The sequence below is a fragment of the Pelophylax lessonae genome (genome assembly GCF_965119305.1).
Source record: "Pelophylax lessonae genome assembly, contig: HAP1_SCAFFOLD_191, whole genome shotgun sequence".
Taxonomy (NCBI): domain Eukaryota; kingdom Metazoa; phylum Chordata; class Amphibia; order Anura; family Ranidae; genus Pelophylax; species Pelophylax lessonae.
In genome coordinates, this window is record NW_028120118.1 from 220,324 (window position 1) to 292,412 (window position 72,089).

Genomic DNA, 72,089 nt, shown 5'->3' on the forward strand with positions numbered 1-72,089 from the left:
GTCAGGGTGACCGCTATAGAGAAAAGATAATTTTTCTTAGAATTTTTAGTAGAGCAGGGATGGGGCTCCGCTCCTTTCACACCTGGGCGTTTTTGTTTCAGGGGTTTATTGGGCTTTTTTGTAGACGTCTTTGGAGGCAGGCATGACATCTGAACTTCTGTATAGGGGGTATATATACACACACACATATATGTATTTATACACATACACACATATAGGTGTAAAAGTAGCGGAACCCCATCCATGCGCTAATGAAATTATTTGCAGGGATGGGGTTCCGCTCCTATCACACCTATATGTGTGTATGTGTATATATACATATATATGTGTATGTGTATAAATACATATATGTGTGTGTTTGTGTATATATACCCCTATACAGAAGTACAGATGTTATGCCTGCCTCCAAAGACGCCCAAAAAATGCCCAATAAACGCCTGCAATAAAAACGCCCAGGTATGTTGTTGCAGGTGTTCTTTTGGGCATTTTTTGGGCGTCTTTGGAGGCAGGCATAACATCTGAACTTCTGTATAGGGGTATATATACACACACACATATATGTATATATACACATACACACATATAGGTGTGATAGGAGCGGAGCCACATCCCTGCGCTAATAAAAATTCTAAGAAAAATTATCCTTTTTTTCTGGTTCTGGACATGCTACAGAGCTGAAACTTCACAGGTACACTTTTTAGACCCCCCAGACACTAAATCCAAAGAAATCTTTTTTTTTTTTATCAATAATTTTTTCAATAATTGGCTCTCTATCAAAAACGACAATTTGTCTGTCTGTTCTCCTCCTTAGAGTTCACTCCCCCTCCTAATTATGGGGTGACAATGCTCTGTTCCTGGCTCCTAGTTCTGCTCCTGTGTTGGGCTTCCAATGGAGACTTCAAGTGGCCATTTCCACACACATTACACAGACATAGCCCAGTGTTGTAACCACCAGGAAACCCACCCTGAGAAATGCTATGCAGCCATTGCTGAAGTGCATTGTGACATGAAGTGACTGCCAAGAGACTGCAGGAGATCAGCAGCACTGAGATGGGACAACGCCGTGAATACTCTGAAAGAGAAATCTCCTGGAGGTTGCTGCAGAAAGGTACGGCCACCAGACTTACAGAAGCACCTGAGTCTGCAGCTGGAACGTAATTTATTACTTACTATGACAAGGAGGGTTGTGTAACAATTACATGAAGTGTGAGATTCTATACACACAGGTCAGAGTTATAACGGGAGAAGAGATCCACCCTGCCTGGTGTCCCCGAAGAGCTTTCAGTTGGGGGTCACCTGAAGTCCTTACTCGTGATCTGACCACAATTGTCAGGACTGGGCTGGCCGGTCAATGATAACCTCCAGTTCTCAGGATAACGTCATCACCTTGGCTGAAAGAGTTGACATTTCCTTCTTTACCATTACAGGAAACACGGTGACATCACGGTGGATGGTATTCACTGAAACCACATGTTCCAGAAGTCCTTTCATTTCTCTTGGAGGTCTCAGACTGTATATGTATGTATGTATGTATGTATGTATGTATATATGTATGTATGTATATATGTATGTATGTATGTATGTATGTATGTATGTATATATGTATGTATGTATGTATATATGTATGTATGTATGTATGTATGTATGTATATATGTATGTATGTATGTATGTATGTATGTATATATGTATGTATGTATGTATGTATGTATGTATGTATGTATATATGTATGTATATATGTATGTATGTATGTATGTATGTATGTATGTATGTATATATGTATGTATGTATGTATGTATATATGTATGTATGTATGTATATATGTATGTATGTATATATGTATGTATGTATATATGTATGTATGTATGTATGTATGTATGTATGTATGTATGTATATATGTATGTATGTATATATGTATGTATGTATATATGTATGTATGTATGTATATATGTATGTATGTATGTATGTATGTGTGTATGTATATATGTATGTATGTATATATGTATGTATGTATGTATATATGTATGTATGTATGTATATATGTATGTATGTATGTATGTATATATGTATGTATGTATGTATGTATGTATATATGTATGTATGTATGTATGTATGTATGTATATATGTATGTATATATGTATGTATATATGTATGTATGTATGTGTGTATGTATGTATATGACTGTCCCAGCAACTCAAATCTTCATCGGAAAACACAACAAAATTCAATGACTCAGCCAGTCATGTGATCACCCAGCCCAGGGCTCTCCACACGTTCTAAACAAAGGGCCATACTTTAGGGGGGCCGGACTGTGGCCATCGGAGTGATGAGGGGCAGTGAATAGGGAGTGATGGGGGCAGTGAATAGGGAGTGATGGGTGATAGTGAGAAGGGAGTGATGAGGGGCAATGAATAGGGGGTGATGGGGGCAGTGAATAGGGAGTGATGGGGGGCAGTGAATAGGGAGGGATGGGTGATAGTGAGAAGGGAGTGATGAGGGGCAATGAATAGGGGGTGATGGGGGCAGTGAATAGGGAGTGATGAGGGGCAGTGAATAGGGAGTGATGAGGGGCAGTGAATAGGGAGTGATGAGGGGCAGTGAATAGGGAGGGATGGGTGATAGTCAGGGCCAGATTAACGTAGGGGCTATTGGAGCTGCAGCTCCAGGCCCCTACCCGGGTTGGCCATATTCACTGTTACCGCTCTTCTGTCACTTGTAAACACAGAAGTCTGGCTTCTATGCTCGCTTCCCCAGGCAGCTCCCTCAGAACCTCCCCACACAGCATGAAGGCCGGACAAGGAAGGACAGTTGCCGATGCATGGATGTGTTTATGGGCTTCAGAGACAGCATCCCATGTTGAATTAGGCATACATGGCTGCACCCTTCCTCCTCTGGGTGCATGCCAAGGCACGGCCCTTAAGGCCCTTCAAAATCCTCAGCACCAAGACCATGATGCTCTTAATCCGGCCCTGGTGATAGTGAGAAGGGAGTGATGAGGGGCAGTGAATACGGAGTGATGAGGGGCAGTGTATAGGGAGTGATGGGGGGCAGTGTATAGGGAGTGATGGGGGCAGTGAATAGGGAGTGATGGGTAACAGTGAGAAGGGAGTGATGGGGGCAGTGAATAGAGAGTGATCAGGGGCAGTGAATAGGGAGTGATGGGTAATAGTGAATAGGGAGTGATGGGGGCAGTGAATAGAGAGTGATGAGGGGCAGTGAATAGGGAGTGATCAGGGGCAGTGAATAGGGAGTGATGGGTAACAGTGAGAAGGGAGTGATGGGGTGCAGTGAATAGGGAGTGATGGGTAATAGTGAAAAGGGAGTGATGGGGGCAGTGAATAGAGAGTGATCAGGGGCAGTGAATAGGGAGTGATGGGTAATAGTGAATAGGGAGTGATGGGGGCAGTGAATAGGGAGTGAAGGGGGGCAGTGAATAGGGAGTGATGGGTAATAGTGAATAGGGAGTGATGGGGGCAGTGAATAGGGAGTGAAGGGGGGCAGTGAATAGGGAGTGATGGGTAATAGTGAATAGGGAGTGATGGGGGCAGTGAATAGGGAGTGAAGGGGGGCAGTGAATAGGGAGTGATCAGGGGCAGTGAATAGGGAGTGATGGGTAACAGTGAGAAGGGAGTGATGGGGTGCAGTGAATAGGGAGTGATGGGTAATAGTGAAAAGGGAGTGATGGGGGCAGTGAATAGAGAGTGATCAGGGGCAGTGAATAGGGAGTGATGGGTAATAGTGAATAGGGAGTGATGGGGGCAGTGAATAGAGAGTGATGAGGGGCAGTGAATAGGGAGTGATCAGGGGCAGTGAATAGAGAGTGATGGGTAACAGTGAGAAGGGAGTGATGGGGTGCAGTGAATAGGGAGTGATGGGGTGCAGTGAAGAGGGAGTGAAGGGGGGCAGTGAATAGGGAGGGATGAATGTTAGTGAATAAGGAGCAGGAACACGAAATACCTAGCTGGGCTCGCTATCACCATATGTCCAGTTTCTGATATGCTCCCTACGTCACAGATAAGAAGGTCCCCATGAATAAAGGAATAGGTGCAAGTTGGGGGATGGTCAGTTCTCAAGTCTCACCGGTTATAAGGTGAGTGTACCTGGAATAATCACACCTGCACCGTCTGGATATCTCCAATCTTCTCTGCACAGCTCAGCCTCAGAACAGGTCAGTAATTGGTGATATCCTGTTGTGTCTGATCCCTATTCCTGTCCCCTCTATGGGGGTTGGTGGAGCCATGAATAATCTGGAGATTTTTCTCTACTGATGGAGATTTGTCACTATTGTGTAATCCCAGATCCCGGAGGAATCCATTCCGCCAATTCCCTCCCCACATGCTGAGAGTCACTTCCCGGGATCAACTACTCCCTACACCGATCAGCCATAACATTCCGACCACTCACTGTATACAATGTATATATACTAGTGATCGACCGATATTTCGTTTTTTTTGTTGCCTATACGGATATTTTGGCCATCGCATATCGGTATCGGCCGATATTTTTGCACATTTAAAATTTTGCTAAATAAACTCAAATTTCGACACAAATCTGTTAATAAACATGATAATCTTTATTTATTAACAATTAAATCTTAAGGGCTCGTTCTTCACACCTTAACTGCATGAGAACTGATAGGAAAACTTCAACTGCAGGGACATTTCACATCATCTGATTGTGCATTAATGTATAATAAAGTGCTGCAGTAGAGCAATCACTCACTGCAATCATTTTAATTTACTAATGCAGTGCAGTCAGTGCAAAACTGCTAGAAAAAAGGTGGACATCAGCTAGACAGTGGATTGGAGTGGAGTGGAGTGGAGTGGAGTGGACATTACTCTTTTCAATACTCCCAGGTAAGTAGAACAATATTATAATGCAGAAAGCAGAACATTTAAGCATGTCCATCGTCAGCTGTTAAAGGTTTGCAACTTCGTAAACATGCTAAGGAGGAGTGGAGGACAGAGGAGCAGAGAGAGAGAGAGAGAGGTATCTTCTAGCATGAGAAGAAAGTCTTTTGTAGCGTGCCTCATTTTCTTTCCACCACTGAAGAGGATCACCACTTCTTCTGTCCATTACTGGTTCCTTCAAATAGAGATGAAGTTCATCATCCAGGCTCATTATTGCAGATTCAGAAAAAATTGAATCCTCTGCATGAGGCCCCAATAAAACACTGAAAATGTCCCGATCAATTTGACCCCGATGAAGCAGATTCTCTTCTGTTCGTTGTCGTATTTGTGGATATTTTTCTGTTTTTCAGCATGCTGCTCTTCATAAAAGTAGTGTTCTGGACTTGTCTTTTCAGCAGGAACCTCCTGCACCTCCATATCTTCTGTCAGCCATTGTTTCGCCTTAGCCAATACATCATCAGAAGAGAAAGCATGGTTCTTGTATCGAGGAATCCAAAGACTTGCAAGCACAACATGTTTAATCTCTTCATGCTTCTCAAAACATATATCAATCAAAGCTCTTTGGCTTGACAGACCATCATTTGAAAGTTGGAGGGTGTTGTGTGCCATGATGACACAGAGGTCTGATGTATCAGCAAGCCTCATTCCTTTCCGCATGTTTGCTCCACCGTCTCGAAGTAGCACAAGCATCACTCGGTCTTTGGTGATTCCCCAGTCTTCTAGCATGCCTAGAAACATTTCTCTACTGTGCTCAGTGTGGGATCCTTGCATCACTTTTGTATTCAACACCAATTGCCTTCTTGTCCATCCGCTGTCAATGAAGTGGTATGTAAGACTCATTAGTGACTCTGTTTGTGACCAACAGTCAGTCGTGAATGAGAGTGAGTTGCCAGCATTCTCTGGTTGCAGCATAGCCTTTACTTTGTCAATGACCTTTTGGTGTAGCTTTACCAGCATTTCAGTTTGATAATACTTCTCACTCCTCAGTGTGTAACTTGGCTCAAGTATGGACATTAACCGCTTAAATCCTGAGTCAGACACCATTGTAAATGGCTGCTTATCAGTGACAATCATCTCTGTGATTACTCTGTCCAGCAGTTGGGATCTTCCATCAGATTTTAGCCACCTGTTTTTTTTTTTCACAGACATATCTGTTATTGTTGCCTGGGATAGTGGAGGAGGTATTGAATCAAAATCACATTGATATTCATTTAGTTTTTTCTGTGCTGCCTGATACAATTCAATATGATGAACTCTTAGATGGGCCCCAAGATTTGAGGTATTTTTGTTTTTTGCAGTTACTGATCCCATGCTTATATTGTTTGTACATGTGTTACACATGGCTGCTTTTCCTGGAGAAGGTTGAGAAGAGAAATAGTCCCAGACCAAACTTTTATTTTGTCTGTCCTCATCCATCTCCATTGCAATTTGAAAGACACAAAAAAGATTAAAGAAAAAAAGGCTGGCTGAAGTTGCTGGCACCCTGTTGTGGGTCGGTGGCTGACGCCTGGCAGTGTGGGTGGCTTGCTTGCTGTCACCCTGTTGTGGGTCGATGGCTGACGCCTGGCAGTGCGGGTGGCTTGCTTGCTGGCACCCTCTTGTGGGTTGGTGGCTGATGCCTGGCAGTGCGGGTGACTTGCTTGCTGTCACCCTGTTGTGGGTCGGTGGCTGACGCCTAGCAGTGTGGGTGGCTTGCTTGCTGGCACCCTCTTGTGGGTTGGTGGCTGACGCCTGGCAGTGTGGGTGGCTTGCTTGCTGGCACCCTGTTGTGGGTCGGTGGCTGACGCCTGGCAGTGTGGGTGGCTTGCTGGCACCCTGTTGTGGGTTGGTGGCTGACGCCTGGCAGTGTGGGTGGCTTGCTGGCACCCTGTTGTGGGTCGGTGGCTGATGCCTGGCAGTGTGGGTGGCTTGCTTGCTTGCTGGCACCCTGTTGTGGGTCGGTGGCTGACGCCTGGCAGTGTGGGTGGCTTGCTGGCACCCTGTTGTGGGTTGGTGGCTGACGCCTGGCAGTGTGGGTGGCTTGCTTGCTGGCACCCTGTTTTGGGTTGGTGGCTGATGCCTGGCAGTGTGGGTGGCTTGCTGGCACCCTCTTGGGGGTTGGTGGCTGACGCCTGGCAGTGTGGGTGACTTGCTTGCTGGCACCCTGTTGCAGGTTGGTGGCTGACGCCTGGCAGTGTGGGTGACTTGCTTGCTGGCACCCTGTTGTGGGTTGGTGGCTGATGCCTGGCAGTGTGGGTGGCTTGCTGGCACCCTGTTGTGGGTTGGTGGCTGATGCCTGGCAGTGTGGGTGGCTTGCTTGCTGGCACCCTGTTGTGGGTTGGTGGCTGATGCCTGGCAGTGTGGGTGGCTTGCTTGCTGGCACCCTGTTGTGGGTTGGTGGCTGATGCCTGGCAGTGTGGGTGGCTTGCTGGCACCCTGTTGTGGGTTGGTGGCTGATGCCTGGCAGTGTGGGTGTCTTGCTGGCACCCTGTTGTGGGTTGGTGGCTGATGCCTGGCAGTGTGGGTGGCTTGCTGGCACCCTGTTGTGGGTTGGTGGCTGACGCCTGGCAGTGTGGGTGGCTTGCTGGCACCCTGTTGTGGGTTGGTGGCTGACGCCTGGCAGTGTGGGTGGCTTGCTTACTGGCACCCTGTTGTGGGTTGGTGGCTGACGCCTGGCAGTGTGGGTGACTTGCTTGCTGGCACCCTGTTGTGGGTTGGTGGCTGATGCCTGGCAGTGTGGGTGGCTTGCTGGCACCCTGTTGTGGGTTGGTGGCTGACGCCTGGCAGTGTGGGTGGCTTGCTGGCACCCTCTTGTGAGTTGGTGGCTGACGTCTGGCAGTGTGGGTGGCTTACTGGCACCCTCTTGTGGGTTGGTGGCTGACGCCTGGCAGTGTGGGTGGCTTGCTTGCTGGCACCCTCTTGTGGGTTGGTGGCTGACGCCTGGCAGTGTGGGTGGCTTGCTTGCTGGCACCCTGTTGTGGGTTGTTGGCTGACGCCTGGCAGTGTGGGTGGCTTGCTTGCTTGCTGTCATCCTGTTGTGGGTCGGTGGCTGACGCCTGGCAGTGTGGGTGACTTGCTTACTGGCACCCTGTTGTGGGGTGGCTGGCTGCTGTCACCCGGTTGTGGGTCGGTTGCTGACGCCTGGCAGTGTGGGTGGCTTGCTGAGTTGCTGGCACCCTTGTGGTTCGGTGGCTGACGCCTTGCAGTTTGGGTGGCTTGCTGGCTGGCACACTGTTGTGGGTTGGTGGCTGATGCCTGGCAGTGTGGGTGGCTTGCTGGCACCCTTTTGTGGGTTGGTGGCTGACGCCTGGCAGTGTGTGTGGCTTGCTGGCACACTGTTGTGGGGTGGCTTGCTTGCTGGCACCCTGTTGTGGGGTGGCTGGCTGCTGTCACCCTGTTGTGGGTCGGTTGCTGACGCCTGGCAGTGTGGGTGGCTTGCTGAGTTGCTGGCACCCTTGTGGTTCGGTGGATGATGCCTTGCAGTTTGGGTGGCTTGCTGGCTGGCACACTGTTGTGGGGTGGCTTGCTTGCTGGCACCCTGTTGTGGGTTGGTGGCTGATGCCTGGCAGTGTGGGTGGCTTGCTTGCTTGCTGTCACCCTGTTGTAGGTCGGTGACTGACGCCTGGCAGTGTGGGGGGCTTTCTGAGTTGCTGGCACCCTTGTGGTTCGGTGGCTGACGCCTTGCAGTTTGGTTGCCTTACTGGCCCCCTGTTGTGGGTTGGTGGCTCATGCCTGGCAGTGTGGGTGGCTTGCTGGCACCCTCTTGTGAGTTGGTGGCTGACGCCTGGCAGTGTGGGTGGCTTGCTTGCACCCTCTTGTGAGTTGGTGGCTGACGCCTGGCAGTGTGGGTGGCTTGCTTGCACCCTCTTGTAGGTTGGTGGCTGACGCCTGGCAGTGTGGGTGGCTTGCTTGCTGGCACCCTGTTGTGGGTTGGCTGCTTGCTGTCACCCTGTTGTTGGTCGTTGGCTGACGCCTGGCAGTGTGGGTGGCTTGCTGAGTTGCTGGCACCTTTGTGGGTCGGTGGCTGACGCCTGGCAGTGTGGGTGGCTTGCTTGCACCCTCTTGTGAGTTGGTGGCTGACGCCTGGCAGTGTGGGTGGCTTGCTTGCACCCTCTTGTGGGTTGGTGGCTGACGCCTGGCAGTGTGTGTGGCTTGCTTGCTGGCACCCTGTTGTGGGGTGGCTGACGCCTGGCAGTGTGGGTGGCTTGCTTGCTGGCACCCTGTTGTGGGTTGGCTGCTTGCTGTCACCCTGTTGTTGGTCGTTGGCTGACGCCTGGCAGTGTGGGTGGCTTGCTGAGTTGCTGGCACCTTTGTGGGTCGGTGGCTGACGCCTGGCAGTGTGGGTGGCTTGCTTGCACCCTCTTGTGGGTTGGTGGCTGACGCCTGGCAGTGTGGGTGGCTTGCTTGCTGGCACACTGTTGTGGGGTGGCTGATGCCTGGCACCCTGTTGTGGGGTGGCTGACGCCTGGCAGTGTGGGTGGCTTGCTTGCTGGCACACTGTTGTGGGGTGGCTGACGCCTGGCACCCTGTTGTGGGGTGGCTGACGCCTGGCAGTGTGGGTGGCTTGCTTGCTGGCACCCTGTTGTGGGTTGGCTGCTTGCTGTCACCCTGTTGTGGGGTGGCTGCTTGCTGTCACCCTGTTGTGGGTCGGTTGCTGACGCCTGGCAGTGTGGGTGGCTTGCTTGCTGGCACACTGTTGTGGGGTGGCTGACGCCTGGCACCCTGTTGTGGGTCGGTGGCTGATGCCTGGCAGTGTGGGTGGCTTGCTTGCTGTCACCCTGTTGTTGGTCGGTGGCTGACGCCTGGCAGTGTGGGTGGCTTGCTTGCTGGCACACTGTTGTGGGGTGGCTGACGCCTGGCACCCTGTTGTGGGTCGGTGGCTGATGCCTGGCAGTGTGGGTGGCTTGCTGAGTTGCTGGCCCCCTGTTGTGGGTTGGGTGGCTGATGCCTGGCAGTGTGGCTGCTTTGGTGTCGCCCTGTGCTGGGTGGCTGGCTTGGGGTCACCGTGTTGTGTGGTGGATGGCTTGGTGTCATCCTGTTGGGGGTGACTTGCTTGCTGGAACACTGTGGTGGGTGGCTCCCCCTCTGTATACAATGTATCTATTTCCCAATATATATATATACCCTTCCCCCTTGACAATCCCCCACAGATTCTCTATGGGGTTTAGGTCAGGCTGGGTTGCTGGCCAATCAAGCACAGTGATCCCATGATCATGTGACCAGGTATTGGTAGGTTTGGCAGTGTGGGCGGTGCCAAGTCCTGCTGGAAAATGAAATCCGCTTCTCCATAAAGCTGGTCAGCAGAGGGAAGCATGAAGAGCTCTAGAATTTCCTGCTAGAGGGCGGAGCTGACTTTGGTGGACCGACACCAGCAGATGACACCCCAAATCATCACTGACTGTGGGAAATTCAGCATTTCATTTGGAAATGAAGGTCCCAGAGTCTGGAGGAGGAGTGGAGAGGCACAGAATCCAAGTTGCATTAGGTCCAGTGTGAAGTTTCCACAGTCAGTGATGATTTGGGGAGCCATGTCATCTGCTGGTGTTGCTAAGGGTTCCTTACTGTGAGAGCTGTGGGAAGGGATCCTTACTGTGAGAGCTCTGGGGAAGGGTTCCTTACTGTGAGAGCTGTGGGAAGGGATCCTTACTATGAGAGCTCTGGGGAAGGGTTCCTTACTGTGAGAGCTGTGGGAAGGGATCCTTACTATGAGAGCTCTGGGGAAGGGTTCCTTACCTTGAGAGCTGTGGGAAGGGTTCCTTACTATGAGAGCTCTGGGGAAGGGTTCCTTACTGTGAGAGCTGTGGGGAAGGGTTCCTTACTGTGAGAGCTGTGGGGAAGGGTTCCTTACTATGAGAGCTGTGGGGAAGGATTCCTTACTGTGAGAGCTGTGGGAAGGGTTCCTTACTGTGAGAGCCATTGGAAGGGTTCCTTACTGTGAGAGCCATGGGAAGGGTTCCTTACTGTGAGAACCAAGGGAAGGGTTCCTTACTGTGAGAGTCTTTACTTTGAAAGTTGTAGGAATGGATCCTTACTGCAAGAGCTGTTGGAAGGGTTGTTTACTGTTAGAGCTGTTCCAAAAGTTCTTTACTGTGAGAGCTGTGGGGAAGGGTTCCTTACTGTGAGAGCTGTGGGAAGGGTTCCTTACTGTGAAAGCTGTGGGAAAGGTTCCTTACTGTGAGAGCTGTGGGGAAGGGTTCCTTACTGTGAGAGCCGTGGGAAGGGTTCCTTACTGTGAGAGCCATGGGAAGGGTTCCTTACTGTGAGAGCCATGGGAAGGGTTCCTTACTGTGAGAGCCATGGGAAGGGTTCCTTACTGTCAGAGTCTTTACTTTGAAAGTTGTAGGAATGGATCCTTACTGCAAGAGCTGTTGGAAGGCTCGTTTACTGTTAGAGCTGTTCCAAAAGTTCTTTACTGTGAGAGCCATGGGAAGGGTTCCTTACTGTGAGAGCTGTAGGAAGGGCTCCTTACTGCGAGAGCCATTGGAAGGGTTCCTTACTGTGAGAACTGTGGGAAGGGTTCCTTACTGTGAGAGCCATGGGAAGGGTTCCTTACTGTCAGAGTCTTTACTTTGAAAGTTATAGGAATGGATCCTTACTGCAAGAGCTGTTGGAAGGGTTGTTTACTGTTAGAGCTGTTCCAAAAGTTCTTTACTGTGAGAGATGTGGTAAAGGTTCCTTACTGTGAATAGTGTGTGAAGGGTTCCTAACTGAAAGAGCTGTAGGAAGGGTTTCTTGCCTTAAAAGCTGTGGAAAGGATTCTTTATTGTGGGAGCTGTGAGAAGGGTTCCTTACTGTGGGAGCTGTGGGAAGGGTTCCTTACTGTGAGAGCCCTGGGAAAGGTTCCTTACTGTGAGAGACAAGGGAAGGGTTCCTTATTTTGAGAGCCGTAGGAAGGGTTCCTTACTGTGAGATCCGTGGGAAGGGTTCCTTACTGTGAGATCCGTGGGAAGGGTTCCTTACTGGAGGAGACAAGGGAAGGGTTCCTTATTTTAAGAGCCATGGGAAAGGTTCCTTACTGTGAGAGACAAGGGAAGGGTTCGTTATTTTAAGAGCCGTGGGAAGGGTTCCTTACTGGGGGAGTCGTGGGAAGGGTTCCTAACTTTGAGAGCCGTGGGAAGGGTTCCTTACTGTAAGAGCTGTAGGAAGGGTTCCTTACTGTGAGAGTTTGGAAGGGTTCATTACTGTGAGAGTTTTTAGAAGAGTTTTTTTGCTTTGAGAGCTATGGTAAGGATTCTTTACTGTGAGAATGGTTCCTTACTGTGAGAGCTGTTGGGAGGGTTCTTTTTCTTTGAAAACTGTTGGAAAGGTTACTTACTGTGTGAGCTTTGGGAAATGTTTCTTACTTTGAGAGCAGTGGGAAGGATTCTTTACATTGAAAGTTGTAGGAAGGGTTTCTTACTGTAAGAGCTGTTAGAAGAGTTGCTTACTGTTAGAGCTGTTTCAATGTTTTTTTACTGTGAGAAATGAGGGAAAGGTTCCTTACTGTGAATAATGTGTGGGAAGGGTTCCTTACATTAGAGAGCTGTGGGAAGGGTTCCTTACTGTGAGAGCCGTGGGAAGTTTTCCATTTCTATGAGAGCCATGAGAAGGGTTCCTTACTGTAAGAGCTGTGGGAAGGGTTCCTTTTACTGTGAGAACCATGGGAAAGGTTCCTTACTGTAAGAGCCCTGGGAAGGGTTCCTTACTGTGAGAGCTGTGGGAAGGGTTCCTTACTGTGAGAACCATGGGAAAGGTTCCTTACTGTAAGAGCCATGGGAAGGGTTCCTTTCTGTGAGAGCTGTGGGAAGGGTTTCTCACCTTAAGAGCTGTGGAAAGGATTCTTTACTGTGGGAGGTGTGAGAAGGGTTCCTTACTGTGAGAGGTGTGGGAAGGGTTCCTTACTGTGAAAGCTGTGGGAAAGGTTCCTTACTTTGAGAGCCGTGGGAAGGGTTCCTTAGTGTGAGAGCTGTGAGAAGGGTTCCTTACTGTGAGAGCTGTGGGAACGGTTCCTTACTGTAAGAGCCCTGGGAAAGGTTCCTTACTGTTAGAGCTGTACCAAATTACCGTGAGAACAGGGCCAACATCCCAAAACTGAACAAGAATCAAAACAGAAGAAGGAAAACGTGATTTTAGGGGTCACTGAAGGAGGGGGAGGGTCACAAATGCAACATTCTTATAAGTAAAAACATCATTTTATTAAATGATAGAGATAAATAAGAATTGTGTATGCATAGAAATATACATATAAAAATATTGTGTCCCCAAAGGGATACAAAATACCAAATTAACAATGAATGTGTCTCATAACGATTATGAACTGTAGGTCCTCAAAAACTGACGCGTTTCGCCAGAGGCTTCTTCAGGGCCAGGGAGACCGTCAACACATTTTTTTCCCATAAAATCATGCACTGAAGATCTCATCTCCCGGGGCGGGGGGCGGGGCAATGTATGGATAGAGCGGTCAAATTCGAGCCCTGGGAAGGGTTCCTTACTGCGAGAGCTGTGAGAAAATTCCTTACTGTGAGAGCCGTGGGAAGAGTTCCTTACTTTGAGAGCCATGGGAAGGGTTCCTTACTGTGGGAGCTGTAAGAAGGGTTCGTTACTGTGAGAGCTGTGAAAAGGATTCCTTACTGTGAGAGCTGTGAAAAGGATTCCTTACTGTGAGAGCCGTGGGAAGGGTTCCTTACTGTGAGAGCCGTGGGAAGGGTTCCTTACTGTGAGAGCCGTGGTAAGGGTTCCTTACTGTGGGAGCTGTAAGAAGGGTTTGTTACTGTGAGAGCTGTGAAAAGGATTCCTTACTGTGAGAGCCGTGGGAAGGGTTCCTTACTGTGAGAGCTGTTGGGAGGGTTCTTTTTTTTTGACAACTGTTGGAAGAGTTAGTTGCTGTATGAGCTTTGGGAAGTGTTTTTTACTTTAACAGCTGTAGGAAAGATTCTTTACTTTAAAAGTTGTAGGAAGGCATCCTTACTGTAAGAGCTGTTGGAAGGGTTGTTTACTGTTAAAGCTGTTCTAAAAGTTCTTTACTGTGAGAGATGTGGGAAAGGTTCCTTACTGTGAATAGTGTGCGAAGGGTTCCTTACTGAGAAAGCTGTAGGAAGGGTTTATTGCCTTAAGAGATGTGGAAAGGATTCTTTATTGTGGGAGCTGTGAGAAGGGTTCCTTACTGTGAGAGCCGTGGGAAGGGTTCCTTACTGTGAGAGCTGTGGGAAAGGTTCCTTACTGTGAAAGCTGTGGGAAAGGTTCCTTACTAAAAGGGCCGTGGGAAGGGTTCTTTACTGTGGGAGCCATGGGAAGGGTTCCTTATTTTGAGAGCCATGGGAAGGGTTCCTTACCGTGAGAGCTGTGGCAATGGTTCCTTACTGTGAGAGCTGTGGGAAGGGTTTCTTACTGTGAGAGCTTTGGGAAGGGTTTCTCATTGTGAGAACTGGGAGAAGGGTTCCTTATGTTTAAAGCTCTGGGAAGAGTTCTTTACTGTGAGAGCTTTGGGAAGGATTCCTTACTGTAAAACCTTTGAGAAGGGTTCCTTACTGTGAGAGCTTATGGAAGGGTTCCTTACTGTGAGAGCTTTGGGAAGGGTTCCTCTTTGTGAGAACTGAGAAAAGGGTTTCTTACTGTGAGAGCTTTGGGAAGAATTCCTTACTGTGAAAGATTTAGGAAGGGTTCCTTACTGTGAGAGCTTTGGGAAGGGTTCCTCTTTGTGAGAACTGGGAGAAGGGTTCCTTATGATTAAACCTTTAGGAAGAGTTCCTTACTGTGAGAGCTGTAAGAACGGTTTCATGCTTTCATAGCTGTGAGACGCGTTCCCTACTGTGGAGCTGTTGGAAGGATTCCTTGTTGTGAGAGCTTTGGGAAGGCTTCTTTGAGGGTAGTGGGAAATTCCATAGGAGTTGATTTAATTTGATTGTTAGAATGTTCCTAAAATATTCCTTCCAGGCTGAACACCTACAGAAAGCTGAGGTTCTGAGGGACCCCCGTGTATGTAGGTGACACTGTCCACGTTGGTGAGGAGCGAGGGGTCAGCAGCTGAAAGGTTAATCATTAAACAGGGGCTGATGTGTGTCCAGCAATCTCCACCCCCAGGAGAGTCAGAAATGGTGGAGGAAATCGCCTCTTATCTCCGTGACGCAGTGTACCTGGAGGATAAATGTCCTGGAAAATCCAGAACACGTCAGGAGGTTTCACACCGACCTCCCCAACTTCATTAATAAATAACAAAGCCGAATAATACGCCTCCGATCCGGAGTCACGGAAACCAGGATTTATATTCAATGTTCAACAACAATATCCTAAGAAATCCCGCCTCTTAGATTTACCAATGGCGGAACACGGGTAAGGTGTGGCTACGCAAGGTTTTTTTTTTTGTTTTCTATTCCAGAATTGGGCTTTGAAGTGGAAGTAAACCTCGGACAGGAAATCTGAACAAAGAACATCCCTCTGTCCTTCACATCCTTCGCATCCATCCTTAGTGTCTACTTGTCTCAGTCCAGAGCACTGAGTGTAATTTCTGTCTGCTGCTTCCTTCCTCTGTCTGCATGAGTCTCCTCCCCCTCCTCTGCTATCTGCATGAGTCTCCACCCCCTCCTCTGCTATCTGCATGAGTCTCCTCCTCCTTCCTCTGCTATCTGCATGAGTCTCCTCCCCCTCCTTCCTCTGCTATCTGCATGAGTCTCCTCCCCCTCCTTCCGCTGCTACCTGCATGAGTCTCCTCCCCCTCCTTCCTCTGCTATCTGCATGAGTCTCCTCCCCCTCCTTCCTCTGCTATTTGCATGAGTCTCCTCCCCATCCTCTGCTATCTGCATGAGTCTCCTCCCCCTTCCTCTGCTATCTGCATGAGTCTCCTCCCCCTCCTTCCTCTGCTATCTGCATGAGTCTCCTCCCCCTCCTCTGCTATCTGCATGAGTCTCCTCCCCCTCCTTCCTCTGCTATCTGCATGAGTCTCCTCCCCCTCCTCTGCTATCTGCATGAGTCTCCTCCCCCTCCTCTGCTATCTGCATGAGTCTCCTCCCCCCTCCTCTGCTATCTGCATGAGTCTCCTCCCCCTCCTCTGCTATCTGCATGAGTCTCCTCTCCCCTCCTCTGCTATCTGCATGAGTCTCCTCCCCCTCCTTCCTCTGCTATCTGCATGAATCACTTCTGACATGTTTTCCTGACACAGAGGGATAAAAGGTGACAGGGGAGGAGCTCCAGCATACAGCCTGTGATTGACAGCCACAGCTCTGTTCCTGTGTGGAGGAGGAGGGGGGGGAGGGGGTGTCCCACCCCTTTCTTACATTCCCTTCAATCAGCTCTCACTGAGCTCTGCAGAGTGTATTTCAGTTCGGTTACCGTTGCTAGGGTGGTATTTTGTGGCAGGGGTCCATTGTTGCTGGAGGGGTGTCTGTTGTTGCTGGGGGAGGGTCTACTATTGCTGGGGTGGGGTCTATCAAATTCCATAAAAAATACTTAGTAGCACAAAATGATAGTTGGTTCTGTATTCCCTAAAAGGGGAGGTACTGGCGGATGGGTATGGGGTGGGGCCAAGAGACAATGTTCAGAGGTGGATAGAGGGCGGAGACAAGGGGTGACTTAGAAGGGGGGATTTACTGCACCTATTCTCTGAAGAAAAAAAGCCCTGGAGTTTCTACTGTAAAAGTTTTATTTTTGTAGAAAGCAGACAATAATTCTCACAGCTTTCACACCAGGAGAAGGGTTGGGTATTTTCTACAAAGTGACAGTTATTTTCAGTCAGATGAGATTTGAAAACTACAATCACACGGCTGAAGATGAAGGTCCTTATCCTTGTGAATTGAGTCTAAAGACATCGAATTCTAGGAAGTGACTTGTAACCGTATCTGTCCTTCTCCTTCCAGACGCCACCATGAGCTGCTTCACCTGTATCAAGGTTCTGATGATCTTATTCAATCTCGCCATCTTTGTAAGTATAAAATCTGCATGTCTGTGTCTAGTCGGGTCTGCTGGACCCTTTATACCGGGGTTGGCTGTAAACTAGACGACCCTCTCCCAGGGAAATATTCTGGCCTCCTGCCTCTTCTAGTAGCCATTAGAGGGAGAAGTTTTGGGGCTTTAAATGAGGCGAATGGTGCTAAACCAAGCACCTCCATCCCGAATTCGGAAAGACAATGGGGGAGAAATTGAGACTTTAAGGATAAAAGGCTGAAGACTTTAAAGTCTCAATTTCTCCCGCATTGTCTTTCCTAATTTCAGGGATGGAGGTGCTTGGTTTAGTACCATTCGCCTCATTTAAAGCCCCACAACTTCTCCCTCTATTTGCCATTATAATTAGAGATGGAGACGTGGGATTGTGACTGCTAGGTACTTTATGATTAATTGTGATTGTCTTACCTCATGGCCATCACAGTTCGTTGACCTCCTTTAAGCAGGCGGTCTTTATATATTTAAATACTACTGTATACCAGGCAACATGCTTGTTTCTATATACAGTGGGTATGGAAAGTATTCAGACCCCCTTAAATTTTTCACTCTTTGTTATAATGCAGCCATTTGCTAAAATCATTTAAGTTGATTCTTCTTCCTCATGAATGTACACATAGCACCCCATACTGACAGAAAAACACAGAATTGTTGACATTGTTGCAGAAAAACTGAAATATCACATGGTCCTAAGTATTCAGACCCTTTGCTCAGTATTTAGTAGAAGCCCCCTTTTGATCTAATACAGCCAGGAGTCTTTTTGGGAAAGATGCAACAAGTCTTTCACACCTGGATTTGGGGATCCTCTGCCATTCCTCCTTGCAGATCCTCTCCAGTTCTGTCAGGTTGGATGGTAAACGTTGGTGGACGGCCATTTTTAGGTCTCTCCAGAGATGCTCAATTGGGTTTAAGTCAGGGCTCTGGCTGGGCCATTCAAGAACAGTCACGGAGTTGTTGTGAAGCCACTCCTTCGTTATTTTAGCTGTGTGCTTAGGGTCATTGTCTTGTTGGAAGGTAAACCTTCGGCCCAGTCTGAGGTCCAGAGCACTCTGGAGAAGGTTTTTGTCCAGGATATCCCTGTACTTGGCCGCATTCATCTTTCCCTCGATTGCAACCAGTCGTCCTGTCCCTGCAGCTGAAAAACACCCCCACAGCATGATGCTGCCACCACCATGCTTCACTGTTGGGACTGTATTGGACAGGTGATGAGCAGTGCCTGGTTTTCTCCACACATACCGCTTAGAATTAAGGCCAAAAAGTTCTATTTTGGTCTCATCAGACCAGAGAATCTTATTTCACACCATCTTGGAGTCCTTCAGGTGTTTTTTAGCAAACTCCATGCAGGCTTTCATGTGTCTTACACTGAGGAGAGGCTTCCGTCGGGCCACTCTGCCATAAAGCCCCGACTGGTGGAGGGCTGCAGTGATGGTTGACTTTCTACAACTTTCTCCCATCTCCTGACTGCATCTCTGGAGCTCAGCCACAGTGATCTTTGGGTTCTTCTTTACCTCTCTCACCAAGACTCTTCTCCCCCGATAGCTCAGTTTGGCCGGACGGCCAGCTCTAGGAAGGGTTCTGGTTGTCCCAAACGTCTTCCATTTGAGGATTATGGAGGCCACTGTGCTCTTAGGAACCTTAAGTGTAGCAGAAATCTTTTTGTAACCTTGGCCAGATCTGTGCCTTGCCACAATTCTGTCTCTGAGCTCTTCAGGCAGTTCCTTTGACCTCATGATTCTCATTTGCTCTGACATGCATTGTGATCTGGAAGGTCTTATATAGACAGGTGTGTGGCTTTCCTAATCAAGTCCAATCAGTATAATCAAACACAGCTGGACTCAAATGAAGGTGTAGAACCATCTCAAGGAGGATCAGAAGAAATGGAAAGCACCTGAGTTAAATATATGAGTGTCACAGCAAAGGGTCTGAATACTTAGGACCATGTGATATTTCCGTTTTTCTTTTTTAATAAATCTGCAACAATGTCAACAATTCTGTGTTTTTCTGTCAGTATGGGGTGCTATGTGTACATTCATGAGGAAGAAGAATGAACCTAAATGATTTTAGCAAATGGCTGCAATATAACAAAGAGTGAAAAATTTAAGGGGGTCTGAATACTTTCCGTACCCACTGTACATTATGTTTGGCTCAACAATGTTTGTGTGTCAGCATTGTAACCACGGGGGGTGGATGATGCTGGGCCGGCTGACTGCTTCCTGCCCCCGGAAGCTGCGATGCACACCGGTAATCTTCCCTCTTCTCCCCCGCCCACTGGGGGTGGTTGATTGTGCGGATGTTTCCCGCTGTGCATCGGTGCCACGTTTCGCGCCGTGCGTGTGACGTCATCTTCTTTGACGCCGCGGCATTGGCTGCGTCTTTCCACTCACAGTGTGTTATAGAGAATATTGTACCTCCATGTAGAGGGGACCGAGGGCCACACATGGGGGAGAATATTGTACCTCCATGTAGAGGGGACCGAGGGCCACACATGGGAGAGAATATTGTACCTCCATGTAGAGGGGACTGAGGACCACACATGGGAGAGAATATTGTACCTCCATGTAGAGGGGATTGAGGGCCACACATGGGAGAGAATATTGTACCTCCATGTAGAGGAGACTGAGGGCCACACATGGGGGAGAATATTGTACCTCCATGTAGAGGGGACTGAGGACCACACATGGGAGAGAATATTGTACCTCCATGTAGAGGGGACTGAGGGGCCACACATGGGAGAATATTGTACCTCCATGTAGAGGGGACTGAGGGGCCACACATGGGAGAATATTGTACCTCCATGTAGAGGAGACTGAGGGCCACACATGGGGGAGAATATTGTACCTCCATGTAGAGGGGACTGAGGGGCCACACATGGGAGAATATTGTACCTCCATGTAGAGGAGACTGAGGACCACACATGGGAGAGAATATTGTACCTCCATGTAGAGGAGACTGAGGGCCACACATGGGGGAGAATATTGTACCTCCATGTAGAGGAGACTGAGGGCCACACATGGGGGAGAATATTGTACCTCCATGTAGAGGGGACTGAGGACCACACATGGGAGAGAATATTGTACCTCCATGTAGAGGGGACTGAGGGGCCACACATGGGAGAATATTGTACCTCCATGTAGAGGAGACCGAGGACCACACATGGGAGAATATTGTACCTCCATGTGGAGGGGGGGGGCTGAGGGCCACACATGGGAGAATATTGTACCTCCATGTAGAGGGGATTGAGGGCCACACATGGGAGAGAATATTGTACCTCCATGTAGAGGGGATTGAGGACCACACATGGGAGAGAATATTGTACCTCCATGTAGAGGGGGGGACTGAGGGGCCACACATGGGAGAGAATATTGTACCTCCATGTAGAGGGGACTGAGGGGCCACACATGGGAGAGAATATTGTACCTCCATGTAGAGGAGACTAAGGGCCACACATGGGAGAGAATATTGTACCTCCATGTAGAGGGGACTGAGGACCACACATGGGAGAGAATATTGTACCTCCATGTAGAGGGGACTGAGGGCCACACATGGGAGAATATTGTACCTCCATGTAGAGGGGACTGAGGACCACACATGGGAGAGAATATTGTACCTCCATGTAGAGGGGACTGAGGGGCCACACATGGGAGAATATTGTACCTCCATGTAGAGGGGGGACTGAGGGCCACACATGGGAGAATATTGTACCTCCATGTAGAGGGGATTGAGGGCCACACATGGGAGAGAATATTGTACCTCCATGTAGAGGGGGCTGAGGACCACACATGGGAGAGAATATTGTACCTCCATGTAGAGGGGACTGAGGGGCCACACATGGGAGAATATTGTACCTCCATGTAGAGGGGGGACTGAGGGCCACACATGGGAGAATATTGTACCTCCATGTAGAGGGGACTGAGGACCACACATGGGAGAGAATAGTTTGCCATGTCTTTCCTAATTTCAGGGATGGAGGTGCTTGGTTTAGTACCATTCGCCTCATTTAAAGTCCCACTACTTCTCCCTCTATTTGCCATCATAATTAGAGATGGAGACGTGGGATTGTGACTGCTAGGTACTTTTTGATTAATAGTGATCGTCTTACCTCATGGCCATCACAGTTCGTTGACCTCCTTTAAGCAGGCGGTCTTTATATATTTCAATACTATACCAGACAACATGCTTGTTTCTATATACATTATGTTTAGCTCAACAATGTTTGTGTGTCAGCATTGTAACCATGGGGGCGGATCCTGCTAGGCCGGCTGACTGCTTCCTGCCCCAGAGAGCTGCAATGCACCCCGGTGTAACGTTAAAAAACCCTACCTCGTGAAAATTCCCTACCCTCGTCACTTCCCGTCACATACGTCATTGAACAGCTGAGCAGCTTAGCAGTGCGCATGCTCGAAGCTCCGGAGGGTAGGGAATTTTCACGGTAGTGTGTTGTAATGTTACACCGCATCAGCTGTTTCCGCGGTTACATTAAAACATCTCGGCTGCAACATGAAATCATCTCCGCTCCTACCCCTGGTGACTTCCCTGATCTCGGCTACTAAACGTAAAAGTGAGGATGTAAAAGGAGATCTCGACTCCGTGATTTATATTTTCATAGACCCGCCGCCTCTTTTACATTTAGTAGCCGAGATCAGGGAAGTCACCAGGGGTAGGAGCGGAGATGATTTCATGTTGCAGCCGAGATGTTTTAATGTAACCGCGGAAACAGCTGATGCGGTGTAATGTTAACAAACCCTACCCCGTGAGAATTCTGGAGCTTTGAGCATGCTCACTGCTAAGCTGCTCAGCTGTTAAATGACGTAGGTGCCCCGGAAGTGACGAGGGTAGGGAATTTTCACGGAACACCGGGAATCTTCCCTCTTCTCCCCTGCCCACTGGGCGTGGTTGATCGGGCGGATGTTTCCCGCCACGCTTCGTGCCGTGCGTGTGACCTCATCTTCTTTGGTGCCGCAGCATTGGCTGCGTCTTTCCACTCATAGTGTGTTATAGGCACCCCTCCGGGGGTTGACTGCCAATGGCGTCTACCTCCCTTGGAGGGATGCCTTCTTTCGTACACGCTAGCGTGGCGTTGGGGGAAGCAGTGGGGGGTTGGCTTTTGACATCCATGTGGCACTCCTTCTTTGGAGTAGCTGGGCTCTATCCCTTTTTTTTTTGGCTCTGATGATTCCGCGGACTCTTTGTCACATTGTGCTTATTTTTCCATTGTTTCCATTGTGGGATTTTCTTTTTCGGCACTCCGTTTTCTTTTGTACACACTTACTTTTTTTTATCCAAAGAAAGAACTTTATTGAATCAGAAATAACAACATTAACAAATAACAGCAATCCAGCACCAGTGTTGAACAGCATCACAAACACGTCTACACATAGGCAACAGCAGCACGTCAACCCATCTCAGCAACATACATGTAGAACAACACAATCCCCCGGAGTTCCACCCATCCAAACCCACCCATTGCCACAATCCAGTTTGTCAAAGTCAGGGGGTTCTGCTTTCTCGGCCAGGTCCAGCATTCTACGCCAACGTGTTTTACAAGATCTGAGTTGCATTGTTAGTTGACTTGGGTTGGTTTTTCCCTCTTTTTCAAATATTAGACCTTTTGTATATATTTTTTATATATATATATATATATATATATATACTTTTATTTGTTGCAGATACGCATCATACATCTGCTCCTGATGAAGTGGAACAAAGTCCACAGAAACGCGTCGAGCCTACATTGATGCAATTTACTATTATTATCATGTGTTACCGTCTTATTGTACTATACCTTGTGTAACATTGGTTGTCACAATGTGCAACCCTGGGGAAAGTACACCAGCTCATATTTACACTCTTTTTTACCAAGTATATTTTTAATCCTTGCTACATGTATGTGTATTTACCTAATAAATTTGTTCTTATGGTTTTACCCCAGTGGCCGTGTCACACACCTCATTTAAAGTCTCAATTTCTCCCCCATATCTTTCCTTCTTGTAGCCATTGCTCTTTTCAGTTTCTGAGATCCTCCTGGGGGCTCTGGAGGTTGGGTGACAAGCGGAGCCACTCAGCATTTCTCTGTTAGACCATCAGCTCAGTGATCAGAAATTGTAGTGCATACTGCCAGGTTCTGATTGGTCAATGCCAGATGTAGGTTAGAAGTGGTCTGTATACAGTACACATTGGAATTGGAAAAACCTATTTAGCACCCTCCTAGGTAAGTGCTAGTGAGGACATGGCTCATTTGGCGGGGGGTGAGTGTAACACCCTCCTAGGTAGGTGCTAGTGAGGACATGGCTCAGTTTGGTGGGGGGTAAGTGTACCACCCTCCTAGGTAGGTGCTAGTGAGAGAGTATAGTTTTGAGCTCTGTCTGCTTACCAGAGAGGCTGCAGGTATATCGATATTGCACTCTGCCTCAGTCCTCAGTCCCCTCTACATGGAGGTGCAATATTTTCAAACGTGTGGTCCACAGTCCCCTCTACTTGGAGGTACAACATTCTCTCCCATGTGTGGCCCCTCAGTCTCCTCTACATGGAGGTACAATATTCTCTCCCATGTGTGGTCCTCAGTCCCCTCTACATGGAGGTACAATATTCTCTCCCATGTGTGGCCTTCAGTCCCCTCTACATGGAGGTACAATATTCTCTCCCATGTGTGGTCCTCAGTCCCCTCTACATGGAGGTACAATATTCTCTCCCATGTGTGACCCTCAGTCCCCTCTACATGGAGGTACAATATTCTCTCCCATGTGTGACCCTCAGTCCCCTCTACATGGAGGTACAATATTCTCTCCCATGTGTGGCCCTCAGTCCTCTCTACATGGAGGTACAATATTCTCTCCCATGTGTGGTCCTCAGTCCTCTCTACATGGAGGTACAATATTCTCTCCCATGTGTGGCCCTCAGTCCCCTCTACATGGAGGTACAATATTCTCTCCCATGTGTGGCCCTCAGTCCTCTCTACATGGAGGTACAATATTCTCTCCCATGTGTGGCCCTCAGTCCCCTCTACATGGAGGTACAATATTCTCCCATGTGTGGTCCTCAGTCCCCTCTACATGGAGGTACAATATTCTCTCCCATGTGTGGCCCTCAGTCCCCTCTACATGGAGGTACAATATTCTCTCCCATGTGTGGCCCTCAGTCCCCTCTACATGGAGGTACAATATTCTCCCATGTGTGGTCCTCAGTCCCCTCTACATGGAGGTACAATATTCTCTCCCATGTGTGGCCCTCAGTCCCCTCTATATGGAGGTACAATATTCTCTCCCATGTGTGGTCCTCAGTCCCCTCTACATGGAGGTACAATATCCTCTCCCATGTGTGGCCCTCAGTCCCCTCTATATGGAGGTACAATATTCTGACATATGTGGCCCTCAGTCCCCTCTACATGGAGGTACAATATTCTCTCCCATGTGTGACCCTCAGTCCCCTCTACATGGAGGTACAATATTCTCCCATGTGTGGCCCTCAGTCCCCTCTACATGGAGGTACAATATTCTCCCATGTGTGGCCCTCAGTCCCCTCTATATGGAGGTACAATATTCTCTCCCATGTGTGACCCTCAGTCCCCTCTACATGGAGGTACAATATTCTCCCATGTGTGGTCCTCAGTCCCCTCTACATGGAGGTACAATATTCTCTCCCATGTGTGGCCCTCAGTCCCCTCTACATGGAGGTACAATATTCTCTCCCATGTGTGGTCCTCATTCCCCTCTACATGGAGGTACAATATTCTCTCCCATGTGTGGCCCTCAGTCCCCTCTATATGGAGGTACAATATTCTCTCCCATGTGTGGCCCTCAGTCCCCTCTACATGGAGGTACAATATTCTCTCCCATATGTGGTCCTCAGTCCCCTCTACATGGAGGTACAATATTCTCTCCCATGTGTGACCCTCAGTCCCCTCTACATGGAGGTACAATATTCTCTCCAAAATGTGGGGTCCTCAGTCTCCTCTACATGGAGGTACAATATTCTCTCCCATGTGTGGTCCTCAGTCTCCTCTACATGGAGGTACAATATTCTCTCCCATGTGTGGCCCTCAGTCCCCTCTACATGGAGGTACAATAATCTCTCCCATGTGTGGTCCTCATTCCCCTCTACATGGAGGTACAATATTCTCTCCCATGTGTGGTCCTCAGTCCCCTCTACATGGAGGTACAATATTCTCTCCCATGTGTGGTCCTCAGTCCCCTCTACTTGGAGGTACAATATTCTCTCCCATGTGTGGCCCTCAGTCCCCTCTACTTGGAGGTACAACATTCTCTCCCATGTGTGGCCCCTCAGTCTCCTCTACATGGAGGTACAATATTCTCCCATGTGTGGCCCTCAGTCCTCTCTACATGGAGGTACAATATTCTCTCCCATGTGTGGCCTTCAGTCCCCTCTACATGGAGGTACAATATTCTCTCCCATGTGTGGCCCTCAGTCCCCTCTACATGGAGGTACAATATTCTCTCCCATGTGTGGCCCTCAATTCCCTCTACATGGAGGTACAATATTCTCTCCCATGTGTGGCCCTCAGTCCCCTCTACATGGAGGTACAATATTCTCCCATGTGTGACCCTCAGTCCCCTCTACATGGAGGTACAATATTCTCTCCCATGTGTGGCCCTCAGTCCCCTCTACATGGAGGTACAATATTCTCCCATGTGTGGTCCTCAGTCCCCTCTACATGGAGGTACAATATTCTCCCATGTGTGGTCCTCAGTCCTCTCTACATGGAGGTACAATATCCTCTCCCATGTGTGGCCCTCAGTCCCCTCTACATGGAAGTACAATATTCTCTCCCATGTGTGGTCCTCATTCCCCTCTACATGGAGGTACAATATTCTCTCCCATGAGTGGTCCTCAGTCCCCTCTACATGGAGGTACAATATTCTCTCCCATGTGTGGCCCCTCAGTCCCCTCTACATGGAGGTACAATATTCTCTCCCATGTGTGGCCCCTCAGTCCTCTCTACATGGAGGTACAATATTCTCTCCCATGTGTGGCCCCTCAGTCCCCTCTACATGGAGGTACAATATTCTCTCCCATATGTGGTCCTCAGTCCCCTCTACATGGAGGTACAATATTCTCTCCCATGTGTGGCCCTCAGTCCCCTCTACATGGAGGTACAATATTCTCTCCCATGTGTGGCCCTCAGTCCCCTCTACATGGAGGTACAATATTCTCCCATGTGTGGTCCTCAGTCCCCTCTACATGGAGGTACAATATTCTCTCCAATGTGTGGCCCTCAGTCCCCTCTATATGGAGGTACAATATTCTCTCCCATGTGTGGTCCTCAGTCCCCTCTACATGGAGGTACAATATCCTCTCCCATGTGTGGCCCTCAGTCCCCTCTATATGGAGGTACAATATTCTGACATATGTGGCCCTCAGTCCCCTCTACATGGAGGTACAATATTCTCTCCCATGTGTGACCCTCAGTCCCCTCTACATGGAGGTACAATATTCTCCCATGTGTGGCCCTCAGTCCCCTCTACATGGAGGTACAATATTCTCCCATGTGTGGCCCTCAGTCCCCTCTATATGGAGGTACAATATTCTCCCATGTGTGGCCCTCAGTCCCCTCTATATGGAGGTACAATATTCTCTCCCATGTGTGACCCTCAGTCCCCTCTACATGGAGGTACAATATTCTCCCATGTGTGGTCCTCAGTCCCCTCTACATGGAGGTACAATATTCTCTCCCATGTGTGACCCTCAGTCCCCTCTACATGGAGGTACAATATTCTCTCCCATGTGTGGTCCTCAGTCCTCTCTACATGGAGGTACAATATTCTGACATATGTGGCCCTCAGTCCCCTCTACATGGAGGTACAATATTCTCTCCCATGAGTGGTCCTCAGTCCCCTCTACATGGAGGTACAATATTCTCTCCCATGTGTGGCCCCTCAGTCCCCTCTACATGGAGGTACAATATTCTCTCCAAAATGTGGGGTCCTCAGTCTCCTCTACATGGAGGTACAATATTCTCTCCCATGTGTGGTCCTCAGTCTCCTCTACATGGAGGTACAATATTCTCTCCCATGTGTGGCCCTCAGTCCCCTCTACATGGAGGTACAATATTCTCTCCCATGTGTGGTCCTCATTCCCCTCTACATGGAGGTACAATATTCTCTCCCATGTGTGGTCCTCAGTCCCCTCTACATGGAGGTACAATATTCTCTCCCATGTGTGGTCCTCATTCCCCTCTACATGGAGGTACAATATCCTCTCCCATGTGTGGCCCTCAGTCCCCTCTATATGGAGGTACAATATTCTCTCCCATGTGTGGTCCTCAGTCCCCTCTACATGGAGGTACAATATTCTCTCCCATGTGTGGTCCTCATTCCCCTCTACATGGAGGTACAATATCCTCTCCCATGTGTGGCCCTCAGTCCCCTCTACATGGAGGTACAATATTCTCTCCCATGTGTGACCCTCAGTCCCCTCTACATGGACGTACAATATTCTCTCCCATGTGTGGCCCTCAATTCCCTCTACATGGAGGTACAATATTCTCTCCCATGTGTGGCCCTCAGTCCCCTCTACATGGAGGTACAATATTCTCCCATGTGTGACCCTCAGTCCCCTCTACATGGAGGTACAATATTCTCTCCCATGTGTGGCCCTCAGTCCCCTCTACATGGAGGTACAATATTCTCTCCCATGTGTGGCCCTCAGTCCCCTCTACATGGAGGTACAATATTCTCCCATGTGTGGTCCTCAGTCCCCTCTACATGGAGGTACAATATTCTCCCATGTGTGGTCCTCCGTCCTCTCTACATGGAGGTACAATATCCTCTCCCATGTGTGGCCCTCAGTCCCCTCTACATGGAAGTACAATATTCTCTCCCATGTGTGGTCCTCAGTCCCCTCTACATGGAGGTACAATATTCTCTCCCATGTGTGGCCCCTCAGTCCCCTCTACATGGAGGTACAATATTCTCTCCCATGTGTGGCCCCTCAGTCCTCTCTACATGGAGGTACAATATTCTCTCCCATGTGTGGCCCCTCAGTCCCCTCTACATGGAGGTACAATATTCTCTCCCATATGTGGTCCTCAGTCCCCTCTACATGGAGGTACAATATTCTCTCCCATGTGTGGCCCTCAGTCCCCTCTACATGGAGGTACAATATTCTCTCCCATGTGTGGCCCTCAGTCCCCTCTACATGGAGGTACAATATTCTCCCATGTGTGGTCCTCAGTCCCCTCTACATGGAGGTACAATATTCTCTCCCATGTGTGGCCCTCAGTCCCCTCTATATGGAGGTACAATATTCTCTCCCATGTGTGGTCCTCAGTCCCCTCTACATGGAGGTACAATATCCTCTCCCATGTGTGGCCCTCAGTCCCCTCTATATGGAGGTACAATATTCTGACATATGTGGCCCTCAGTCCCCTCTACATGGAGGTACAATATTCTCTCCCATGTGTGACCCTCAGTCCCCTCTACATGGAGGTACAATATTCTTTCCCATGTGTGGCCCTCAGTCCCCTCTACATGGAGGTACAATATTCTCTCCCATGTGTGACCCTCAGTCCCCTCTACATGGAGGTACAATATTCTCCCATGTGTGGTCCTCAGTCCTCTCTACATGGAGGTACAATATTCTCTCCCATGAGTGGTCCTCAGTCCCCTCTACATGAAGGTACAATATTCTCTCCCATGTGTGGCCCCTCAGTCCCCTCTACATGGAGGTACAATTTTCTCTCCAAAATGTGGGGTCCTCAGTCTCCTCTACATGGAGGTACAATATTCTCTCCCATGTGTGGTCCTCAGTCTCCTCTACATGGAGGTACAATATTCTCTCCCATGTGTGGCCCTCAGTCCCCTCTACATGGAGGTACAATATTCTCTCCCATGTGTGGTCCTCATTCCCCTCTACATGGAGGTACAATATTCTCTCCCATGTGTGGTCCTCGGTCCCCTCTACATGGAGGTACAATATCCTCTCCCATGTGTGGCCCTCAGTCCCCTCTACATGGAGGTACAATATTCTCTCCCATGTGTGGCCCCTCAGTCCCCTCTATATGGAGGTACAATATTCTGACATATGTGGCCCTTAGTCCCCTCTACATGGAGGTACAATATTCTCTCCCATGTGTGGTCCTCGGTTCCCTACATGGAGGTACAATATTCTCTCCCATGGGTGGCCCCTCAGTCCCCTCTACATGGAGGTACAATATTCTCTTCCATGGGTGGCCCCTCATTCCCCTGTATGTGGAGGTCCCATACAGGATACAAGAGAAATGGCTGCACACCAAGCGATGGCTCACGATGAAAGACTTTATTGAACAAGGATGCTCTCTTGTATCCGGTTTGCCGTGGCGTTTCGAGGTCCTGCACCCATGGCTTGCTGTGAAGTTCCAAACTGCCTGAGCGGTTTACATCTCTTTCTCTGTGTCTGTGGAGGTCCCATACACTTTATTTGGGTTCCTCTATAGCCGAATGGAGCTCAGTAAAATATGTGGACAGATATTCATCGGATGAAGTGGCAGCCAATGGGCTGTGATCTCCGTCTTGTACCTCCTGTGTTGCTCAGGATTATTAAAGCGGAACTAAAGTCTCAGTGAGAGCCGTAGAGGAGGAGGAAAGGGATTAGCCTGGGAGCGGTAATGTATGAAGCATGTTTACTGGCAGACATAGGACAGTGTACACTGCTGGATACATTTCCATCTGAAGACAAATCGCTTCCTTATTCAGTTCTTTTCGGTGTTCAGGACTCACCTACCGACAATCATCACCCCTCCAGCTATTGTGCAGCGAGAGTTGTTGGACTGGTTTGGTTCTATTTCAGATGATTTGCGTGTCCCATTGTTTCCTTGTTTCTGTAATTGGTAGATTTCCATAGAGCAGATTAGTGAACAATGTCCCGGCCTTCCATTGTGTGTGGAGGAAGTGGAGCTCATCTACCCCAGGTTATGCCGTCCTTGGTGCCCTCCTGAGATGACTCCTCTATTTGTATCTATAGACGGTGTTCTGGGTGCGGCCGATTTCTGATATGGGAGAACAGTTGAGGGTTTGCTGAATTATGTTACAAAAGAGAGCAGTGCAAAACACGGTGTGACCTTTTCATTGTGGAGTCCTCCAGGCATCCTCCTGGCTGTGCTAATGGCACCTATGAGATATCATCATGATTTTCTCCAGGAATCTTCCAGGACAGCACTCAAGATAGAGGAGCCTCTCTCCCATCTGCTGTCCTGAAAGTTTCCTGGAAGTTGAGTTATAAGTAGGGATGATCGAACGGTTCGGGGTCGACCATCGGTTGGACCCGAACATTGACTGTTCGAAATTCGGCCGAATTCAGAACTTTTTGCTGAAAAAGTTCGGAATTCGGCAACCAGAACCGACCAAAATGCAATGGGACAGGAAATGGGCTTTAAAAGCCCGTGATTGGACCAGAACCATCAGTAAAAGCCAATTGAGGGGGCAGGAGAATGCTAGGAATGTGATTGGAGTGACTAGGGGGTCCAGAGGCCAATCAGTAGTGAATACGCCCCCCAGTATATAACATAGCCCCGCCAAATCTCTAGCACTGTAATAGAGAGGCTGTGGAAGAGAGTGGAAGCAGTTCTGTTACTCCTGTTTCAAAAATGTCATTTAGCAATTATTAGTGTGAGGAAAGGGATATCTAGTGTAGTAAGGGTACTATTTTCCACTATAGTTAGATTTAATAATCTAGTTTCTGTAGGGAAAGTGTTAAGTGCCAGGGTGAATGTAGTGTAGTGTAGGGTGAACTGACTCTGACTGCTATGGCAGGGTGACCAAACTCTTCCATGTCAGGGTGACCGCCATAGAAAAAAGATTGTTTTCTTAGAATTATTAGTAGAGCAGGATAGTGGCTTCGCTACTTTCACACCTGGCCGTTTTTGTTGCAGGCGTTTATTGGGCTTTTTTGTGGACGTCTTTGGAGGCAGGCATGACATCTGAACTTCTGTGTAGGGGTATATATACACACACATATATGTATTTATACACACACACACATATATAGGTGTTAAAGTAGCAGAACCCTATGCCTGCGCTAATGAAATTATTTGCAGGCATAGGACTTCGCTCCTATCACACCTATATGTGTGTATGTGTATAAATACATATAAGTGTGTGTATATATATACCCCTGTACAGAAGTTCAGATGTTAGGCCTGCCTCCAAAGACGTCCACAAAAAAGCCCAATAAACGCCTGCAACAAAAACGGCCGGGTGTGAAAATAGCGGAGCCCTATCCCTGCTCTACTGCAATTCTAATACAAACAATCTTTTTTTTTTCTGGTTCTGGACATGCTACCGAGCTGAAACTTCACAGGTACACTTTTTAGACCCCCCAGATACTAAATCCAAAGAAATCTCATTTTTTTTGTTTTTCAATCATTTTTTCAATAATTGTCTCTCTATCAAAAATGACAATTTTTAAGAACTTTTTTTTATGTGATTAATAGTCCCTGGGGCATGACCCAGAACCCTAGGCACTTTTTAGGGGCATTTATTGGGTTTTAGGGCTTCAAAACTGTGTTTTTTGATTACCAATGGGGTTCTGAAATCCGGGCCGAACTTTCGGCAAGTTCGGGTGTTCTGGTCGAACCAAACTTTTCAAAAGTTCGATCATCCCTAGTTATACATAGTTACATAGTTACATAGTAGGTGAGGTTGAATAAAGACAACAGTCCATCCAGTTCAACCTGTGTAGGTGTGTGTGACTGTAATCATCTAACATAGCCCTTAATCTCCTGATCCTTGAGATGTAAGTCTAAGAGTCTTTTGAAAGTCACCATACTACCCGCAGAAACCATCTCTTGTGGTAGACAATTCCACAATCTTGTAGCCCTAACAGTAAAGAACCCCCCACGTTGCCTGAGGTTAAAACGCTTCTCCTCTAATCGCATTGTATGTCCTCGAGTCCTCATGCAATTCCTTCGAATGAACAGCTTTTTTTCTAAGCTGAGATCCCCATTAAGATATTTATAAATTGCTATCATGTCCCCTCTCAGACGTCTCTTCTCCAGGGAAAATAAATCGAGCGATTGCAGCCGCTCTTCATAGGTAAGGTCCTCCAACCCCCTAATCAGTTTAGTTGCCCTTCTCTGGACTCTCTCCAGCTCCAACACATCCCTCCTGAGGACTGGCGACCAGAACTGGACAGAATACTCCAGATGCGGTCGGACCAGAGTTTTATAAAGTGGAAGGATTATAGTCTTATCTCTGGAATACATCCCTTTCTTTATGCATGCTAATATTCTGCTGGCTTTGGAAGCTGCCGCTTGGCATTGCATGCTGTTGCCTAATCTATCATCAACCAAGACTCCCAGATCTTTCTCCATTTTTGATTCCCCCAAGGGTTCCCCTCCTAACGTGTATTGTGCTTTTATGTTTTTGGTCCCCAAGTGCAAAACCTTACACTTCTCCACATTAAACCTCATTTGCCATGTCGTTGCCCACTCCGTTATTTTGTCCAGGTCATTCTGTAGGATATCTGCTTCATGCTGTGTAGTTATTGCTCTGGCCAATTTTGTGTCATCTGCAAAAACTGATAACGAACTACTGATCCCGTCCTCAATGCTGTTTATGAATAAATTGAACAAGGTTGGTCCCAGGACTGAGCCCTGGGGCACCCCGCTTACTACCTCAGACCAGTCTGAGTATGCGCTGTTTATTACCACCCTTTGGACACGGCCTTTTAGCCAGTTCCGTATCCAAGAGCAAACCCTGCTGTCGATACCTGCAGACCTTATTTTATAAATTAAGCGCTTGTGGGGAACTGTATCAAACGCCTTAGCGAAATCCAAGTACACCACATCCACTGGTCTCCCCCTATCTAGCTCACAGCTCACCTCCTTGTAGAATGCTAAGAGATTGGTTTGACAAGAACGCCCATTTGTAAACCCGTGCTGGTTACTACTGATGATGTTGTTGTCTTTAGCAAACTCTACGATATAGTCCCTTATCATCCCCTCCAAAAGTTTACATATTATTGATGTCAGACTGACAGGCCTATAATTTCCCGGGATATGTCTCTGGCCCTTTTTGAATATCGGAATCACGTTAGCCTTCCTCCAATCCCCTGGTACATCTCCTGTCCTAATACTGTCAGCAAAGATCAGGAACAGTGGTCTAGATATAACCATACTGAGTTCCTTGAGCACTCTCGGATGTACGCCACCCGGGCCTGGTGATTTGTTTGTGTTAAGTTTATCCAGCCTTTCCCTGATTTCCCCCTCTGTTAGCCATAGTGGCAAGTCCTGTGTATTACTACTAACCATACAGTCATGGTCAGTGTATCCCATACAGTCATGGTCAGTATACCCCTCCTTTTCCTGTGTAAAGACTGACGAGAAAAAAGCATTCAGCACGGTTGCTTTTTCAGTGTCCTCTGTAACCATCCTCCCATCATCGTTAATTATGTGTGCAATATGCTCTGCCCTAGTTTTTTTGCTGTTGATATATTTAAAGAATTTCTTTGGGTTTTTTTTACTATCCTCCGCTATTTGTCTCTCAAAGTTGATTTTAGCCATCTTGATTTCGTGTTTACACTTCTTATTTTCCTCCTTGTATTGCTGGAAGGCCGATACTGTGCCCTCTGATTTATATTTCTTGAAGGCCAATTTTTTTCCCCTAATAAGTTTTTTAACGCTACGGTTTAGCCAGCCAGGTTTGGCTTTGTCTCTTCTAAATTTATTTCCCATAGGAATGCACTGCAAGATGCCTTTGCTTAATATTGTTCTAAAGCATTCCCATTTTTCCTCTGTGGTCAGGGATCCCAGGGTTTGGTCCCAGTTTACCCTTTCCATCAATGAGTCCAATTTTGGAAAGTTTGCCCTTCTGAAGTTAAGGGTTCTTATGTTCCCCACTTGCCTTGTTATATTGTTATTTATACTAAATGTGATCATCCTGTGATCACTAGAGCCCAGGTTGTCCTGAACTACTACCTCCGAGATTATGTCTGGGTCATTAGTGATCAATAGATCCAGGATTGCATTTTCTCTAGTAGGGGAATCCACCAACTGTGACATGTAGTTGTCCTGTAAGGTTTCCGTGAATAGCCGGGCCTTATGCGAGTGTGCAGTCCCCTCTTCCCAGTCAATGTCGGGATAATTGAAGTCCCCCAATACGATGACTGATCCCAGTTTTGCCGCTTTACTCATTAGTGCTAAAAATTCCAGCTCTACCTCCTCCCCTTGTTTAAGTGGCCTATAGCAAACCCCCACAACTACTTTTCCCTTATCTTCTTCCCTATCGAGTTCAACCCACACAGATTCTAAATCCATGCTCATCCCATCCGTAATGTCACTCCTTTCTAGCACCTTTATATTGTTCTTGACATAGTTATAAGAACAAAAGTGTTTTTTTCAAGGGATTTCTAATGTAAATGTGAGTTTCTGTATAATTTCTGCTGTTTTCAGTCTGACCTTTCACTCTCCACCAAAGGCTCCATAGGCTGACTTCTCTTCTCTTTCATTCAGCTGGCTGGAGGAACTCTGGTCGGAGTGGGGATCTGGGTCAGTGTGGACAGCGGATCTTTCCTGAAGATATTTGGAACGCTGGGATCTGGAGCGGATAGTATTGCCTCCCAGTTTGTCAATGTTGGATATTTCCTGATCGCCATTGGATCGGTGCTGACCGTCCTGGGATTCCTTGGCTGCTGCGGAGCCCAGAAAGAGAGCAAGTGCCTGCTGATTATGGTGAGATAGGGCAGGGTGGTTGTGGTGTGGGAGGTGGTTGATAAGTAGTGGGTGTGAGGGGCAAGGTAATGGTTTGTGGCATAGTTGGCGGATGTAGTGGGCAGGATGGTTGCGGTGGGTGAAATGGTTAATGACCAAGGTGGTTGTAGTAGGTGGAGTGGTTGGTGGGTGGGGTGGTTGTGATGGATGGGATAATTTGTGGGCGGGGTGATTGATAGATATGGTGGTTGTTGTGTGCGAGGTACTTGATAAGTGGGGTGGTTGTGGTGGACAGAGTGGTTGTGAGAGCAGGGAATGGTGTGTGGAGTGGTTGATGTGTGTAAAGGGCAAGGTGATTTATGTGCAGAGTGGTTGCAATGGGGGAAATGGCTAATGACCAAGATGATAGTAGTAGGTGGGGTGGTTGTGATGGATGGGATGGTTTGTGAGTGGGTGGTTTTTGGTTGATAGGGTGGTTGTGATAGAGAAAGTGGTTAATGGGAAAGGTGGTTGTAGTGGGTGGGGTAGTTGTGATGGCTGGTGAGTAGAGTGGTGTTTGGTTAGCAGGGTGATTGTGATGGAAGAAGTAGTTACTGGGAAAGGTGGTTGTAGTGGGTGGGGCGGTTGTGATGGATGGGGTGGTTGGTGAGTGGGGTGGGTTTTGGTATGGTGGATGGGATGGTTGGTGGGTGGGATGATTGTGGTGGTCAGGGCAGCCATCAGAAATTTTGGGGCCCCTTACACAACTTTAGGCCTGGGCCCTTCCGGGCCTGACAACCAATATTCCCAAGGGCCCGCCCTCTGGCCGTCCTACCGAATCCGCCCACTGGCCATCCCACCAAGTCCTTCAGTGCACACCGAGTCCTTCAGTGCCTCAGTGCACACAGTTTTATTTTAACACTCTTACAACTTAATATATGAAAATGAATCAAATCCAGCAAAGATACAGCCCCAAATATTCAGCAAAGAGACATCCCAAGCCAACAAAGAGATGGCCTCAAATAGTCAGCAAAGAGCCCAATCCAGCAAAGAGACAGCCCTTCAGCTGCATCGGCTTACTCTGCGGCCACCCTGCTTTACCTATTGCTAGTTACTACAACAGCAACAACTCAATCTGGTTTGTTGGGGCTTGGGCCCCTCAGAACCCCCGGGCCCCCTACATGTGTATGGGCTGTACCCCCCTGATGGCAGCCCTGGTGGTGGGTGAGGTGGTTGTGATAGGCAGGGTGGTTTTTTGTTGGTAGGGTGGTTGTGATGGAGAAAGTGGTTAATGGGAAAGGTGGTTGTAGTGGGTGGGGTAGTTGTGATGGCTGGTGAGTAGGGTGGTGTTTGGTGGGCAGGATGGTTGTGATTGAAGAAGTAGTAACTGGGAAAGGTGGTTGTAGTGGGTGGGGCGGTTGTGATGAATGGGGTGGTGAGTGGGGATGGGTTTTGGTATGGTGGACAGGATGGTTGGTGGGTAGGATGATTGTGGTGGGTGAGTTGGTTGTGATAGGCAGGGTGGTTTTGGTGGGCAGGGCAGTGTCTTCATTTTCCAAAGAGTGAATGACATTGCTTTATCTTGGATTCTTGGCCTGCAGAGTCCTCCAGCCTAGAAATAAACTTTGTGTGAAAGTTCATAAATCTATCTGTAATAAATCTATGAAATGGCTCCTCCTAGTTATTTTTTTTAGCATAAAGAATTTCTTTGTGGGAGGTTACATTAGGAGTTTGCAAGGTTCTTGCAATTCAGGTACACATTGGAGGGGATGATCTGGTGCATAACAGGCAGTAACAAGTACATATGTGGTACTTCCATGGCCAGATTCCTGGAAGTGAGATATCTGCCCAGTCTGTATCACTCAGACCATCAGCGGTTATTTATGTGCCCGCCCAACAGGCTGTAGCGATGTGTGAGAGAACATTTTACAGAATGGTGGAAATCCTCAATGTGTGATAAAAATTTCTGATGTCCTTTTCCGACCTCCATGTCGCTTGGAGTCACACTGCGCCATCAGATTGGGGTGATCAGACAAATTATGGACTGACAAAAGATGATGGAGGTTGTCATGCTTATCCTCTAGTGAAGTGCTTGGATTTTATGTAGCACTGAATGGGTATGAGTGCTCTGTCTCACATAGTATGTGTGCTGGAAGCCAACTTGGGCACATATCGGGCAACCAAGGGCCTGTTAATAGGCACTTCCAGCCTGTCTAGGGGTAACAGTTCCACAAATGCCCCACGGCATGTACCAAACATCCAGCAGCAACCGAGAATAGAACCTCCACTCCATTGGTCTTTCTTCAATATGACGTTTATAAGGATAACTCTGAGGTGGCGAGGGTTATGGTATACAGGATACTGAGAGTAGGTACAAAAATAATTCTTTCCGTGACTAGGTCAATTGCAGAAATGATTCCAGCCCCTCTGCAGGCTGATGGATGACTTCAGCCTCTCTCAGACTGAAGACCTCTCTCAGGTTTGGTGTGCCTTTAAGCAGAACTTGGCAGAATTTAATTGCGAGCCCATTAGCCAAGACCTGAAGTACTTGACACGTGGTGAGGATTTCAGGCTTCCTGCAGGGTCTACAGATAGCAGCTTTTGCCCAGTCCTCCAGGACTCTTATGACAACAAAGTAGCGTCTGCAGGATGCGTCTAACTGCCAGCCATCCATCTGTCCCCATCTGTCATGTGCCTGGTGGAGATCAAGTTGTACACAGGGCTTCTCTTGCACCTCTTGTCCAACACCCCTGGTATTGGCATGAGGGCCGGTATAACAGACAGTGCCAGCTGAGGTTTGCAGGGAGCAGAGGAACGTGGATCACCAGACATTACCAGGAACTGGAACACGGTGAAGCTTGGACAGCAGTCAGGAGCATAGCCAGGACACAAGCCAAAAGGTCATCAACAGCTGGGCAGCGAAGGTACAGGAACATAGGATGGAAGTAAAGTCAGGATACAGGCCAGGGTCAGAACACCGTCGGGCAGCGAGGCGCAGAAGCTCAAGACAGAAGCAGAGTCAGAGAACAAACTGAGGTCACAATAAGCAGGTCAAGGTGCAGGTAAAACAGGAACTAGCTAAAGACCTCTCAACAATCTGTTCATACCATAGCCCAGCCGTGTGCGCGTGCTCATGAGCATGCGCATATGCACATTTCTTCTTGTGCACACGCTAATATGTTTGCGCATGCACGCTAATGCCCATTCTGTATTGAGCCTTTACACATACTTATTAGCATGAACATGTAATGGCCTTATGGTTCCAACCGAGCTTCCGCCCTAAGGGCCCAGGCCTTCCTCCTTGCTGTAATCCTCTCCAAGCAGCCAGCCTGAGTGGTGAGAGGCAGAGGACACACACCCTCCCAGGGCAGAGCCCCCATAAGAGAGATAGCTCAGAGTCCACCCAAACATTTATACCCTTCCCCAGCATGCATCACTGCTAACAGAACACCTAGTGGTTGACCAGAGAAAGATATGAATATTCCAGTACCAGTAACACTTACTGGCAGCAGGGGGAATCAATAGGCAGGCAAAGCTTAGGACGAGATAGCGACGGCAGGCTATAGAAATCAGTCCATGCTGCAGACAGCACAGCAAAACGAAATGTAAAGTAGAGGAATGGGAAGGTCACTACATGGGCTTGGAGTCTCCTGTGAGCCGGCCTTGAGGGCAGATGTCTGAGCTGGAAATATTCTATCAAGCAGGCACATGGGAGGTTTTCGCGGCAGATTTTGCTCTACTTTCTTCAAGAAATCTATAGAAGACAGATCTGTAAAGGAAGAATAACATTGGGGTGTTAAGAATTCTCACCCCGCTGGGCGTAGAGGGTAATCACCAAGATGGCGCACGTTGTCTCTCACATAATGTCTTGTGTTGTTCATCATTTGAGTCTAACGGACTTTAATCTCTTGCAGTTCTTCTCCATCATTCTGATCATCTTCATCGCAGAGATCGCCGGCGCTGTGGTGGCTCTGGTCTATTCCTCTGTGGTAAGAACCTCCTTGACTCCTCCCGCCAGGAACTGGGGAACGTCTATATTTAGTAAACCCATTCCACTTGTCTGACCAGTTTCCCATCTCACATTTTCCTGCTTTAAAAAAATAAAATTGTCGTTTGGGAGAACTGGAGGAAATTGTCTGAATTTGGTAAAGGAACAATTTGGGTGATTTTGGCCTCTTGATTGGCTAACCTCTAACAGACCACCCTCTTTTTCTCCAGGCACAAAGTTTCCTGAAGTCCCTCCTTATTCCGGTTATTCAGGAGGACTACGGGAAGAACCAAGAGGTCACCAAGACCTGGAATGCCACAATGACCGAGGTAGGAGGCACGGATGACCCCCTGCGTGACGCATGTTGCCTGTCTCTGTACCGGTCTCACCGGCTCATTCTCCATTTTCCTTTCTAGTTCAAGTGCTGCGGCCTCGAGAACTACACGGACTTCACCAATTCCTACTATGTGAAGACTAATGATGGATTTTACCCACAACAATGCTGCAATTCCACCATCACCAAAACCACCGCCTGTACACTGTCTGCCGCCACCAGTGCTAATGTCAAGGTAAGATCCGCCACCATTTTCCCATCTCCATTAACCTCTCTGGCGGTCTGATTATGTGCTTAAAGTGGTACATTGTTTTGCATGGAAATCTGTTTTATATTTTAAAACTTCTCCTGCGATCCCCCACCATCCTGCTCCTCCCCCGCCGTCCTTCCGCCATCTCCCGCTCTGTGCTCGGCCGATGCTGGCACCTGTCTTCTGGTTACCTTCCCTGCGTTCCCCTGCCGTCTTCCCCCGCCATCCTCCTGCTGTGTGCTCGGCCGATGCTGGCACCTGTCTCCGGTTCCTTTCCCTGTGATCCCCTGCCTTCTTCCCCCGCCGTCCTCCCGCTGTGTGCTCGGCCGATGCTGGCACTTGTCTTCCGGTTCCCTTCCCTGCGATCCCCTGCCGTCTTCCCCCGCCATCCTCCTGCTGCGTGCTCGGCCGATGCCGGCACCTGTCTTCGGTTCCCTTCCCTGCGATCCCCTGCCGTCTTCCCCTGCTGTCCTCCCGCTGTGTGTTCGGCCGATGCCGGCACCTGTCTTCCGGTTCCCTTCCCCGCGATCCCTTGCCTTTTTCCCCCGCCGTCCTCCCGCTGCGTGCTCGGCCGATGCTGGCACTTGTCTTCCGGTTCCCTTCCCTGCAATTCCCTGCCGTCTTCCCCCGCCGTCCTCCCGCTGTGTGCTCGGCCGATGCCGGCATCTGTCTTCCGGTTCCCTTCCCTGCGATCCCCTGCCGTCTTCCCCCGCCGTCCTCCCGCTGTGTGCTCGGCCGATGATGGCACCTGTCTTCTGGTTCCCTTCCCTGCGATCCCCTGCCGTCTTCCCCCGCCATCCTCCTGCTGCGTGCTCGGCCGATGCCGGGACCTGTCTTCGGTTCCCTTCCCTGCGATCCCCTGCCGTCTTCCCCCGCTGTCCTCCCGCTGTGTGTTCGGCCGATGCCGGCACCTGTCTTCCGGTTCCCTTCCCCGCGATCCCTTGCCTTCTTCCCCCGCCGTCCTCCCGCTGTGTGCTCGGCCGATGATGGCACCTGTCTTCTGGTTCCCTTCCCTGCGATCCCCTGCCGTCTTCCCCCGCCATCCTCCTGCTGCGTGCTCGGCCGATGCCGGGACCTGTCTTCGGTTCCCTTCCCTGCGATCCCCTGCCGTCTTCCCCCGCTGTCCTCCCGCTGTGTGTTCGGCCGATGCCGGCACCTGTCTTCCGGTTCCCTTCCCCGCGATCCCTTGCCTTCTTCCCCCGCCGTCCTCCCGCTGTGTGCTCGGCCGATGCCGGCACTTGTCTTCCGGTTCCTTCCCTGCAATTCCCTGCCGTCTTCCCCCGCCGTCCTCCCGCTGTGTGCTCGGCCGATGCCGGCACCTGTTTTCCGGTTCCCTTCCCTGCGATCCCCTGCCGTCTTCCCCCGCTGTGTGCTCGGCCGATGCCGGCACCTGTCTTCCGGTTCCCTTCCCTGCGATCCCCTGCCGTCTTCCCCCGCTGTGTGCTCGGCCGATGCCGGCACCTGTCTTCCGGTTCCCTTCCCTGCGATTCCCTGCCGTCTTCCCCCGCCGTCCTCCAGCTGTGTGCTCGGCCAATGCCGGCACCTGTCTTCCGGTTCCCTTCCCCGCGATCCCCTGCCTTCTTCCCCCGCCGTCCTCCCGCTGTGTGCTCGGCCGATGCCGGCACCTGTCTCCGGTTCCCTTCCCTGCGATCCCCTGCCGTCTTCCCCCGCCGTCCTCCCGCTGTGTGCTCGGCCAATGCCGGCACCTGTCTTCCGGTTCCCTTCCCCGCGATCCCCTGCCTTCTTCCCCCGCTGTCCTCCCGCTGTGTGCTTGGCCGATGCCGGCACCTGTCTTCCGGTTCCCTTCCCCGCGATCCCCTGCCGTCTTCCCCCGCCGTCCTCCCGCTGTGTGCTCGGCCAATGCCGGCACCTGTCTTCCGGTTCCCTTCCCCGCGATCCCCTGCCTTCTTCCCCCGCTGTCCTCCCGCTGTGTGCTTGGCCGATGCCGGCACCTGTCTCCGGTTCCCTTCCCTGCGATCCCCTGCCGTCTTCCCCCGCTGTCCTCCCGCTGTGTGCTTGGCCGATGCCGGCACCTGTCTTCCGGTTCCCTTCCCCGCGATCCCCTGCCGTCTTCCCCTGCCATCCTCCCACTGTGTGCTCGGCCGATGCCGGCACCTGTCTTCCTGTTCCCTTCCCCGCGATCCCCTGCCGTCTTCCCCCGCCATCCTCCCACTGTGTGCTCGGCCGATGCTGGCACCTGTCTTCCGGTTCCCTTCCCCGCGATCCCCTGCCGTCTTCCCCTGCCATCCTCCCACTGTGTGCTCGGCCGATGCTGGCACCTGTCTTCCGGTTCCCTTCCCTGCGATCCCCTGCCGTCTTCCCCCGCCGTCCCCTCGCTGTGTGCTTGGCCGATGCCGGCACCTGTCTTCCGGTTCCCTTCCCTGCAATCCCCTGCCGTCTTCCCCCCGCCATCCTCCCCCTGTGTGCTCGGCCGATGCCAGTGTTCTGTCAGAATACCATACCCTCCGTCATTTCCGGTTGCGGATCAGCTGTGGCTTCGTCATGAATCAGCTGTAGCCGCGTCACAAGTCCTACTGCGCATGCGCAGAATAGGTAGGGCATTTTGATAACATCGTAAGGGCCAGGCAAAAGTCCTAGTGTGCATGCGCCGGCGCATGCGCACCAACGGGTCGGGCAGCGGGATCTCTGATAACAAACATCCATCCGATCTCCATGGCCCACACTGTGCTGACCCGACACTGCGCCAAGCCGAAAATCCGATCTCCATGCCCCACACTGCGCCGACCCGACAATGAGACAGTGGGCGTGCGCGTGTGGGTAGGGAATAGGATTGTCCGATTGTCGGCTTGGCGCAGTGTATGCCATGGAGATCGGATGGATGTTTGTTATAAGAGATGCCGCTACCCGATCCGTTGGTGCACATGTGGCCGATCATGCGCAGTAGGACTTTTGCCTCACCCCCTTACGATGTTATCAAAATTCCCCACCTATTCCGCGCATGCGCAGTAGGACGTGTGACTCGGTTACAGCTGGTGCATGACGAGCCTGCACCGGAAATTATGTAGGTAGGGAAATCTGATGGGGTAGGGTTTTCTGATAGAACACCGACACCTGTCTTCCGGTTCCCTTCCCCGCGATCCCCTGCCTTCTTCCCCTGCCGTCCTCCCGCTGTGTGCTCGGCCGATGCCGGCACCTGTCTCCGGTTCCCTTCCCTGCGATCCCCTGCCGTCTTCCCCCGCCGTCCTCCCGCTGTGTGCTCGGCCAATGCCGGCACCTGTCTTCCGGTTCCCTTCCCCGCGATCCCCTGCCTTCTTCCCCCGCTGTCCTCCCGCTGTGTGCTTGGCCGATGCCGGCACCTGTCTTCCGGTTCCCTTCCCCGCGATCCCCTGCCGTCTTCCCCCGCCGTCCTCCCGCTGTGTGCTCGGCCAATGCCGGCACCTGTCTTCCGGTTCCCTTCCCCGCGATCCCCTGCCTTCTTCCCCCGCTGTCCTCCCGCTGTGTGCTTGGCCGATGCCGGCACCTGTCTCCGGTTCCCTTCCCTGCGATCCCCTGCCGTCTTCCCCCGCTGTCCTCCCGCTGTGTGCTTGGCCGATGCCGGCACCTGTCTTCCGGTTCCCTTCCCCGCGATCCCCTGCCGTCTTCCCCTGCCATCCTCCCACTGTGTGCTCGGCCGATGCCGGCACCTGTCTTCCTGTTCCCTTCCCCGCGATCCCCTGCCGTCTTCCCCCGCCATCCTCCCACTGTGTGCTCGGCCGATGCTGGCACCTGTCTTCCGGTTCCCTTCCCCGCGATCCCCTGCCGTCTTCCCCTGCCATCCTCCCACTGTGTGCTCGGCCGATGCTGGCACCTGTCTTCCGGTTCCCTTCCCTGCGATCCCCTGCCGTCTTCCCCCGCCGTCCCCTCGCTGTGTGCTTGGCCGATGCCGGCACCTGTCTTCCGGTTCCCTTCCCTGCAATCCCCTGCCGTCTTCCCCCCGCCATCCTCCCCCTGTGTGCTTGGCCGATGCCAGTGTTCTGTCAGAATACCATACCCTCCGTCATTTCCGGTTGCGGATCAGCTGTGGCTTCGTCATGAATCAGCTGTAGCCGCGTCACAAGTCCTACTGCGCATGCGCAGAATAGGTAGGGCATTTTGATAACATCGTAAGGGCCAGGCAAAAGTCCTAGTGTGCATGCGCCGGCGCATGCGCACCAACGGGTCGGGCAGCGGGATCTCTGATAACAAACATCCATCCGATCTCCATGGCCCACACTGTGCTGACCCGACACTGCGCCAAGCCGAAAATCCGATCTCCATGCCCCACACTGCGCCGACCCGACAATGAGACAGTGGGCGTGCGCGTGTGGGTAGGGAATAGGATTGTCCGATTGTCGGCTTGGCGCAGTGTATGCCATGGAGATCGGATGGATGTTTGTTATAAGAGATGCCGCTACCCGATCCGTTGGTGCACATGTGGCCGATCATGCGCAGTAGGACTTTTGCCTCACCCCCTTACGATGTTATCAAAATTCCCCACCTATTCCGCGCATGCGCAGTAGGACGTGTGACTCGGTTACAGCTGGTGCATGACGAGCCTGCACCGGAAATTATGTAGGTAGGGAAATCTGATGGGGTAGGGTTTTCTGATAGAACACCGACACCTGTCTTCCGGTTCTCTTCCCTGCGAGCGTTGCGACACGGGGGGGTGGAATCGGCGGCAATTTCAAAAGTGTAAATCCACCAAATGAGATGATAGAAAGCTGTGATTGGATTACACTGTATCATCCCATTTCACCACAGGATTTCACCCGGTGACTTTTCCAGTGCCCTGCCTGTGCTTTTCCAGTTCTTTGTGCCTGGAAAATAGAGAACGACCATGGCGTCCAAAAAGCCTTTTTATTGCACAAAAGTGCTTTTAGACGAACTGGAAAACAGCGACAGCGAAACGGAGTTACTTGAAGAACTGAGCGATAGCGATTGGTGGGAAAACTGGCACATCGCTCCATTGGAAATCATTTGATAAACTTCACAAATTCCACATCTATGTGCCAGAAAGAGACATCAGAATCGTCGCTGTCCTCACTTTCCGTACCTGATGTGGCCTGGTATAGATTTGGGGGGGGCGGAACACATGCCGTTTATTTTTTTTTTTTAATTCTGTCATAGGTTTCCCCTTAACCACTTAAATGCAGGGCACTTTCACCCCCTTCCTGCCCAGGAAGGGGGTGAAAATGTATGGATAGGTTGTAGAGAGGGGACCCAGGACTACAACCTATCCATACATTTTAAAAGTGGGGTATTCCTGTACACTACACTGACTGCACTAAGCTAACTCAACTCACTATCCACTAACTACCTGCCCAGGGGCGTAACTACAGGGGTTGCAGAGGTTGCAATTGCAACCGGGCCCCATGCTCCAGGGGGCCTGTGTGGCTCCCCTGTACACCTGGATAGGAGGGGGGGGGGGGGGCAGGGGCAGCATGTAGAGAAATCACTGTCCTCCTTTTTCCTCCAGTAGCTGCAGGAGGAAAATGGAGGAGATTGGTTCCTCTGTATGCTGCCCCCGCCGCCCCTCCTATCCGGTAACTTGTGTTCTGCTGTCTCTGGGCCCCTGTGTGCTCCTCTGGTCCCCCCCCCCCCACTGTGCTACCCCCCCCCCCCCCCCACTGTGCTCCCTTCCCTCTCCTGCTGCAGGGGATGTGTCACAATAGAGAACCAGGAAGGGGTCGATAAATATGTAATTTACCAGCTCCTTCCTTTTCTGAATGGACAGAGTCATAGTCAGTCACATTGTAAAAGAATAAAATAAAATGATGAAAAATAATACGATTAAAATACCAAAAAAAAAAAAACTACCGACACCAGTGGGTGAACTTCCAGGATTATAAAGGTCACACTTGCAACAGGGCCCTGGCATTCCACCACTACCATGGGGAGGCACCAAGATGGCAGGAAGGGGGCCCACTGCCGAACTTGTGAAAAGGTCCCGCTGCGGGACCGTAATAAAGGGTCCTAGGATCAATGGGAAGAGCCCCAGGCTTAAAGGGAAGGGCCCCGGCCAGCGGTCCGGGGGGGCCTTCATGGTTTCTTGTACCGGGCCCTGAAGGTTCTAGTTACGCCTCTGAATTCTGGTCTGTACCTCTTATTCTTATATCCTCAATTCTGATCTTCCTGCCAGTACAAGGAATGACTGGATTCCTGGTATTCGGGTAGAATAGGCCACCATGGATTCCTGGTATTCGGGTAGAATAGACTACCATGGATTCCTGGAATTCGGGTAGAATAGACTACCATGGATTCCTGGTATTCGGGTAGAATAGACCACCATGGATTCCTGGTATTCAGGTAGAATAGGCCACCATGGATTCCTGGTATTCGGTAGAATAGACCACCATGGATTCCTGGTATTCGGGTAGAATAGACCACCATGGATTCCTGGTATTCGGGAAGAATAGGCCACCATGGATTACTGGTATTCGGGTAGAATTGGCCACCATGGATTCCTGGTATTCGGGTAGAATTGGCCACCATGGATTCCTGGTATTCGGGAAGAATTGGCCACCATGGATTCCTGGTACTCGGGTAGAATAGGCCACCATGAATTCCTGGTATTCGTGTAGAATAGACCACCATGGATTCCTGGTATTCTGGAAGAATAGGCCACCATGGATTCCTGGTATTCGGGTAGAATAGACCACCATGGATTCCTGGTATTCGGGTAGAATAGACCACCATGGATTCCTGGTATTCGGGTAGAATTGGCCACCATGGATTCCTGGTATTCGGGTAGAATAGACCACCATGGATTCCTGGTATTCTGGAAGAATAGGCCACCATGGATTCCTGGTATTCGGGTAGAATAGACCACCATGGATTCCTGGTATTAGTGTAGAATAGACCACCATGGATTCCTGGTATTCGGGTAGAATTGGCCACCATGGATTCCTGGTATTCGGGAAGAATAGGCCACCATGGATTCCTGGTATTCGGAAAGAATAGGCCACCATGGATTCCTGGTATTCGGGTAGAATTGGCCACCATGGATTCCTGGTATTCGGGTAGAATAGACCACCATGGATTCCTGGTATTCGGGTAGAATAGACCACCATGGATTACTGGTATTCGGGTAGAATTGGCCACCATGGATTCCTGGTTGTGACGGAATCCGGACACCAACGACTGGGTATCTCCGCCAGTAACCTGCTTCCTAAGCTCTGGAACACGGGATCCGTGATTCTGGCTATAGTTACCCCAAGAACTAGACAGTACAAGTTTTGGAGTGAAACCAGAATGAACTGTTTATTAAAACCAACTCACAGACTTTTATACATTGGAGAAGTATGTCATTGGCCAGTCAAATATTTACACAAAATATCACACAATAGCTACGATAACGAGGTAGGGCTGACCATGATATCATTAACATACCAATTAACTGAGCACTTAAATCAGCCTAGGCGGAATGCACAGAATGCTAGCAGGCAAACAATAGATGACACAAACACCTGAACATTCAGGAATCTCATTCAAGGCCAGACACACCGGCATCGAGATCCCAAAGAACAATAGACAGCATTAAAGTGTAACACACCCCCCCCCCCCCCCCCCCAGCAAGAGTCTGATTAGTGCAGAGCTGGCCTGACTAGGGTTTTTGGTCACCCTGTGCCCCTTATAGACACAGGGTGATTTACACATAAGAGGGACTGGGGATGCTGGACAAGGGGTCTCCCAACCTCCCTAAAGCAATTGGGGTTCCACAAGCCCCCCAATCAAAGTGTCTCACGTCACACTGGTATTCGGGTAGAATTGGCCACCATGGATTCCTGGTATTCGGGAAGAATTGGCCACCATGGATTCCTGGTACTCGGGTAGAATAGACCACCATGGATTCCTGGTATTCGGGTAGAATAGACCACCATGGATTCCTGGTATTCGGGTAGAATAGGCCACCATGGATTCCTGGTATTCGGGTAGAATAGACCACCATGGATTCCTGGTATTCGGGTAGAATAGACCACCATGGATTCCTGGTATTCGGGTAGAATAGGCCACCATGGATTCCTGGTATTCGGGTAGAATAGACCACCATGGATTCCTGGTATTCGGGTAGAATAGACCACCATGGATTCCTGGTATTCGGGTAGAATAGGCCACCATGGATTCCTGGTATTCGGGTAGAATAGACCACCATGGATTCCTGGTATTCGGGTAGAATAGACCACCATGGATTCCTGGTATTCGGGTAGAATAGACCACCATGGATTCCTGGTATTCGGGTAGAATAGACCACCATGGATTCCTGGTATTCGGGTAGAATAGACCACCATGGATTGCTGGTATTCGGGTAGAATAGGCCACCATGGATTCCTGGTATTCGGGTAGAATAGACCACCATGGATTCCTGGTATTCGGGTAGAATAGGCCACCATGGATTCCTGGTATTCGGGTAGAATAGACCACCATGGATTCCTGGTATTCGGGTAGAATAGACCACCATGGATTCCTGGTATTCGGGTAGAATAGACCACCATGGATTCCTGGTATTCGGGTAGAATAGACCACCATGGATTCCTGGTATTCGGGTAGAATAGACCACCATGGATTCCTGGTATTCGGGTAGAATAGGCCACCATGGATTCCTGGTATTCGGGTAGAATAGACCACCATGGATTCCTGGTATTCGGGTAGAATAGGCCACCATGGATTCCTGGTATTCGGGTAGAATAGATCACCATGGATTCCTGATATTCGTGTAGAATAGACCACCATGAATTACATCTCTATGTTCTTCTCTGCCATTCCCTTGGCTAACATTCCTTCTTCTCTCCTCAGGGCTGTTACCAGGAGATTCTGGACAAACTGAAGACAAACGCCGCTGTTGTGGGAGGAGTTGCAGCCGGGATCGCTGCCCTGGAGGTAGGTGGCCACACGTGTGTTCAGTTTTTGGTGGAGTCTTACGTTTTCCCCCCGTTCTGAGTGAGGAAGGGTGACTGATTCACTGGGGAGATTCACTGGGGAGATTCACTGGGGAGATTCACCCTCTCTGTATCCTGGTGACCACCATCAGCAGCCCAGAAACTGAGGCAAAATCCACAAAATGTCAGAAGAAAGGGAAGAGAGGGGAAATCTTCTAATGAGGACATCGGACCTCACTTAGTGACATCTACCTAAGAGGGGATTTCCTCTCACTTCCTGTTATGTCTCCAGAACAGGAAGTAAAATCTTCCCAAATGGAACACCTGGTCTGATAACAGCCCAGGAGGGGATCTCCTCTCATTATAGGTGATATAGATTTCTTCCCACTTCCTGTTATGTCTCCAGAACAGGAAGTATCATTTTTCCAATGGGAACACCTGTTCTGGAGACAACAAGCTCAAGAGGGAATTTCCTCCCATTATAGATAATGACTTCTTCCCACTTCCTGTTTTGTGTCCAGGACAGGAAAACGGAAAATTGTATCATATTTACCGTAATTTTCCTTTCCTGGTGCCTATCCATGGCAGCATACAGGTGATAGAGCTCCGCCTCGACTCCTCACTCAGGACCAGTGAATAGCATAAAAGAAGACCTGGCCCCCTATCCCATCATTCTCAGTAATATAGAATACCAGGGAGGGAGCGTATGCTGCCATGGATAGGCACCAGGAAAGGAAAATTACGGTAAATATGATACAATTTTCCGTTTTCCTGGTGCCTCCATGGCAGCATACAGGTGATAAATAACTAGCTCAGACGGGTGGGATAATGCTGAACTTAAAGTATTTTCATTGGTTATAGACATTGCCGCTTGGATTGCTCTCTTTCCAAACTCCACCGTTGTGAGAGCACCTGGATCGATATGGTAGTGTCTCAGGAATGTGTGGCGAGAAGACCAGGTGGCGGCCCTGCATACTGTTTCCAAGGAAACGTTAGCCCTTGTTGCCCAAGAAGCCGAGACTGCTCGAGTTGAGTGAGCGTTCACCCGTGCCGGAGGGACCATGTTCCTCGACTTGTAAGCTTTTTGAATTAATTTTACAACCCAAGAGGCTAATGTTCTGCTGGTTGCCTATTTTCCTCGGTTTTTGCCAAAGGGAATCACCAAGAGTCTCTGAGATTTCCTGAAGGATCTAGTAGATTCCAGGTAGGCCCTTAGAACTCTAGAGAGGTCCAAGTCGTTACATGCCCCTGAATCCGTATCCAAAAATACCGGTAATGCCCAGGGTTCCAGGAGATGACACGGGGTTGTGACTTTAGGCGTAAAACCACGCAGAGGGCGCAGTTCCACCCTGTCTGGGAAGAGAGAGATGTGGTCCTCGCCTATTCCCAAGGCGTGTAACTCTGAAATCCTTCTCCCTGAAGTAATGGCCAACAGGAACGTGGTCTTCAGGGTCAGGTTCCACAGTGACGTATCTTCTGAAGGGGAAAAAGATTTATCCGATAAGGCTTGCAGAACCACTGACAGGTCCCACTGAGGATATGGATGCCTGACAGGTGGCCTGATTTTCAGGACTCCCTTGAGAAATGTTATTACTAACGGGTCTTCTGCCCATCTCCTGTTGGTTGCGGCTGAAATGGCTGCTACTTGTACTTTTAACGAGCTTAGGCTCAGTCCTAGGTCGAGACCTGTTTGAAGAAAGTTGAGTATATCCGTTGTGGAGGGCGAGGCTGGATCTACCCCGTGTCCCGTGGCAAAGGATAAGAATTTGTTCCATATTCTTGAATATACCACATTTGTGGATGACTTTCTGGCCTTCATTAAGGTAGCTATAACCTCTGAGGAACAACCTAAGGCCTGAAACCTCTTCCTCTCAAGTTCCAGATTCGCAGGTCCAGTTTCTAGGGATCTGGATGGGTCAGTCCCCCTTGAGATAGAAGGTGAGGGAAGGGGGGATTCTGACCGGAGGGCTCATTGAGAGATACATGGCCAGGGTAAACCAAGGTCTCTTTGGCCAAAATGGTAGGATCGCCAGTATCTGTACATGCTCCCTCAGGAGCCTCTGAAGAAACTTCAGTATCAACGGCCGAGGAGGGAAGGCATATGCTGTTCTGAACTCCCATGGGCATGAGAGGGCGTCCACTGCCTCCGCCTGGAGATGTGGTAGACGAGAGAAAAATCTCGTTAGCTTTGTGTTCTCCGCTGTGGCAAACATGTCCACCTGGGGGGTTTCCCAGAGTTTGCAGATCTGGCTGAAAATGTGGGGATGTAATGACCATTCGTTGATGTCCACAAATGTTCTTGACAGCCTGTCTGCTTCTGAATTTGCACTGCCTGGGAGGTAAACTGCCCTCAGGTCTACAAGATTTTTTTCCGCCCAAAGTATTACCGGCTCCACTTCCCTGAGCAGAGATCTGCTTCGGGTTCCTCCCTGCCTCTGCAGGTAGGAGACTGCTGCTCTGTTGTCTAGACAGAGCACTACTCTTTGACCCTGTATCAGCGAAGCAAATGATGTTAGCGCTAGGAAGGCTGCTCTCATCTCTAGGATGTTCGAGACTATCCCCCTCGTGGGGTAGGACCATCTCCCCTGTACGCTGACTTCCCCGCAGTGAGCTCCCCAGCCTAGGCCACTGGCATCGGACGTAATTATGGTCCAGGGGAATGAGCCCAGTTGACGAGAATTGGATAGGTTCTTCTGATTCGTCCACCAGTGCAGGCTCCTGCTCATCAAGCTGGATAGACAAATCTTCTGAGAGAGACACCGTTTCTCCAATTGCAACAGGAAGCCCGTCTGAAAATATCTTAAGTGCCAATGGGCCCATGGAAACACCGGAATAAACGCTGACATTGTGCCTATGAGGCTCAAACACTGGGATGCTGTTATCTAGTGGGCTGACATAACCTTCTTCATTCTTTTCATAATGACCTCTATCTTCTGGAGGGGCAATGACACAGTTCCCCTCTGCGTATCAAACAGTATGCCCAGATCGATCATCTGTTGGGAGGGGACGAGATGACTCTTGGCATGCTTTACAAGCCAACCTAGCTCCGCTAGGGACCGTAGCAGTAGGTCCCTGTGGGAAATGAGCTGTGCTGGGTTGTTGGCTAAGAGGAGGATGTCGTCCAGGTAGTGGTGTACTCGTAAGCCTCTCTCCCGTAACTGTGCCAGCGCTGAGATGAGGATTTTCGTGAATACCCGAGGTGAGGTGCAGAGACCAAAAGGTAGAGCCTGAAACTGCAGGTGGGTCTGTCCTACCGCAAACCTCAGGAATCTTTGGAATCTTGAATTGATCGGAACATGCAGGTAGGCATCTTGTAAGTCGACCGAAACCATCCAGTCCCCAGGTTGCACCACCTGGATGATCGTCTGCAACGACTCCACCTTGAAGCTCTCCAGACTTATATACCTGTTGAGCCTTTTCAGGTCTATGACAGGTCTCCAGTCTCCTATTTTCTTCTGCACCAGAAAAAGAGTGGAGTAAAAACCTGTGAAGCACTCTGTAGCTGGCACTGGAAGAGCTGCCCCTTGTACCTGAAGCAATTTTATGTACTGAAGTAAGGTTTGAGCCTTCTGAGGCGATGTTGGAATTCTTGTTTCTTGAAATAAGGATCGAGGAGGAAGATGACAGAAACTCCAGGAGTGGCCTGAACGAATTGTAGTCAGGACCCAGGGATCCTGACAATGCTGGACCCACTTTGGCAGAAAAAATCTCCATCTTGTTCCCACCTGAAGGTCCAGCGCACTCCTGGCGTCAAAAGGGCTTAGCGGGTTCTTGCGGAGCTGATAGGGTTCTGTTTTTACGGGAAGTCAGGAAGGTAGACTTAGTGCCCCTCCAGGGTCTTCTACCGTCTCTGTGAGGTCTTGGGTTTCTGAAATCCCTGACATTGGTTGGACGAAATCTTGCTGTATGAGCTCTAGGATTTCTCACCTTTCGATCTTGAGGTAAAAGACCTGATTTTCCTCCCGTTACTCTTGAGATAGCCTGGTCTAGTTTTTCTCCGAAAAGAGCTTTACCATTGAAAGGTATCTTACACCATGACTGCTTGGACGTCATGTCGGCCGCCCATTGGGTTTTAGCCAAAGGGCTCTTTTAGCCATAACCGAGTGTAGCATAGCCCTGGCTGAGCAGCGAATTGTGTCGATGGCTGCTTCACCAACGAAATCCGCTGATAGCCTGAGCTCCTCTAGTGCCTTGATTATATCTTCCCTGGGGATGTTTTGTCACAAGGCTGTCTCAACGTTATCCGTCCAGGTTTTGATAGCGTTTGAGACCGAGGTAAGTGCAATTGCTGGTTTGCATGCTGCCCCCGCCGCGAGATAGCCTCTCTTGAGGTCTAAATCGATCCGTCTGTCCAGGGGATCTTTGAAGGCGGCAGAGTCATCCAAAGGGAGGGTGACATTTTTGGCCAGACGGACTACAGCCGCATCTACCACCGGCATAGAATTCAACATTTGAGAATCGGATTCCGCCAGTGGATACAGTTTGTTGAGGTGGCCTAGAGAGAACTTTTTGTCTGTTCTCTGCCACTCATCCTGGATTACCTCCCTGATTTCTCCCATCAACGGGAAAACAATTTGTTTCCTTTTGAGAAAAGGAAAATATCTCTTAGATGTTTGAGGAGGTTCCTCTGCGTCTTCCCATTTAATTGCCGTTTTAACTGCTTGAATGAAGGAAGGAATCATCGTATAGCTGAACCCTGAAGGTTCCGATTCTTCTTCCGACTCCTCTGAGTGTTCCTCTGGGGAGGTCTCTCTGGCTTGACGGGTTGAGGAGATAGGAGAGGGCTGGCTGATGAGGGGCCTGGTGCTTCGGAAACTGCCTGCTGAGTCTGGGTGCCCGGCGTGAGTGTCTGAGCGGGAACCAAGGCTGCCAGCTCCGAGAGGGAGTCCCTCACTGTCTGTTTCAGAAGGTCAGCAACTTGTTGGCTCTCTGACTCTCGGTCAGCCGCGTATTCCCTAAGGCAACTCCTGCAGACTAGTTTGTCCGGAAGCGGGGTACCTCCGCAGGCCCAGCACTTCTTCCCTGAGGAGTGGGAAGGAGGTGAAGGAGAACCGTATCGGTGCCGTGACCTTGACCTGTCATGGGATCTGTGCCGAGATGATCGGGACCTTCGATCCGGGCTGTAGTCCTTACGCTGTATGGAGGATTTCCCTGACCTCTTGGAGCGTGCAGGACTGGAGAAAGAACAGAATAAATATCTCCATCAGCCGTGCTCTCTTCTTTTTTTTTTTTTTATACTTACCAATAGATGGTCACATACCTATTGCAGGGAGGATCTTGATTGTGGGATGAATGGCTCATGGTAGGACGGCAGGAGGATCAGCTTAAAGGAAAGAAAAAGTGCGAGAAGGAAATAGTAAATAAAATTTGTATGAATATTACCGGTGGGGAAAAAAGAACTATTTCCCCCTTTTCCATTCCCCTTATATATACACACACATATATATATATATATATATATATATATATATATATATATATACACATACATATTTTTTTTTTTTTACCAGCAGGGTTTTCAAGGCTCAGGAGAAGCAGGGCGCCACCTAAGTAGAAGAGGCCCTGAACTGCTCCCTGAGGCTGCTTAAGTATACTGAGGATACTGATTAGGGGTGTGGGGGGGGGGGGGGGAGTCCAGGAACCACTTTGTTTGATTTGGTGACTTTTAAAAGGGAAAAGGGCAAAATTCGCCCTGTTTCCCTCACCCAAGATGGCCGTCGGAGCGTCCCGGGACCGCGCATGCGCACTCGGCCCGACCGACAGAGCAAGGAGGTGGCGGCACTTTGGATCAGGAAGCCACCGGAGAATGGCGCTGCAACGCCACGAGCGGCCAGAAAGGCATCTACTCACGCTTATGCGGCATCACAGAGGTAGATTTAAGTGAAGCTGATAACTTTAACCCACGGAAAACCTGGGGATGGTCCAGAAAGAAGGGAGGTGGGAGGGAAGGCTGACAGAAACCCCCTGTAAGGAAGGAAAGGGAAGGACAATAATTAAGCTGATCCTCTAGCGATCCCATGCTGCCAGACATCCAAAATTAAAAGGCAGGATGGTGATCCTATTAGGAAACCCTGCGAATAATGCCCCAAAGATCCACAGAAGGGGGCTCCCAGTCTATTTACTGCTTTGAGCGACCCGAGAACAGGGACTGCGCACGGAAGAGGCTTAACCCGGCGGAAGCTGCCAGCGGCAGAGGTATGGACATGCTGCTACTCTTCGCCAGTTGAGAAGGTATGAGGAAAAAAAGGAGAATGATGGATAGGGGGCCAGGTCTTCTTTTATGCTATTCACTGGTCCTGAGGGAGGAGTCGAGGCGGAGCTCTATCACCTGTATGCTGCCATGGAGGCACCAGGAAATAGGATCTTCCCAAAGGGAGCACCTGGTCTGGTGACAAAAGTCCAAGAGGGGATTTGCTCTCACTTCCTGTTTTGCTTCTGGGACAGGAAGTAAAATCTTCTCAAAGGGAACACCTGTTCTCGTGAGATCAGTCCAAGATGGGATTTCCTTCCATTATAGGGGATAAAGATTCCCTCCCACTTCCTGTTATGTCTCCAGGACAGGAAATTAGGCAAAATCTCCCTAATAGAAATACACAATGATAAAATGTACGTTGGTTGCCATTTTGATGCTCAATCCAATGTGGAATAAAACAAGAAAATACAGTGCATTGCGAAAGTATTCGGCCCCCTTGAACTTTGCGACCTTTTGCCACATTTCAGGCTTCAAACATAAAGATATAAAACTGTAATTTTTGGTGAAGAATCAACAACAAGTGGGACACAATCATGAAGTGGAATGAAATTTATTGGATATTTCAAACTTTGTTAACAAATAAAAAACTGAAAAATTGGGCATGCAAAATTATTCAGCCCCCTTAGGTTAATACTTTGTAGCGCCACCTTTTGCTGCGATTACAGCTGTAAGTCGCTTGGGGTATGTCTCTATCAGTTTTGCACATCGAGAGACTGAAATTTTTGCCCATTCCTCCTTGCAAAACAGCTCGAGCTCAGTGAGATTGGATGGAGAGCTTTTGTGAACAGCAGTTTTCAGTTCTTTCCACAGATTCTCGATTGGATTCAGGTCTGGACTTTGACTTGGCCATTCTAACACCTGGATATGTTTATTTGTGAACCATTCCATTGTAGATTTTGCTTTATGTTTTGGATCATTGTCTTGTTGGAAGACAAATCTCCGTCCCAGTCTCAGGTCTTTTGCAGACCCCATCAGGTTTTCTTCCAGAATGGTCCTGTATTTGGCTCCATCCATCTTCCCATCAATTTTAACCATCTTCCCTGTCCCTGCTGAAGAAAAGCAGGCCCAAACCATGATGCTGCCACCACCATGTTTGACAGTGGGGATGGTGTGTTCAGGGTGATGAGCTGTGTTGCTTTTACACCAAACATAACGTTTTGCATTGTTGCCGAAAAATTCAATTTTGGTTTCATCTGAGCAGAGCACCTTCTTCCACATGTTTGGTGTCTCCCAGGTGGCTTGTGGCAAACTTTAAACAACACTTTTTATGGATATCTTTAAGAAATGTCTTTCTTCTTGCCACTCTTCCATAAAGGGCAGATTTGTGCAGTATACGACTGATTGTTGTCCTATGGACAGAGTCTCCCACCTCAGCTGTAGATCTCTGCCAGTTCATCCAGAGTAATCATGGGCCTCTTGGCTGCATCTCTGATCAGTCTTCTCCTTGTATGAGCTGAAAGTTTAGAGGGATGGCCAGGTCTTCGTAGATTTGCAGTGGTCTGATACATAGTTACATAGTTTGTGAGGTTGAAGAAAGACATCAGTCCATCTAGTTCAACCTATGATGTGTGTTTGCGGTTAACCGTACATTGTATACCCCTGTATGTTGTACATTGTATACCCCTGTATGTTGTACATTGTATACCCCTGTATGTTGTGGTCTTTAAGGTGCCCATCTAATAGTTTTTTGAAACTATCGATGCTCCCTGCTGATACGACTGCTTGTGGAAGAGAATTCCACATCATTACTGTTCTGACAGTGAAGAACCCCTTACGCACTTTAAGGTTAAACCGCCTTTCCTCTAGTTTTAGTGAGTGGCCACGTGTCTTATTGTATTCCCTTACTCTGAATAGTTTGTTCCTTATGCTCGGGTCGCCAGTACAGTATTTGTACATTGATATCATACCCCCCCTCAATCGTCTCTTCTCCAGAGAGAATAAGTTCAGTGCTTGTAGTCTTTCCTCATAGCTGATGTCCTCCATTCCCCTAATTATTTTTGTTGCCCTTCTCTGGACTCTCTCCAGTTCCAGCACATCCTTCCTGAGGACCGGTGCCCAGAACTGGACAGCATACTCCAGATGTGGCCGGACCAGAGTCTTGTAGAGTGGGAGAATAATCTCTTTATTTCTGGAGTGAATCCCCTTTTTTATACATCCCAGTACTCTGTTGGCTTTGCTTGCAGTGGCTTGGCATTGCATGCCACTGCCAAGCCTGTTGTCTACCAGTACCCCCAAGTCCTTTTCCATCCTAGACTCACCCAGAGGTTCCCCCCCTAGTGAGTAGCTTGCTTTCTGGTTTCTGGCCCCCAGGTGCATTACTTTACATTTTCCAACATTAAACCTCATCTGCCATGTAGTTGCCCCCCCCCCCCCCCATTATTTTGTTCAGGTCTGCTTGTAAGGTTTCCACATCCTGCATAGAAGATATTGGCATGCTTAGTTTAGTATCATCCGCAAATACTGAGATTGTACTCGATATCCCCTCCTCTAGATCATTTATGAATAAATTAAACAGGATTGGTCCCAGGACAGAACCCTGGGGCACCCCACTTTCCACACCCGCCCAATCCGAGTACTCCCCATTAATCACCACCCTCTGTACTCTCCCCTTGAGCCAGTTCTCTATCCAGGTACTCACCTTATGGTCCATACCTATCTTCCTTAGTTTGTACAGTAAGCGTTTGTGGGGAACGGTGTCAAAGGCCTTTGCAAAGTCCAGATACACCACATCCACAGCCCTTCCTTTATCCAGATACACCACATCCACAGACTTTCCTTTATCCAGATACACCACATCCACAGACCTTCCTTTATCCAGATACACCACATCCACAGGCCTTCCTTTATCCAGATACACCACATCCACCGACCTTTCTTTATCCAGATACACCACATCCACAGGCTTTCCTTTATCTAGGTTGCAGCTCACTTCATCATAGAAGTTTAATAGATTGGTTTGGCAAGAACGATTTTTCATGAATCCATGCTGATTACTACTAATAATACCGTTTTCATTACTAAAGTCTTGTATGTGGTCCCTTAACATCCCCTCCAAAATCTTGCAGACTACTGATGTTAGGCTGACCGGCCTATAGTTACCCGGGATATATCTCAACCCTTTTCTAAATATTGGTACCACGTTGGCTTTTTTCCAATCAGCTGGCACCATACCCGTCTGTAGACTATTCTTAAAGATCAAGAATAATGGTCTGGCAATCACCTGGCTGAGCTCTTTAAGAACCCTCGGGTGCAAGCCATCCGGTCCCGGTGATTTATGATAAGTTTCTCTAGTTTAGTTCTAAGTCTATCTTCTGTTAGCCATGGCGGCACTTCCTGAGGTGTATTATTTAGTTTGGCCTTACAAGCTGGGTTCGTGTAGCCCTCCGATTCTTTTGTGAAGACTGAAGAGAAGAAATTATTTAACACTTCCGCCTTTTCTCTGTCCTCTGCGGCCAGATTTCCTTCGTCGTCTTTTATGGGGCCAATGTGCTCTGGCCTCGCTTTCTTACTGTTTATATACTTAAAGAATTTATTGGGGTTCTTTTTACTCTCTTCCACTATATGTCTCTCGTATACTCCTTCCATTTCAATATTATCGCTTGCACAGTGCTCCTTGGGATGTTTAAAGCTTGGGAAATCTTTTTGTATCCAAATCCGGCTTTAAACTTCTCCACAACAGTATCTCGGACCTGCCTGGTGTGTTCCTTGTTCTTCATGATGCTCTCTGTGCTTTAAATGGACCTCTGAGACTATCACAGTGCAGGTGCATTTATACGGAGACTTGATTACACACAGGTGGATTCTATTTATCATCATTAGTCATTTAGGTCAACATTGGATCATTCAGAGATCCTCACTGAACTTCTGGAGAGAGTTTGCTGCACTGAAAGTAAAGGGGCTGAATAATTTTGCACGCCCAATTTTTCAGTTTTTATTATTTGTTAACAAAGTTTGAAATATCCAATAAATTTCGTTCCACTTCCTGATTGTGTCCCACTTGTTGTTGATTCTTCACAAAAAATTACAGTTTTATATCTTTATGTTTGAAGCCTGAAATGTGGCAAAAGGTCGCAAAGTTCAAGGGGGCCGAATACTTTCGCAAGGCATTGTATCTATCCCAGGGCAGTTATTCAATGAATGCGGAGCGCTCGGGCGGAGTTGGGTGGAGTCCAGGTCTTGGTATGAATCATCTAATGTGTTTTGTTTCCCCCGCAGCTGGCAGCCATGGTGGTGTCCATGTACCTCTACTGCAAGATAGACAAGCAGGACTCCATGCAGAGCTGAGGACAATCCAGTCCACAGATTCCATAAACAACATTTCAAGAGGAGGATGGGCGTCAATGCGAAATGACTACGTTGGGCGCGGCGCCTCCTACTGGACTTTTATAATCACATTCTATACTAACTCTGCAGATCTATGGATGGGATCCCGTTTATCATACGCTGGGAGTCCTATGACCCCACTCTGCAGAGCCCCGCGGAGCGCCCCCCCCCCACCCCCGTACAATTGTGTTCTCACCTTTCCTCTCCTCGTTTCCAAAAAACCACAATGTGAAAATATCAGTTTTACTTTATTTTGGATTTATTTGATATCATTTATTCTTCCAAGGTGGAAATAATATGAAGGACGTGAATAAAGCTGGACTTTGCTTGGAGTTCTCTCTGCTTGGTGGCCAATCGCCTTTCACTCCTAAGAGGCAAAGATGGCCGAAAATAAGAATGTCGGTGTGCAGAGAAAAGCTGCTCAGCTCTTCCAAAGCAGCAACTCTCACTTATTACATGGCCAGAGGAGGGGAAACGAGGGGTGAACTCTGTGCCTGACACCCTCACAAACTGGGTGTCCACTCCTTCCACTCCCTCCACTGATCCCACTCCTTCCACAGCAACCACTCCCTTCAATGTGCCCTCTCCCTCCTCAACACCCACTACTCATCTGATCCCATCCCATCCACAACACCCACTACTCCACTGATCCCATTCCATCCACTGAGCTCACTCCATCCACAACACCCACTTCCTCCACTGATCCCACTCCATCCACTGAGCTCACTCCATCCACAACACCCACTCCCTCCACTGATCCCACTCCATCCACTGAGCTCACTCCTTCCACAACACCCACTCCTTCCACTAATCCCATTCCATCCACAACACCCACTCCCTCCACAACACTCACTCCCTTCACTGATCCCATTTTATCCACCGCGCCCATGTTCTGCTGAAAACCCCAACTCATCAAAATCTCCAACCACATCACTTCCAGCGACCCTACAGCAGCAATAATTGGAGGTAGCCACGTTGTTGGTTAGTAACGGGCGGACCAACAATGTCCACTCATTATAGCGTGTACCGGAGTGTAGAGGCTGCCAGTGTTCTGTAATAACAACCAACTTGTCAAAATCTCCAATTATTCCTGCTGGAGAGTCACCAGAAGTGACATGGTTGGAGTTTTCGGCAGAACACCCACTCCCTTTACTAATCCCATTTACCTCACTGTGCCCGCTCCCTATACAGCACCCACCCCCTTCCCTATTCACATTCCCTCCTCTGTGCCCACTCCCTCTGCTGATCCCATTCCATCTACTGTGCCCACTCCCTCCACTGATCCCATTCCATCCACAAAAACCACTTCCTCCACTGATTCCATTCCATTCACAACACCCACTCCCTCAGCTGATCCCATTCCATCCACTGCACCCACTCCCTCCACTGATCCCATTCCATCCACAACACCCACTCCCTCCACAACACCCACCCCTCTACTAATCCAATTCTCTCCCTCTATGCCCACTTTATCAACTGCACCCACTCCATCTTCTGTACCCACTCCCTCCACTGTTCCCATTCCATCCACTGCACCACTCCCTCTGCTGATCTAATTTTCTCTCTCTCAGTGCACACTCCATCTACAACACCCACTCTTTCCATTATTCCAGTTCCCTCCATTGCAGCCACTCCGTCCAAAACACCCACTCCATCCACTCATCCCATTCCCTCCACAACACCCACTCCATCCACTCATCCCATTCCCTCCACAACACCCACTCCATCCACTATTCCCATTCCCTCCATCGCACCCACTCTGTCCAGTGTTCGAATTCCCTATATTGCACCCACTCCATCCACTGTTCCCATTTCCTTCAGTGCACCCACTCTGTCCACTATTCCCATTCCATCCACTGCACCACTCCCTCTGCTGATCCCATTCTCTCCCTTTGTTTTTACTCCCTCCATAACACCCACTCTGTTCACTGACTCACTGACTCACTCACTCAATTCCCATTCCTTCCATTGCACCCACGCCGTTCACTGTTCCCATTCCCTCCATTGCACCCACGCCGTTCACTGTTCCCATTCCCTCCATTCCACCCACTCATCTACTATTCCCATTTCCTCCATTGCATCCATTTCATCCACTGATCCCACTCCCCCCACTGTTCTCACTCTCTCTACTACACCCACTCCCTCTGCTGTGCCCACTTCCTCCACTGATCCCATTCCTTCCACTGTGCCCATTCCCTTCACTACACCAATACACCCACTCCCTCTACTGCTCCCACTCCCTCTACTGGTCTCACTCCCTCCATTGCTCCCACTCCCTCTACTGCTCCCATTCCCTCCATTGCTCCCATTCCCTCCATTGCATTGTACCTCCTACAGAGCAGCATAGAGGAGCCATTCTTGCAGTGCGTGTTGGTTTATTATCCCCCCCCCCTCCCCTTTAGCTCTTTGTTATGGTGGAGGTGATGCTGCGGTCACACAAAACAAATGTCACATTCTCAATGTTCTCTGCTGGTTGGAGGAATGAGGAAACAATTGTAGAGATAAATCCTCTCTGAGGTCGGGGGAGGTTCTGGAAGTTTCCCTGCAGCTCTCCTACATTTGACCTTGTAACCAAACTGCGGGGCGATTCCTGTGCAGACCTGTCACACCGACTGCTGGAAGTCTGGTTGCTATGGGTTACGACATTTTTATCATCGCAGGAAAGGGCGTGGGGGTGTTAGCCACTTGTTGTCATTGATGGGCAGCTCTGATGTACTCCATGCAGATTGGGGTGCAGGGGACACCCAGATCTAAAGAAAACTAAATTCCAAAGAAACGGTTGAGAACCTGCTAAGTCTCTGGCTGCTCAAATCCAAACTGCAATCTGCAACAACAATGGGAGTAATAGTGCAGCAGCAACAAGGAATAAAAGTTCCAACAGTTGTGATGAAGACACAGCACCTGGCTGAATTGTAGTCACCTGGCTGTATGGTATGGCATGGCACCTGGCTGTATGGCACAACACCTGGCTGTATGGCACGGCACCTGGCTGTATTGCAGGCACCTGGTGTTATGGCACGGCATCCTGCTGTATTGCAGGCACCTGGCTGTATGGCACAGCACCTGGCTGTATGGCACAACACCTGGCTGTATTGCAAGCACCTGGCTGTATGGTACAACACCTGGCTGTATGGCACAACACCTGACTGTATTGCAGGCACCTGGCTGTATGGTACAACACCTGACTGTATTGCAGGCACCTGGCTGTATGGTACAACACCTGGCTGTATGGCACGGCACCTGGCTGTATGGCACAGCACCTGGCTGTATGGTACAACACCTGGCTGTATGGCACGGCACCTGGCTGTATGGCACAGCACCTGGCTGTATGGCACAGCACCTGGCTGTATGGTACAACACCTGGCTGTATGGCACGGCACCTGGCTGCATTGCAGGCACCTGGCATTATGGCACGGCATCCTGCTGTATTGCAGGCATCTGGATGTATGGCACAGCACCTGGCTATATGGCATGGCACCTGGCTGCATTGCAGGCACCTGTCTGTATAGCATGTTACCTGGCTGCATTGCAGGCACCTGTCTGTATAGCATGTTACCTGGCTGTATTGCAGGCACCTGGCTGTATGGCACAGCACCTGGCTGTATTGCAGGCACCTGACTGTATGGTACAGCACCTGGCTGTATTGCAGGCACCTGACTGTATGGTACAGCACCTGGCTGTATTGCAGGCACCTGGCTATATGGCATTGCACCTGACTGTATGGCACGGCACCTGGCTGTATTGCAGGCACCTGTCTGTATGACACGACATCTGGCTGTATTGCAGGCACCAACTGTATGGCACGTTACCTGGCTGTATTGCAGGCACCTGGCTGTATGGCACGGTACCTGACTGTATGGCACGGCACCTGGCTGTATTGCAGGCACCTGTCTGTATGACACGACATCTGGCTGTATTGCAGGCACCAACTGTATGGCACGTTACCCGGCTGTATTGCAGGCACTTGGCTATATGGCACGGCACCTGACTGTATGGCACGGCACCTGGCTGTATTGCAGGCACCTGGCTGTATGGCATGGCACCTGGCTGTATTGCAGGCAGCTGGCTGTATGACACGGCACCTGGCTGTATTGTACAGCCCCTTGGTGTATGGCACGGCACCTGGCTGCTCTAGTGTCGAGGTTAGAGATTTAGCATGCTCCTGGCTGTCTTGCACGACGCTTGAGCTACACATGGTCCCAGACACATGAGGCATTGCACTTCACTGTCCTCCTCTTGCCTGGTTTGTCCCCACTGAGTCCCTTTAGAAATTCCCAGGATGGCGAGTGGCTGCTGTCTTAGCCTTTCTTCTAGACAGGCTGCTTCTGGCTTGGCTATGAATCTACAGCTAAGCTTAGCTGGGACTAAAGCTGGGTGAGATCTTGGAGCTCTCTTCTTCTTTCTCCTTCTTCTCCTCTTTGCTCCAGGGGCAGAACCCCCAGCGCAGGGGTCACCTCCAGATGGCTGGATCTTGGACTCTGCTCCCTGACTGCAAGGTATTAGAATATTTATGGCTTGTTTCCCCACCTTCATGGCTCACCTCCACAGGGATTGGTGGAAACTCCATAAATATTCAGATTCTTTTTTCCCCCCACCCACTATGTTCTGGAAATTTCCAGTGAGTTCCAGAAGACAGGGGAAGGAAACATGGCCACAGCCTGTGAAGCACTGCACTGCCTCCTACTCCTGTGCCTACAGGGGAGCCAACTACTTAACAACTAGCAAACTAGGAGGGTGCTACACTGCACAGCTCCCTGGTCTATTTCTTGAATCATCCTGCCTTGTCTGTTGTTTCTGGTGAACCTTGATCTCTTTGCGCCTCCTATAAACTTCTTGATTTAAGCCACGCCTTTGCACTTCCTGTTTTCTAGATTATGGTGCTCATCTCCAGCTAAAATCTGGCTCTTGCCTCTCCTGCTGCTGCTTGTATGATCACTACCATTCATTACCCCCTTTTGGCTTGTTTACTGACTACGCTTCTGCTTGATCCCTACCTGCTATATCTGTTACTGGACCCCCGCTTGTTCACCTGCTAGTGGGGCAATCCTGAGGACCATGACCTGGTACTAACACACGGCAAAACCCATCCCCACCATCAGGAGCTCTGTTTAACACCGGTTAGTGCTTAGACCCGGCACCTCTGGTGAGCCTGCACCATCTGCCATGGTGATCTGCTGGTGTCCTTATCCAGCTGGTTGTTGGGAGCCACTCTACTACTATAGATACTGGTCTCCAAGCCTGACCCCTAACTGGACAGGTCCAAAATGAAGGCGTGTGGGTGGAGCGCGGGGCTCAGATCTGGGTCAATGGTCTGATTTTAGTTTGGTGTGATGATTGAGTCAGAGGAAGCTCACTAGGAAGAGTTGGGCCCCCAATGTGATCCTCGGGATAGAAATATTCAATATAATACAAATGGGAGACCACTAAGTTGTAATCACAATGGCAGACAAAGCTTTCCAACGCGTTTAAGGAGTCAGATGCCCCTTCATCAGGGCTAAACACAATACATTAAAAAAAAAAAAAGCTGGTCAGGACCAGGAAAAGTTTGTATTTAGGGGACCCCTGTATGAGGGCAGGGAGGTGGGGGGGGGGGGGTTGCTTACGCTAACATTATCAAATTATTCCAGGACCACAGCAGCATGGAGTCTGTCCTGCAGATTTTCCTTCTATACAATTTATCATTCAGAAATTCCCGAAGAGGATCGCTTGGTGTCTCCTGTAGCTGCTGCCGGAATCGGCTCGCTGCAATGCGGATCTCCTCAGCTACTGTCCCCGTTATCTCTATCAATGAGCAGCTTTAAAACAATTACAGCAGATAAGGTCATTGATTATGATAAGGCCTCTCCTTATCTCCTCCGCCGTGTAAAGGAGGTCATTATTGTATTGGGGCTGTAATTGCTAAGTGGTGGAATTTCCCACAATTAGTCATTATCATCGATTGATATCCACCGTCCAATGTGTTTGCTGTACGGCTTGTCAGGTGAGCCAAGAGCTCCATACAATCCAATTCTTCAGTCTCCTCCACACTGACCAACCAGCAGAGTGTGAGGGCCAGAGCCGATATAAATCAATTTTCATATTTTTCATAATTGTCATTTTTCATAGTTACAGGAAATTTGACCAGTGTGCATGCCCCCATTATTGCAGAGTGACCAGTGTGCGTGCCCCCATCAATGCAGAGTGACCAGTGTGCATGCCCCGATTATTGCAGAGTGACCAGTGTGCGTGCCCCCATCAATGCAGAGTGATTAGTGTGCATGCCCCCATTATTGCAGAGTGACCAGTGTGCGTGCCCCCATTAATGAGGAGTGACCAGTGTGCGTGCCCCCATCAATGCAGAGTGACCAGTGTGTGTGCCCCCATCAATGCAGAGTGACCAGTGTGCCCCCATTAAGGCAGAGTGACCAGTGTGTGTGCCCCCATTAATGCAGAGTGACCAGTGTGACCCCATTAATTCAGAGTGACCAGTGTGCCGCCATTAATGCAGAGTGACCAGTGTGCATGCCCCCATTAATGCAGAGTGACCAGTGTGCCCCCATTAAGGCAGAGTGACCAGTGTGTGTGCCCCCATTAATGCAGAGTGACCAGTGTGACCCCATTAATTCAGAGTGACCAGTGTGCCCCCATTAATGCAGAGTGACCAGTGTGCGTTCCCCCATTAATGCAGAGTGACCAGTGTGCATGCCCCCATTAATGCAGAGTGACCAGTGTGCCCCCATTAAGGCAGAGTGACCAGTGTGTGTGCCCCCATTAATGCAGAGTTACCAGTGTGACCCCATTAATTCAGAGTGACCAGTGTGCCCCATTAATGCAGAGTGACCAGTGTGCCCCCATTAATGCAGAGTGACCAGTGTGCGTGCCCCCATTAATGCAGAGTGACCAGTGTGCGTGCCCCCATTAATGCAGAGTGACCAGTGTGCGTGCCCCCATTATTGCAGAGTGACCAGTGTGCGTGCCCTCATTATTGCAGAGTGACCAGTGTGCGTGTCCCCATCAATGCAGAGTGACCAGTGTGCGTGCCCCCATTAATGCAGAGTGACCATGTGCGTGCCCCCATTAATGCAGAGTGACCAGTGTGCATGCCCCCATCAATGCAGAGTGACCAGTGTGCCCCCATTAAGGCAGAGTGACCAGTGTGCGTGCCCCCATCAATGCAGAGTGACCAGTGTGCCCCCATTAAGGCAGAGTGACCAGTGTGTGTGCCCCCATTAATGCAGAGTGACCAGTGTGCATGCCCCCATTAATGCAGAGTGACCAGTGTGCGTGCCCCCATCAATGCAGAGTGACCAGTGTGACCCTATTAATTCAGAGTGACCAGTGTGCCCCCATTAATGCAGAGTGACCAGTGTGCATGCCCCCATTAATGCAGAGTGACCAGTGTGCGTGCCCCCATTAATGCAGAGTGACCAGTGTGTGTGCCCCATTAATGCAGAGTGACCAGTGTGCATGCCCCCATTAATGCAGAGTGACCAGTGTGCGTGCCCCCATTAATGCAGAGTGACCAGTGTGCGTGCCCCCATTATTGCAGAGTGACCAGTGTGCGTGCCCCCATTATTGCAGAGTGACCAGTGTGCATGCCCCCATCAATGCAGAGTGACCAGTGTGTGTGCCCCATTAATGCAGAGTGACCATGTGTGTGCCCCCATTAATGCAGAGTGACCAGTGTGCGTGCCCCCATCAATGCAGAGTGACCAGTGTGTCTGCCCCCATTAATGCAGCGTGACCAGTGTGCGTGCCCCCATTATTGCAGAGTGACCAGTGTGCATGCCCCCATCAATGCAGAGTGACCAGTGTGTGTGCCCCCATCAATGCAGAGTGACCAGTGTGTGTGCCCCCATTAATGCAGAGTGACCAGTGTGTGTGTGCCCCCATTAATGCAGAGTGACCAGTGTGCATGCCCCCATTAATGCAGAGTGACCAGTGTGCATGCCCCCATTATTGCAGAGTGACCAGTGTGCGTGCCCCCATTATTGCAGAGTGACCAGTGTGCATGCCCCCATCAATGCAGAGTGACCAGTGTGTGTGCCCCCATCAATGCAGAGTGACCAGTGTGTGTGCCCCCATTAATGCAGAGTGACCAGTGTGTGTGTGCCCCCATTAATGCAGAGTGACCAGTGTGCCCCCATTAATGCAGAGTGACCAGTGTGCGTGCCCCGATTAATGCAGAGTGACCAGTGTGCGTGCCCCCATTAATGCAGAGTGACCAGTGTGCATGCCCCCATTAATGCAGAGTGACCAGTGTGCGTGCCCCGATTATTGCAGAGTGACCAGTGTGCATGCCCCCATTATTGCAGAGTGACCAGTGTGCATGCCCCCATCAATGCAGAGTGACCAGTGTGTGTGCCCCCATTAATGCAGAGTGACCAGTGTGCGTGCCCCCATTAATGCAGAGTGACCAGTGTGCCCCCATTAATGCAGAGTGACCAGTGTGTGTGCCCCCATTAATGCAGAGTGACCAGTGTGTGTGTGCCCCCATTAATGCAGAGTGACCAGTGTGCATGCCCCCATTAATGCAGAGTGACCAGTGTGCGTGCCCCGATTAATGCAGAGTGACCAGTGTGCGTGCCCCCATTAATGCAGAGTGACCAGTGTGCCCCCATTAATGCAGAGTGACCAGTGTGCCCCCATTAATGCAGAGTGACCAGTGTGCCCCCATTAATGCAGAGTGACCAGTGTGGATCAGAGCGCCGCATGATTACAAAAAGCCAAGTCATCAGCGGGGGGGGGGGGGGGGCAGAATGGAGAGGATCGGAGTGGCTGTGTCTTACTCTGTGGCAGCGCCGCATGTTTACAAAAAAACAAGTTCTTCTGCTTACCCGGCGCCGGCAGAGAGGCTGTCATAAGAAGTCCCGCCTCCTGGACCGGCTCCTATGATAGACGTCACCAGTGTTATGTCTATCATAGGTAGGAGCCAGCCCAGGAGGCGGGACTTCGTATGACAGCCTATCCGCCGAACCCAACCAAAGTGACTCACAGTAGGGTTCCCTTAAAAGCCAGGGCCCATAGTCAGTAGCCTGCAGTCCCCTCCAAAAGCCTTTGTCCTGAGTTTGTCACACCAGGTACTCACTCTATGTTCCACACCTACCTACCTTAGTATGTACTGTAAATGTTTGTGGGGAACGGTATCAAATGCCTTTGCAAAATCCAGATACACCACATCCACAGACCTTCCTTTATCCAGATACACCACATCCACAGACCTTCCTTTATCCAGATACACCACATCCACAGGCTTACCTTTATCCAGATACACCACATCCACAGCCCTTCCTTTATCCAGATACACCACATCCACAGGCCTTCCTTTATCCAGATACAACACATCCACAGACCTTCCTTTATCTACATACACCACATCCACAGACCTTCCTTTATCCAGATACACCACATCCACAGACCTTCCTTTATCCAGATACACCACATCCACAGGCATTCCTTTATCCAGATACACCACATCCACAGACCTTCCTTTATCCAGATACACCACATCCACAGACCTTCCTTTATCCAGATACACCACATCCACACACCTTCCTTTATCCAGATACACCACATCCACAGACCTTCCTTTATCCAGATACACCACATCCACAGACCTTCCTTTATCCAGATACACCACATCCACAGACCTTCCTGTATCCAGATACACCACATCTACAGACCTTCCTTTATCCAGATACACCACATCCACAGGCTTTCCTTTATCCAGATACACCCCATCCACAGGCTTTCCTTTATCCAGATACACCACATCCACAGGTCTTCCTTTATCCAGATACACCACATCCACAGGCCTTCCTTTATCCAGATACACCACATCCACAGACCTTCCTTTATCCAGATACACCACATCTACAGGCCTTCCTTTATCCAGATACACCACATCCACAGACCTTCCTTTATCCAGATACACCACATCTACAGGCCTTCCTTTATCCAGATATACCACATCCACAGGCCTTCCTTTATCCAGATACACCACATCCACAGACCTTCCTTTATCCAGATACACCACATCCACAGGCCTTCCTTTATCCAGATACACCACATCCACAGACCTTCCTTTATCCAGATACACCACATCCACAGACCTTCCTTTATCCAGATACACCACATCCACAGGCATTCCTTTATCCAGATACACCACATCCACAGACCTTCCTTTATCCAGATACACCACATCCACAGACCTTCCTTTATCCAGATACACCACATCCACAGGTCTTCCTTTATCCAGATACACCACATCCACAGACCTTCCTTTATCCAGATACACCACATCCACAGACGTTCCTTTATCCAGATACACCACATCCACAGGCCTTCCTTTATCCAGATACACCACATCCACAGACGTTCCTTTATCCAGATACACCACATCCACCGGCCTTCCTTTATCCAGATACACCACATCCACAGACCTTCCTTTATCCAGATACACCACATCCACCGACCTTCCTTTATCCAGATACACCCCATCCACAGACGTTCCTTTATCCAGATACACCACATCCACAGACCTTCCTTTATCCAGATACACCCCATCCACAGACCATCCTTTATCCAGATACACCACATCTACAGGCCTTCCTTTATCCAGATACACCACATCCACAGGCCTTCCTTTATCCAGATACACCACATCCACAGGCCTTCCTTTATCCAGATACACCACATCCACAGACCTTCCTTTATCCAGATACACCACATCCACAGGCATTCCTTTATCCAGATACACCACATCCACAGACCTTCCTTTATCCAGATACACCACATCCACAGACCTTCCTTTATCCAGATACACCACATCCACAGGCATTCCTTTATCCAGATACACCACATCCACAGACCTTCCTTTATCCAGATACACCACATCCACAGACCTTCCTTTATCCAGATACACCACATCCACAGGTCTTCCTTTATCCAGATACACCACATCCACAGACCTTCCTTTATCCAGATACACCACATCCACAGACGTTCCTTTATCCAGATACACCACATCCACAGGCCTTCCTTTATCCAGATACACCACATCCACAGACGTTCCTTTATCCAGATACACCACATCCACAGGCCTTCCTTTATCCAGATACACCACATCCACAGACCTTCCTTTATCCAGATACACCACATCCACCGACCTTCCTTTATCCAGATACACCCCATCCACAGACGTTCCTTTATCCAGATACACCACATCCACAGACCTTCCTTTATCCAGATACACCCCATCCACAGACCTTCCTTTATCCAGATACACCACATCCACAGACCTTCCTTTATCCAGATGCACCACATCTACAGGCCTTCCTTTATCCAGATACACCACATCCACAGGCCTTCCTTTATCCAGATACACCACATCCACAGACCTTCCTTTATCCAGATACACCACATCCACAGACCTTCCTTTATCCAGATACACCACATCCACAGGCATTCCTTTATCCAGATACACCACATCCACAGACCTTCCTTTATCCAGATACACCACATCCACAGACCTTCCTTTATCCAGATACACCCCATCCACAGACCTTCCTTTATCCAGATATACCACATCCACAGGCCTTCCTTTATCCAGATACACCACATCCACAGACCTTCCTTTATCCAGATACACCACATCCACCGACCTTCCTTTATCCAGATACACCCCATCCACAGACCTTCCTTTATCCAGATACACCACATCCACAGACCTTCCTTTATCCAGATACACCACATCCACAGGCTTACCTTTATCCAGATACACCACATGCACAGGTCTTCCTTTATCCAGATACACCACATCCACAGACCTTCCTTTATCCAGATACACCACATCTACAGGCCTTCCTTTATCCAGATACACCACATCCACAGACCTTCCTTTATCCAGATACACCACATCCACAGGCCTTCCTTTATCCAGATACACCACATCCACAGACCTTCCTTTATCCAGATACACCACATCTACAGGCCTTCCTTTATCCAGATACACCACATCCACAGACCTTCCTTTATCCAGATACACCACATCCACAGACCTTCCTTTATCCAGTTATACCACACCCACAGGCCTTCCTTTATCCAGATACACCACATCCACAGACCTTCCTTTATCCAGATACACCACATCCACCGACCTTCCTTTATCCAGATACACCCCATCCACAGACCTTCCTTTATCCAGATACACCACATCCACAGGCTTTCCTTTATCCAGATACACCACATCCACAGGCTTACCTTTATCCAGATACACCACATCCACAGGTCTTCCTTTATCCAGATACACCACATCCACAGACCGTCCTTTATCCAGATACACCACATCTACAGGCCTTCCTTTATCCAGATACACCACATCCACAGGCTTACCTTTATCCAGATACACCACATCCACAGCCCTTCCTTTATCCAGATACACCACATCCACAGGCCTTCCTTTATCCAGATACAACACATCCACAGACCTTCCTTTATCTACATACACCACATCCACAGACCTTCCTTTATCCAGATACACCACATCCACAGACCTTCCTTTATCCAGATACACCACATCCACAGGCATTCCTTTATCCAGATACACCACATCCACAGACCTTCCTTTATCCAGATACACCACATCCACAGACCTTCCTTTATCCAGATACACCACATCTACAGGCCTTCCTTTATCCAGATACACCACATCCACAGACCTTCCTTTATCCAGATACACCCCATCCACAGACCTTCCTTTATCCAGATACATCACATCCACAGGCCTTCCTTTATCCAGATACACCCCATCCACAGGTCTTCCTTTATCCAGATACACCACATCCACAGACCTTCCTTTATCCAGATACACCACATCCACAGACCTTCCTTTATCCAGATACACCCCATCCACAGACCTTCCTTTATCCAGATACACCACATCCACAGGCATTCCTTTATCCAGATACACCACATCCACAGACCTTCCTTTATCCAGATACACCACATCCACAGACCTTCCTTTATCCAGATACACCACATCCACAGGCTTACCTTTATCCAGATACACCACATCCACAGCCCTTCCTTTATCCAGATACACCACATCCACAGGCCTTCCTTTATCCAGATACAACACATCCACAGACCTTCCTTTATCTACATACACCACATCCACAGACCTTCCTTTATCCAGATACACCACATCCACAGACCTTCCTTTATCCAGATACACCACATCCACAGGCATTCCTTTATCCAGATACACCACATCCACAGACCTTCCTTTATCCAGATACACCACATCCACAGACCTTCCTTTATCCAGATACACCACATCCACACACCTTCCTTTATCCAGATACACCACATCCACAGACCTTCCTTTATCCAGATACACCACATCCACAGACCTTCCTTTATCCAGATACACCACATCCACAGGCTTACCTTTATCCAGATACACCACATCCACAGACCTTCCTGTATCCAGATACACCACATCTACAGACCTTCCTTTATCCAGATACACCACATCCACAGGCTTTCCTTTATCCAGATACACCCCATCCACAGGCTTTCCTTTATCCAGATACACCACATCCACAGGTCTTCCTTTATCCAGATACACCACATCCACAGGCCTTCCTTTATCCAGATACACCACATCCACAGACCTTCCTTTATCCAG

At 49.4% G+C, this 72,089-nt stretch overlaps 1 protein-coding gene and 1 pseudogene across 2 annotated transcripts; one reads left to right on the forward strand and one right to left on the reverse strand.

Annotated features, from left to right (window-relative positions):
* Positions 1-3,972: 3,972 nt before the first annotated feature.
* Positions 3,973-58,484, forward strand: LOC309543540 (tetraspanin-1-like). Its single transcript, XM_082276014.1, has 8 exons — positions 3,973-4,169; positions 16,719-16,783; positions 34,241-34,459; positions 38,332-38,406; positions 38,636-38,734; positions 38,822-38,974; positions 47,762-47,845; positions 58,313-58,484. The coding sequence occupies exons 2-8, from the start codon at positions 16,727-16,729 to the stop codon at positions 58,379-58,381; spliced, it is 756 nt and encodes a 251-aa protein (XP_082132140.1). The 5' UTR covers positions 3,973-4,169; positions 16,719-16,726; the 3' UTR covers positions 58,382-58,484.
* LOC309543537 (lamina-associated polypeptide 2, isoforms alpha/zeta-like) lies at positions 50,727-52,526 on the reverse strand (annotated as a pseudogene). The gene is made up of 2 exons: positions 51,772-52,526; positions 50,727-51,299 (listed from the first exon to the last, which is right to left on the reverse strand). The product of its transcript is annotated as a lamina-associated polypeptide 2, isoforms alpha/zeta-like (transcript).
* Positions 58,485-72,089: the final 13,605 nt, after the last annotated feature.

Bases quoted from the DNA above. Each gene is read 5' to 3' on its own strand.
- LOC309543540 (XM_082276014.1), top strand. From the start codon at position 16,727: ATGAGCTGCTTCACCTGTATCAAGGTTCTGATGATCTTATTCAATCTC. The intron at 16,784-34,240 runs GTAAGTATAAAA...TCTTTCATTCAG, and splicing joins TATTCAATCTCGCCATCTTT to CTGGCTGGAGGAACTCTGGT. The intron at 34,460-38,331 runs GTGAGATAGGGC...AATCTCTTGCAG, and splicing joins GCAAGTGCCTGCTGATTATG to TTCTTCTCCATCATTCTGAT.